This window comes from Pan troglodytes, chromosome 3 (genome assembly GCF_028858775.2).
Source record: "Pan troglodytes isolate AG18354 chromosome 3, NHGRI_mPanTro3-v2.0_pri, whole genome shotgun sequence".
In the NCBI taxonomy this organism is placed as follows: domain Eukaryota; kingdom Metazoa; phylum Chordata; class Mammalia; order Primates; family Hominidae; genus Pan; species Pan troglodytes.
Window position 1 is genome coordinate 9,268,638 of NC_072401.2, and position 72,089 is coordinate 9,340,726.

A 72,089-nucleotide genomic window follows, 5' to 3' on the forward strand; every position below is an offset into this window, starting at 1 on the left:
ACACCACCAGGAAAGTCTCTGATAAGGGGATAGATGAGGCGACAGCCGTTCAAAGTTTTACTGAAAGAGTGGGAACCAAAAGAATTCCTTTGTTCCCCTGTAACTTTCAGGCTATAAAAAAGCAAACACTCGCATTGTTCGGGGCCCTCTTGTATGCTGTGGAATGGAGGGACCAGGTTCGAACTTGTAGTAAAGATCCTTGCCGCTTGGCTTTGACTCTGGACTCTGGTGGTCTTCTTTGGGGAACTAACGGTCTGGGCATAACACTCTCTTTGAAGAAGCCATGAAGCAGTGTCAGGCTGATATGAGGATCAGCAGCAATTTCTTTAAGGAGGAGAGCCGGTTTCTTCACTCACAGGCCATGTCTGAGTGGATCAAGAAGAACAGAGTGCCCTTTTATGAGATTTTGTCTGCGTAGACCATTAGCTTGGTAAAAATGTCAAAACCATCCTCGTTCTTTAATAGCAGATTATTTTGGATTTTTCTCTGCAAGAAGCAGCATGGGCAGTCAGATGCTTTTAAGGGTAAAATGTTCTTTCTCATCACCAGGCCTGGTGCTCTGGATGGCTGAGGTTTTAATGTGACTGGATGTCCCTTGGAGTGGCTCCCAGGCTGTGCTTCTGTGGTTGGGTGGCAAGGGGTTGCTTTATTTGGTGGTGGCTAGAGGATGTTTTAGCAGATAAATCGGGCCCCCAGGAGCCCCTGAGTGCCAAGTCCTGCTGCAGGGCATGTGTTTATGGTGGGGAGGTGGGGGGTGGAGGGTGGAGGATGGAGGGTGGGGGGCATTGATTTCCTGCCAACATCAGAAGTTTCACAGGCTTCTTGTGTATCCACAAACACCCACCCCATTGAGAAGGCCTAGAAAACCTGGCCCTCCCCAAGCTTTTATTGACCGCTTGTGAATGATCCCAGGGTGTGTCTGACCCACAGCTCCTCCTGGAGGGAGAGAAGTCTCTCCTAGGTATTTGGTTATCAACCTCAACTACTTGCTGAGCCTTCCTCAAGACCAGGCACCTCGGCAGAGATTTCTGGGTTGTCAGGCGGAACCGAGCATTCAAGGGTAATAACTCGTTGGGGTCCCTGAAATCCCTGATGGACGCACCAGGTGAAAGCATCCAGGGTTGAAACCAGATGAGGAAGGTTATTGTCAGCCTGGGGCTCCTGTAGAGGCGCATCCACATTGCAGGGATTTTCCTTCTTGCTGAGGAGAAACCTGGGTTTCTCAGCTTTGGCACAGTCACAACATTTGGGGTGAGACCATTCGTGGTGCTGGTGGTGGGGCCGTCCCGTGTATTGTAGGATGGTTAGCAGTGTCTCTGGTCTCCATCCTCTAGGTGCCATTCTACCCTCCCAGCCATGGCTACCCCAGATGTCTCCAGACGGTTTCAAATGCCATGGAGCAAGGGAGTGGTACGTGAGCAAAACCACCCCAGTTGAGAGCCATTGGTCTACACTTGTGGAAATGTTTGAGGGTGAGAGTGTCGAGCTTGGGTCCCTGCTGTACCCTTTATGAGCAATGCGGTCTTGGAAAATTAATACTACTCCAGGGGCGTCAGTTTTCTCATCTATAAAATGGAGATAAATGAGATACACTTTCATAGGAAGGTTATATGGGATTTACTGAGATAATAAGACAGTACATCGAAAGTACTTGGCATAGCATTTATTTATTTTTATTTTTTTTAAGACAGAGTCTTACTCTGTTGCCCAGGCTGGAGTGCAGTGTCATGATCTCTGCTCACTGCAACCTCCACCTCCTGGGCTCAAGTGATTCTCCTGCCTCAGGCTCCCAAGTAACTGGGACTACAGCCGTGCGCCATCATTCCCATCTAATATTTGAATTTTTAGTCGAGACGGGGCTTCACCATGTTGGCCAGGATGATCCGATCTCTTGACCTCGTGATCTGCCCGCCTCGCCCTTCCCAAGTGCTGGGATTACAGGCGTGAGCCACGGTGCCTGGCCAAACATAAACTTACTTTCTTACCTCTTCTGCTGAACTCTATTTGCTTCTTTTCCCAAATGTCTTTATCCAGAAGAGCTTTTAGCAACAGTTACCGAATGCCCTTCCCTAGTCTCTCCTTGCAACTGGCTCTCAGCAGGGGGTGGGAGGAAATCCTTGACAGAACCAATTTACATGACTGTTTGGAGGACTCTGGCTAGCCCCAGGAGGTGTTTGCAGTTTTAAATTGGTTACTAGTGTCCGAATGTTTCATGAGTAAGAGCCCAGCCTCTATGTTGGATGCTCTGAATTTGAATCTCAGCATTGCCGCTTTGTATATAACCAGCGGATGGATTGGGGGACCCAATGGATCTACCATGACATGAACTTGCACCAACATTCACCTGACCTCCAAAATGCCTATTCTGACTGGTAGGCCCTAGTCTCGCCCTAGTGCCAGTTCAGAGCCTGTGTCCAGTGATCCTGCACAGGTCTCATTAGTTCCTTTTCTCCTGTTCAGTCATCCTGGTAAAAAGGCTGTGTATTCCCTTGGGGGCAGGCTGGGAGAAAGATTGACAGTATAAATTTTTGGCAGTGGAGCTGAGTCCTTTCTGGATGGGACCTGGCTTCCCATTCAGACAAGGGCCTCTGGGTCTGTGAACTGGCTTATGTCTGGGAATTGACTGGGGACTGTGACTCTGTTTTTATGATTCAGATTAGACTTCTGCTCACCTGACCTAGAACTCTTCTGCAAACACAGATGCAGTAAAAATGTGTCAGGCTTCTTATCTATTTCACTTCTAGGAATGCCACGATCAGCCGGCACCATAGGTCTCTGCGAGTCGGGCTATTCTGGTTGCAGCTTTGACTCTGCTGTCTTTTATGGTAACAGCATCCACCTTGACTTTGGGGATTGAGTGCTCTGATCACTTGGCCCCAGCCCCTGTAATGTGCCTATGTCACTTACCCTCTTTATAACTTAGTCTCTTCCTCTGCAAAATGGGCATCCTCATTGCACCCACCCCCAGGGCTGCTGTGAGGTATAGATGGATTAGCATATGGCAAGTAATAGAAGAGGGTCTCAAAGCCCATGTGTCATTATCAGAATTATTTCATGACAGGGGAGAGCTGGAGGAGAGAAGGTGCTGAGCAGACCCATGTGCTCTCCCACCAGTGTTTCCTGAGCACCTACTCTGTGCTGCCCACTGTCAGAGCTGTTAGGGTTGAAATAGGGAGCACAGCAGGGTAGGGGCTGCCATCAGGAGCTTAGTGGGGAGACCATTGTGCAACATGGTTCCAGCACTTGGGGTGGGGAAGCTCAGGGAGTACAGGGGCCTAGGATCCTGGGCAGAATCATGGAAAGGACATAGCCTCCCCAGCCTCTCCTGCCTCCACTGCCTCCCTGGTCTCCTCTGCTTCTGTGGCTTCTCCTGCCTTCCTGGCTTCCCCTTCCACCCCGGCCTCCCCAGTCTCCCCTGTGTCTCCTGCTTTTGAGGTGGGCCAGGAGCTGCTGGTGCTCACTTAGCCTGTCCTGGACTCTTGGTGTAGCCCCTCAATGTCCAGAAAATACCCCCGAGTTCAGCTCATCACACAACCAAGGAAGGAGCTCCACACTGACACTAAGGGTGCATCCTGGGCTCATTCATCAGGGCATGCCTCCGAAATATTTCTCCACGTCTCCTCCCTTTGCCCACCTGCATTGTCTCTGTGCCTCAGCCCCAGCTGGGGGCCTGCAAGGATCCCCTATCCCCTCTGCCACTGCACGGCTGGGTCCCAGGCAATCTGTCTGCCCACCACACCTTTCTCCTCTTGCCCACCACGCTCCAGCCCCACAGTCCTCTTTCTGTTTCTTTCCCAGCCTCTGGGCTTTTGCACACGCTGTTCCCTCTGCCTGAACACCCTCCACTGGGCTGAGAACAACTCTTTGAGACCTCTCTCAGCTGTTGCTTCCTTTGGAACAGCCGCTGCTGCTGTCACTCTCCCAGCTCCAAGACCTGCTGAGCCTTCTGTCTTTCTCAGTTCCCATGCACCCAGCACTTCTTCTTGGCGTCCTTTTGCCCAATTGACAATGTCCATTCTCAATGCCTTCTGACCCAGCGCTGAGGCCCACTGGGTGAAGGCAATGCCTGTCATGTTCACCACAATATCCCCTCCCCCATCACCACGCCTGGTCCACAGTGATGCTCAAAAAAGATCTGTTGGTAGGCAATGCGAAGGTGCATTCATGTCATCCGGCAGGAGGAATTCTCCACGAGTTTTGAGCAGCCTCGGTTTTCCCACCACCTCCAAATCATGCAAGACACAGGGTAAGAGCAAAGACAAGGTGGCTGTAGCCGATGTCCACCCTCTCGGGGCGTCCCTTCTCTTTTCTCCTCCTTGGGCAGGGAGACCATCCGGGTGCAACCTGGCTGGGGCGGGGAGGAGGTGCAGGGCCTGGCCAGAGCGGGCGCGGCCACGGGCAAGGGAAGGCGAGCACCTGGGCGGGGACAGTTGAGCGCGGCGCAGGCCTGGGCCCGGCGTGTCCGTGGTGCGGGCGAGAGGCCAGCAGAGGGCGCCAGAGAGCCAGGAGCGGCCCGCGGAGGAGCCCGCGCGGGCCCCGATGCCCAGCTCCGCGCCGCGCGGACCCACCGAGCCCGCGCTCAGACGCCCCAGCTCCGCCGAGAGGCCGCTCGCGACGGGTCCTTCCTCTTCCCGAAGTGCAGGCAGAGCCCCCGGAGCCACAGCCAGCCCTTCCGGCAGCTCCGAAGCCACTGGCAAGCCCCGAGGCAGGGATGGCCGGCCCAGGAGGGAGGAGGACGACGTCCCTCCCGAGGAGAAGAGGCTGCGGCTGTTGCTGGAGGGGGAAGCGCACAGCCCGAGGACTGCGAGGACGGGGAGGACGCGACGCGGCCGGGCAGGGAGGAGACCGGCACCCAGACAGGTGGCGACGGCAGAGGAGTAAGTGACGCGGGCGCGGGGGTGCCGGGGACACCGGGTAGGGGCGGCGGGAGGCTCCGTGGCCGGCCCCGGGTTGAAGTTGGTAACTGAGCGGCAACTCCGGCGGGCGCGGAGTGACAGCTCGTGACGGCCTCTGAGACGCCAGCTGCCCCTTCTCGGCTGTGTGGCTTCGACTTCCTGATTCTCCCACGACGTCCCAGAGACCCGCTGGACTCTGCTGCTAGCCAAAAGGGGAGGGGTAACCACGCGTCCTGGGGACCCCAGCAGGGGAAGGGGCGGGGGTTGCGCTGGACATCGTGTCTGGGGCATCTGTCTGGGACTCGGTGGGTGCCTCTCACCTGGCGAGGGGCCTGTGGTGGGGGGCAGGGGGGAAGTCCCTGGCGCCAGGCTTGGCCAAGCCCTGCTCTGCTGGGCTGCGGGCTGGCGGCGCTCACCCAGCTCATCACCTGTCCCGCATCTTCCTGTTTTTCTTCCCTTTCTCGTTGGGCAGCGAGAGTTGAGAGGAGGCAGATGGCTTCCATCCCAGAAATCGCTCTCCTCTTTCCATCCCTACAAAGAGGGACAGAGAGGCAAAGTTCCTTGCTTCCCCCGGGGCGCTGTCCCTGTGAGCTCCCGCTGTCCTGCACACGTGGAACCCTGAGTCACCGGGCCTGTGTGTGTGGGATGGGGCTCCGTGGCCAGCCTGGCCTCCTGGGGTTCACTTTCTGCTTTTCTACCCCACCTCTTCCTGCGTGGCTTTGCTGGCCTTCCACTGGGGAGGCACGTGGGTTTGGAGGGCAGATGAGGGCCCGCTGGAGAGCTGTACCCCTCAGTGAGGGCCGCCACCTTGATGGTTTTTGATGGATAATGGGGTTCACCTCTTTGTTCCTTCCACATGTTTTTATGTTTGACCATTTACTTAGCTGAGCTTGTCCTAATAATTGGATTCGTGGTTAATGAGCCCCACATGGGCGAGAGGGCGGCTTTCATTCTGAACCTATTTAGGCAGCATGGGCAGCCCTCCTCGCCGTGGGCTGCATCAGAGCCCCCCTGCCCAGTCTTGGGGTTGCTCCCGGATGCTGTCTGGGAGGCTTGCTCATGGTGACATCCTCACCTCCCCGTGCACTTTACTGCATTCAGAGCTTGGGTCACCTGGACACTGAACTCAGATGAATTTTCTCTGAGATCCCGGGAGGAGGAGGACAGTTCTCTGGAAGGTTTTCTAGGGCCAATCACGGAAAGGATGAGAAGGGAGAGGTCCTTGTCGGGGACACAATTACGGTGGCAGTGTAACACGAGGAAACTTTATTGCATGAAATCCCTCTCACTCCCTCTACCTCCTTCTTTTACGTGGACTCTGCCAAAGACCAGGATACTAGAATGCAGTGGATTGACCAAGTGTAGTGGGACCTTGGGAACGCGAGTCTGGAGCCAGGCGGCTGGGGTTCGCATCCTGGTTCTGCCCCTCCTTAGCTGGCTGACATGGCACAAGCCACTTACCCTCTCTGAGCCTTACTGTCTTCAGTGGCAAATGGATCGGTCAACAGGCCCCATTGCCTGGGGTTTTTACTGCTGAGATTAAGGGAAGCTCGTCCATAGAAGCACTTAGCATTGTGCCTGTCACATAGTGTATGGTGGATAAATGGGACTTAGAACTGAAACTCATGCCTTGGTGTGTTTTTGCAGTGATGTTTTATTCTGGGGTGCATCACAAGAGACAAGGTCCTTGGCCAGGCGTGGTGGCTCAAGCAAATAATCCCAGCACTTTGAGAGGGGGAACGCCGGGATCGCTTGAACCCAGGAATTTAAGACCAGCCTGGGCAACGTGGTGAAGCCTCATATCTACCAAAAAAAAAAAAAAAAAAAAAAAAAAAGCCTGATATGGTGGTGTGTGCCTGTAGTCCCAAGTACTTTGGAGGCTGAGGTGGGAGGATTGCTAGAGCCTGGAAGGTCTGGCTGCAGTGAGCTGTGATCATGCCACTGCCCTCCAGCCTGGGTGACAAAGTGAGACCCTGTTTCAAGGAAAAGAGAGAGAGAGAGAGAGACAGACCCACAAGTGTCTTAAGCCAGAATCTCCATGTTAAAATGCTTCTGGAGGCTAAAAGGATGATATGTTGTTAATCAAATATTTAAATGGCAGAAACCCCACTGAATTGTTTGGTCCACAGAGGGAAATGGGAATCGCATGACCTGAAGGATGATGCAGGAACTGAACAGAAACCATCCTTGTTTCCTGAATCTGAACATGGCACCCTCTTTTCACGGTGTCTGTATCTGCTCAGTGCGGCGGCCCCTCGAAAAGAGGGAATCTTGATTTTCAAAATTAGAATTTGGCCCAAAGCCCACTGCTGCCCACAATGCCCTCCAGACACATTCCTCTTCCTTTTTAGTTTCTACGGGAATACTCTTTTTGAAGAACCCATGAAGCAGTGTCAGGCTGGTACGAGGATCAGCAGTGATTTCTTTGAGGAGGAGAGCCCGTTTCTTCACTCACAGGCCATATCTGCGTAGATCAAGAAGAACAGAGTGCACTTTTATGAGATTTTGTCTGCGTAGACCATTAGCTTGGTAAAAATGTCAAAACCATCCTCGTTCTTTAATAGCAGATTATTTTGGACTTTTCTCTGCAAGAAGCAGCATGGGCATTCAGATGCTTTTAAGGGTAAAATGTTCTTTCTCATCACCAGGCCTGGTGCTCTGGATGGCTGAGGTTTTAATGTGACTGGATGTCCCTTGGAGTGGCTCCCAGGCTGTGCTCTTGTGGTTGGGTGGCAAGGGGTTGCTTTATTCGGAGGTGGCTAGAGGATGTTTTAGCAGATAAATCGGGCCCCCAGGAGCCCCTGAGTGCCAAGTCCTGCTGCAGGGCATGTGTTTATGGTGGGGATGTGGAGGGGGTGGAGGGTGGGGGGCATTGATTTCCTGCCAACATCAGAAGTTTCACAGGCTTCTTGTGTGTCCGTAAACACCCGTCCCACTGAGAAGGCCTAGAAAACCTGGCCCTCCCCAAGCCTTTATTGACCGCTTGTGAGTGATCCCAGGGTGTGTCTGACCCACAGCTCCTCCTGGAGGGAGAGAAAAGTCTCTCCTAGGTATTTGGTTATCAACCTCAACCACTTGCTGAGCCTTCCCCAAGACCAGGCACCTCAGCAGAGATTTCTGGGTTGTCAGGCGGAACCGAGCATTCAAGGGTAATAACTCGTTGGGGTCCCTGAAATCCCTGATGGACGCACCAGGTGAAAGCATCCAGGGTTGAAACCAGATGAGGAAGGTTATTGTCAGCCTGAGGCTCCTGTAGAGGCGCATCCACGTTGCAGGGATTTTCCTTCTTGCTGAGGAGAAACCTGGGTTTCTCAGCTTTGGCACAGTCACAACATTTGGGGTGAGACCATTCATGGTGCTGGTGGTGTGGCTGTCCCGTGTATTGTAGGATGGTTAGTAGCATCTGTGGTCTCCATCCTCTAGGTGCCATTCTACCCTCCCAGCTATGGCTACCCCAGATGTCTCCAGACGGTTTCAAATGCCATGGAGCAAGGGAGTGGTACGTGAGCAAAACCACCCCAGTTGAGAGCCATTGGTCTACACTTGTGGAAATGTTTGAGGGTGAGAGTGTCCAGCTTAGGTCCCTGCTGTACCCTTTATCAACAATGCGGTCTTGGAAAATTAATACTACTCCAGGGGCCTCAGGTTTCACATCTATGAAATGGAGATAAATGAGATACACTTTCATAGGAAGGTTACATGGAATTTACTGAGATAATAAGACAGTACATGGAAAATGCTGGGCATAGCATTTATTTATTTTTAATTTTTTTTAAGACAGAGTCTTACTCTGTTGCCCAGGCTGGAGTGCAGTGGCATGATCTCCACTCACTGCAACCTCCACCTCCTGGGCTCAAGTGATTCTCCTGCCTCAGCCTCCCAAGTAGCTGGGAGTACAGGTGCCCACCACAACACCTGGCTAATTTTTGTATTTTTAGTAGAGATGGGGTTTCACCATGTTGGCCAGGCTGGTCTCAAACTCCTGACCTGAGGTGATCCACCTAGGCCTCCCAAGGTGCTAAGATCACAGGTGTGAGCCACCATGCTGGGCTGGGCATAGCATTGTAACACAGACAAAGCACAAAATACTTGGGCAATATCTTTCTACATTTGGGTTGTCTAGACTCCATCCTCCATCCCCTCATGTACTGGTGTGGTGCAGAGCAGAATATCATCCACCTAGACTGCAGAGTGGATTTGGGTGGCATCTTGGCTTTCTGCACAAGGCTTGCCTGTTCCCCACCACATCCCCCTGGTTCTCAGGGTCCAGGATTCCAGGAAGGAGGGATGTGGGCAGGCAGGGCAGGTGGCCCACCCAGTTCACTCCCACGCTGGGGACCTGCAGAGCCGGCTCCCTGAGACAGGGTGTTTGGACCAACATCTAGGTTTCTGGATTTCCATTTGAGCACAGCTGGACTACACAGGCTGAAGCTCTCTCTGCTGAGATATAGATATTTCCCTGGTGATGATCTTTCAAGCTGACATGAAGACATGGCCACCTGCTGGAACGTGGTGTGTCTGCTGTGGCACTCTTGTAATTTGTGAGGCAGGCTCCTGAGGAATGCAGTGCGTAAGTGGGAAATGGTGGGAAGTTCTTTCATCCTCCCCTGGCCAAAAGTGCTGCCTGCACAGGTTGGTGGATGGTCCTTCGAGCAGGAAGAAGACATGAAGCACATTCCTGTTAGCTAAGAAAGAGAGGGGCAGGGTACACACTGGACATTTCGAGCCCCTCCAGAGAAGCAAGTCTTACCATGCTGGGAGTACTTTGGAGTGGGGGCTGTGTTGCCCTGGGCTTTAATTATTTCAGGAACATTTAACCTCAGGGCTGGGAGGCTGGATCTTGATATGTGTTTCTCAGTTGGAAAGACTTTGTACCATAGGGAGGTGTCTTCTCAATACTTTTAATTTCATTAAGGTGGTGATTTTTCTTCCCGTGGCCTCTGGATTGTGACACAGAACTCAAGGGACAGGAAGGAGATGAGTTGGAGGCTGGGACAGGGGTCCCTGCCAGGGATGCTGGTGACTCGCATGACGATGTTGCTGTGTGGAGTCCGGTGCCTGGTTTGGGGAATGCTCGTGGGATATGTTCCAAAGGACTGACGGACCTATCAGGTACTGGAGGTGAATGGTCAGGTCTGATCTCAGGGCTGACAGTGCCAGGCAAGGACAGGAAGTTGATGTTGGACTCACTGGCTGAGGTTGCTTGGGACCCAGGGGGCAATGTGTGCCAGGACAAATGGGTCTGGGGCTAGGAAGGCAGGTTTGGGCTGGAGACTCGGGTTTGGGAGGCATCCCAGGTAGATAGTGGTTGAAGCTATGGAAATGACTGCGATTGCCTGGGATGAGAGTGGAGACAGACAAGATGGGGGTTTTGCTCTAAGCCTGGGGAACCCACCTCCCAGGTTCAAGGGATTCTCCTGCCTCAGCTTCCCAAGTAGCTGGGAATGCAGGTGTGCGCCACCATGCCTGACTAACTTTTGTATTTTTAGTGGAGATTAGGTTTGGCCAGGCTGGTCTCAAACTTCTGACTTCAAGTGATCGGCCCACCTTGGCCTCCCAGCGTGCAGGGATTACAGGCATGAGCCACCATGCCTGACCATTTTTAATATTTTTTATCAAATATTTTCAAGCACATTTTACTATACATTGGAAAAGTCAATCATGATTTGAAAACTTTATCAAAATCCAATCAAATGTCAATTAACCATTTAATTGTGGATAGGTAAGGAGACTATTTTGACCAAAACATATTAGAACAATTACCACTTATAGAAATAATCTATGTTTTAATGTTTTAGTTGAATTAAACCATCTTTTATATTCTGGCCGGGCACAGTGGCTTACACTTGTAATCCCAGCACTTTGGGAGGCCGAGGCTGGCAGATCACCCAAGGTGAGTAATTCGAGAGCAGCCTGGTCAACATGGCGAAACTGTCTCTACTAAAAATACAGAAATTAGCCAGGTGTGATGGCACACACCTGTAATCCCAGCTACTTGGGAAGCTGAGGCAGGAGAATCATTTGAATCTGGGAGACAGAGGTTGCAGTCAGCCGAGATCGCACCACTGCACTTCAGCCGGCCTGGGTGACAGAGCGAGACTCTATTTCAAAAATAAATAAATACAATAGAATTCTGAATTTTATTTTTAATAATTATTTTTGTAAAGAGAATGTCTTGTTTTTTGGAGTTGTTGAATTTATTGAATTGGCAAAAATTATGTACAAGAGGGTATACAACATGATGAGGTTGAAGTGTGTACACATTATGAAATGGCTAAATCAAGGTAAATTACATATCACCTCCCAGACTTATTTTTTTGTGGTGAGAACACTTAAAAAATCTACTCTTTTAGTGATTTCCAAGTGTATGATATGTTGTTATTAACTATAGGTACCATGTTGTCCCATGGATCTCCTGAACTTATTCTTCTTCTCTAAAAATGACATTCTGTGTCCTTTGGCATCTGCCCACTTCCCCACCCTGGCAACCATCATTCTACTCCACTTCTATGAATTCAACTTTTTTCTTTTCTTTTTTTTTCTTTTTTTTTGAGGCAATCTCCTATTGCGCAGGCTGTAGTGCAGGGGTGTGATCTTGGCTTACTGCAGCCTTGACGTCCCAAGTTCAATCAATCCTCCCACCTCCGCCTCCTTAGTATCTGGGAGTACAGGCATGCACTACCACGCTCCATTAATTTTTGTATTTTTTTTAGAGATGGGGTCTTGCTATTTTTTGCAGGCTGGTCTCGAACTCCTGGGCTCAAGCAATCTGCCGGCCTCAGCCTCCCAAAGTGCTGGGATTACAGGCATGAGCCACCATGCCTGGCCGAGTTCAATTTTTTTAGATTTCACATATAAGTGAGATCATGTGGTATTTGTCGTCCTGTGCCTGGCTTATTTCACTTAACATAATATCCTCCAGGCTCATCCATGTTGTCTCAAATGGCAGGATTTCCTTCTTTTTGAAGGCTGAATAGTATTCCATTGTGTACGTACACCACATTGTCGCTGGAAGTGTAATGGAGGCCAGTTGGGGTAGGAGGGGGAAAATATTCACTCTAAGTCTAGATGCTCCGGCACCCACCCAGGATGTGTGCAAGGAAGTGCAGGATGCTCCTGGTCTTGCAAACTGTGGTTTGTGGGACTCCAAAGCCCCTATCCTTCCACAGTGCTTTCTGTCTTGTTATCACATTTCCTTGGAGGAGAGCCCAGGTTTGGTGGAGAGCCCTGCTCTGGCTTTGTCCCTTGGCATGAGATGGCAAAGGATGGTGCTGCTGAGAGACCCTCAAGTCTGCACACTGGGGGCTGCTTGCCTTCCCCATTCCTCCTTCAAGTATCTGAGCAGCTCCTGTGTGACAGCTGCTGGTCTACAAGATGGATGGGTCCTTGGAGATCACGCTGTAGCAGAGGAGGCATGCTGTAGCCCACAGGCCAGAACCAGCTCTCTGCCTGTTCACACAAATAAAGTTTTATTGGAACACAGCCACACCCATTTCAGTGCATATTGTCTGTGGCTGCTTTCCTGCTACAATGGAGAGTTGAATAGTTGGGACAGAGACCTATGGCCTGCAAAGCTGAACTATTTACCATCTGGCTCTCAAGAAAAAGGAAAAAAAATGCTTATCTTTGTACCCCGACAGTCTTAGATTAAGAAGACTTTGTACCACCCTGACGTCCCAGGCGGCGATGAGTCCAGCCACCCTTGAAATGTACACAAGTCTGGGCTTGGGTTGCAGCAGGCGAGTCCCAATTTTGCAGGTCTTTTGTATCAGGGGCACAACCCAGGATTTTGAGTGGGGTTTCCTCACCACTGTGGCTGGGCACTGGGCTAGGGTGCTTTCTGATTTTTGTATGGGGAAGAGAAAGGAGGGAGGAAATGGCAACTTGTTGCCCTGTTCTAACATTTTCCTAGATGGGTCTCCAGGCAAGGACTTGGGATCTCACCTTGCACAACTTACAAAACCCAGTGAGGCCAGCTGTCTTGGCGCTGCCACTCTGAGGGATGGAGCCCCCAAATGACTAGGAAGGGAGATAAAAGAATGGTTTCTGCAAGTACAAGAACTGGCGTTATTGAAATTAACATTTCCCCCAAGTTTTATAATGTCTAGGCATGCGTATTTAAGTGTCTGCCTCAAAAGCTCATCGTAATAACCAGATGGTGCATTTAATTTCCTTTTTTTGTTCTCTGAGCAACATGCAGCTTCCTGCACAGCCCTCCTTGCAGGCAACTGAGCTGAGGTGACAGTCCTCCTGACTGCCAGCACAGATCCCCAGGGCCTCTGAGAGCCCTGTATTCTGGGGGCAGCCTTTCCCCCTTCTATTCAGCCCCAGCTGGAAGGGGGCAGGTTACCCACAGGGCTCCTGCCTTAGCTTAGCTAAGCTCCTGCCTAAGCACAGGGCTCCTGCCTTAGCTTCTCTAGGGAGTCTGGCTCCCTCTGACCCTCTAGACCTCACCAGCTGAGGATCAGAGCCCCGGGGCAGGAGCCAGGGCCAGGGGGCATTGGGGGGTGGTTTGAGAGTGCAGCTCTGGAGGGGGGCAGGGCGGGCCCAGGAAAAGCTCCTCGGGGGAGACTGCAAAGAGATGGCAGAGTTAGGACAAGAGGGCCAGGCATGGTGGCTCACACCTGTAATCCCAGCACTTTGGGAAGCCGAGGTGGGTGGATCACCTGAGGCCAGGAGTTTGAGACCAGACTGGCCAACATGGTGAAAATCTGTCTCTACTAAAAATACAATAATTAGCCAGACGTGGTGACACCTATAATCCCAGCTACTCGGGAAGCTGAGCCATGAGAATTGCTTGAACCCGGAAGGTGGAGGTTGCAGTGAGCTGAGATTGTGCCACTGTATTCCAGCCTGGGCAACAGAGCAAGATTCCATCTCAAAAAAAAAAAAAAAAAAAAAAAAAAAAAAGTCAGGACAGGAGGAGGAGGGAAGAGAGGGAGCTGTGGGGCAGCAGCCAGGGCCTTAAAGGCACATGAGTGGAAGCTTGGATTTCCAGTTCCAAAGGACATGAAGACAAAGTCACACACCTTTATTTAACCTGCTCCAGGTGAGGCGGGGCTTTGTGTATTTTCCTTGTTTTCCTTTTCCTTGTGTTCAGGCTGTTGTAGAAACGGGTACGCAGGGGCTCTGTGTAGTGCCCTGTTCTGGGGGCCTTCAGGAAGCATGGGGTGCCCTGGTTTCCTTGGCTTCGTGTCCCTGTTTCCTCCTGCCACCCCTGACTGTGCTCACCACCTTATCCGTCAGACCATCCTCATGGAGGGGCCTGACCAGGGCTTGTGTCCTTTTTAGTCTCTGGGGAGGAAGACTCTGTGGCTTGAAAGCCTGTCGGCTTAAGTTGCAAGGTGTAGGTGCCTGGGAGGGCACGTGCACAGCCCTCTTGACTGATCCATTCATGTTTTTCTTTTTTGACTCTGTTCTATGTTGTCCTGATGGAGGGGTAAGCCCCTGCCTTCTGCATTTCCTGCCTTGGACTCTTGCAATTGGGCCAGATGAGAGGGTCCATGTGGTCTGAGAATTCAGGAAATGCAGGCCAGGCATGGTGGCTCACACCTGTAATCCCAGCACTTTTGGAGGCCAAGGTGGGCAGTCCAGGAGTTCGAGACCAGGTGGCCAAAATAGCGAAAGCCTGTCTCTACAAAAAATAAAAAAGTTAGCCAGGCTTGGTGGTGCGTGCCTGTAATCCTAGTTATTTGGGAGGCTGAGGCAAGAGAATCACTTGAACCCAGAAGGAGCAGGTTGCAGTGAGGAGGAGGTTGCAGTGAGGAGGAGGTTGCAGTGAGGAGGAGGTTGCAGTGAGCCGAGATTGTGTCCCTGGACTCCAGCCTGCGCAATAGAGCGAGACTCTGTTTCCAAAAAAAAAAATAAAATAAATAAAAAAATAAAAAATTTATATAGAAAACAAAACACAAAACTTCCTCTTGATTTGATTTTCTTGATCTTGCTTCTCAGAGGTAACACTGGGAAGGGTTGGGGTATACCTCTCCACACGTTTTTCTTTGATTTCTTTTTATTTTTTATTGTACGTTCTGAGATACATGTGCTGAACAAGCAGGTGTGTTACATAGATATACATGTGCCATGGTGGTTTGCTGCACCTATCAACCCGTCATCTAGGTTTTAAGCCCCGCATGCATTAGGTATTTGTCCTAACGCTCTCCCTCCCCTTCTCCCCCACCGCTGATGGGCCCTGGTGTGTGATGTTCCCCTCCCTGTGTCCATGTGTTCTCATTGTTCAACTCCCACTTATGAGTGAGAACACGCAGAGTTTGGTTTTCTGTTCCTATCCACACATTTTTCCTCTGTGCACACAAGCACATGTATTTGCACGTAAGTGTTTATTGTAACTTTTTAAAAAAATAAAAATGGAATAATGCTATATTTATTCTTTGGAAAGCCTGCTTTTCAGGCAGCATGTCTTTGACATTGTCTCATGTTGGAACCTGGGTACCACCTTCTTCTCCCAGCAGTTATTCTGACGTGTGGATGCACCACGCTTCCTTTAACCAGCCCTGCAGCGATATGTCTGCGGTTGGTTTCCGCCTTTTCCCAATCACAGACGGTGTTCTGATGAATTTCCTCACACACATCACTTGGTGCTCTGTGCCTGCATTTCTGTGAGATGTTCCTGGAGGTGGGCTGTCTAGGTCAGAGGGGGATCTGTGCTCAATTTGCATCCTGTGCAAAATTCCATCCAGTCATCCCGCTCCCCAAGGGCTCACATGGTACTGTCCTCTGTAGACATCATCTTCTGCAGATGATGGCACGACCGCCTCTCTTTCTTTTACTCACACCAATCTGCACCCTGGTGTCCTGGGGGGGTCCAGCCCCTACCCGCTTGTCTGCCCCCAGTCCCCCCAGCCCCTGCTAACAGGGACTCTGGCTTCTGAGCTTTGGTAGACTGCTTCACTCTGGAGAAGTTTCCTTTCTCAAACATTCCTGGCAATGTTACTACAAATCCCGAGGCCTGTGTTTGCCTTCTTCAGGCCTCAGTTTTCTCATAAGTAAAATGGGGATAATGTGATGCTACTGTTTGCATCCTAGAGCTGCCATGAGGGTTCAGTGAGATCACTGTTGAGAGCACGTTCACAGCGCCGGCCTTGTGCGCAGTCAGCACGTGTGGGGCAGGGCTGTTGCTGATACGTGGTTGACTGTCATTGCTAGACTGTGGCTTTACCAGGGGCTATGTCTTTAGTGCCGAGCCCAGAGCCACCCCTAGTACCTGCTGTGTTTATAGAGTGATTGAGTGTCAGGGTCAGAGACTGGGGCAATGGCAGCAGAAACAGAGGAAAGAAGTGGGGCTTCTAGTAGGTCCTGAACCAGTGGCCCTTGAGATGAAGTCTTCTTGCCAAGGTCTGGGGCTGTGCTGTGTGTTCTAGGCCCGAGACTGGAAGCTAGGCCTGGCTGCAGCCCCCACTGAGCTGGGGAAGTGCAGGTCAGCATCCTGCTTCATTAGGACACCTCCAAGCCCAGCTTAGACGTGGATGCCACGTGACCCCCTGTTCACTCTGAGCCCAGACAGAGGACAGGGAAGTGTGCAAGGGTGGGGACCCTCATCACAGCCCTTGACTCTGTAAGGCATATGGGTTTGTGCACGTGTGTGAGCACGGCCGTGGCTTCTCTGAGTTTCAAGCTCGAGGTTGTGTTTATGCAGGGTTAGGCTTGCCAGGTAAAATACAGGAGGTCCAATTAAACCTGAGTTTCTCATTAACCCTTTTTTTTTTTTTTTTTTTGGTGCAAATATATCCCATGCAATATTTGGGACCTGCTTACCCTAAAAATTGATTTGTTGTTTATCTGAAATTCAAGTTTAACTGGCATCCTGTCTTTTCACTTGCTACGTATGAGAGTTCCGTGTGGGGGTTATCAGTGTGCATTTGTGAGTTCCCATGTGAAGGACTGTCTCCAAGTGTCTGTAGATGCCAGGATGGAGATGGACAGAGAAGATCCTCTTGGGCTGCTTTAGTGGTACCTAGAGGCTGTGGGGTTGGACACTTCAGCCCCAGGGGCCTGGGCAGCACTGTCCAGCACCTGCCTGCTCCTGTCTTCTTCACGGGGGCTGACTTCCCTGCCATCTCCCTCGAAATACGGTAGCAAGGGCTATCCCATCTGCCCCCATCTGGAGCTCAGCTGCCCAGCCAGACAGGATGGCAAACAGTGTGCAGAGGACTGCAAAGGCTTCCCCAGCTCCTTCTGCAAGGGGCCTGCAGATGAAATGGAAGCCCTCATCCTCACCGCCTCCCCCTTCCAGAAAACCCAGGCAACAGCCACCTCTGAATGCTGCTTTAGAAGCTTCTCCCTCCTGGTGATTAAACCACCCCAAACAAATAAAGCACTGCATTTCCACCATAGGCTTGTTCACATGCAAGCAGCCAATTGTCTTGGATCCGCCTGTGTGTCTGATTCATCAGGGTGAGGGGTTCTCCTCTGAGGTGCTTGCAAAGATCTGCTTAATTTTCATCTGGAAGACTCTCTGTAGAAATCAGGCCCAGCTTTGGAAGAAAGCCCTTTCTCCCCCTTTAGCAAATTCTGTGTCATTCTTTTTTTTTCTTTCTTTTTTGAGACAGAGTTTCACTTTTGTTGCCCAGGCTGGAGTGCAATGGTGCAATCTCGGTTCACTGCAGTCTCTGCCTCCCGGGTTCAAGCGATTCTCCTGCCTCAGCCTCCTGAGTAGCTGGGACTACAGGCACCCACAACGATACCCGGCTAATTTTTTTTTTTTTTTTGTATTTTTAGTAGAGAGGGAGTTTCCCCATGTTGGCCAGGCTGGTCTGGAACTCCTGACCTCAGGTGATCCACCTCGGCCTCCCAAAGTGCTGGGATTACAGGTGTGAGCCACCATGCCCGGCTGGAATTCTGTCATTCTGGATACTTATCATGACTTCAAGCATGCAGGACTCTGTCCTGGGTATCCTGAGCCTGAGTGTGTATGTGTGTCCAGCTGGCTTGGAGGTTGTCTACGGGCAGGTTGAACTTGGCCTCTGTGTCCATGGCAGCCTCACATGGGAAATACCACCAAGGAGCCTCATCCTGTGCTTTTAGGAGATAGTATCTATTTAGTCATTGCTGAATCTGTTACAGACAGGGTCTCAATTTCTTGCAAGTCCTGTATGAGGTGGGTGCTGTGATTATCCACATGTTCACTTGTTCTCTCTGGCCTCTTTCAGGCTCTTGCACTTCCTTTGCTCTTTTCCTGCCACAGGGCCTTTGCACATCCTGCTCTTTCTGCCTGGAAAGATTTTCCCTCTCCCTGCCTCTTCACCTGGTCACAGTCTCATCTGACAGTGGAGTCACTACATCCTCAGGGACGCCTGGCCACACTGACTCAGTCAAAGCAACCCCCTGTTATCTGCTTTCATGACACCAGGTGCCTCTCTGTGGTAGACACTAGCTCAGCTATGGATTCCTATTTCTGTGCATGTCATCCTTCCCCTTCAAGACTGTGGTCACCATGAGGACCAGGGCCATACCTGTTCCTGATTCTCATTTGTGTCTCTGGTGTTTAGTATATGCTTACCTAGAATTTGATTAATGAATGACATCATACCCATTTTACAGATGAGAAAGTTGAGGCTCAGGAACATTATGTAACTTTCTCAGTAGTAGGTAGTGATGGTTTGAAGCCATCTGGCTGGTCGCTGGGTGTACACTCTTAACGAATTCACTATGGTTCTTCTCTCATGGTAGCTCTCCAACAGCAGGAGTGAGAGACAATTTTAGGACAGGCGTAACCAGAATCCCAGGGGTTATCCTAGAAGATGGTGTCAGGAACATGCTTGCCTATGGGCCTTCTTACTGTATGGCATAAAATACTCAGTTTTTCTGACTCACCTTTAGTAAAGACCTTAGCAATATTTGAAGCACAGTTGTCAACAGGAAAGGGTGGGTGTTTATACTTTTTTAAAAAGCAGTCTATATCATATTTATCTTGTGGTCTGCCATGCCCTCCTGATCTTCTTCAGCTTCAGTTATGCAAAATTAACACTTCTTCTCTTGACTGCCTCTCTCTTACCTGTTCAGTTTCTTTTCTGTGTTCGAGATTGCTTAGATTTTTTCCCCATTACTACAGCCTGCTTCCCACCTGTTTCCCCCAGCCAGCTTGTTCTGGATTTTGTCAACAACAGTTCTAGCATTTAGTGAGGGCTGGACTGAAGGAAAGCCTTGGAAAAGGCTGTGTGATGAAAGGTGAAGATACCTAATGTGCATGCAGTCATCAGGGTTAATTCAAAGGCTGGAAGAAGGGCTGACCTGGAGGACTGGAAATGTCTTTGAGCTGAAGGTCATGTGCAGGTCGAACGAAGAGGGTGAGCCTTTTGGGGTGAACTGCAAGTATTTGATAAGATCCCTGTCCCCATGGTTGGGGAAGTCTTGATAAGCATCCTCAATGTGATGGGGGGATTAAGGAACCCCTGGCTCTACCAGCCCAACATGGCAGTAACATGACCCAGCCAAGTTATTGATTATTGGTTGCCCAGCTGTCATCAGCTCAACATCTTCTGTTAGTTATAGCTGCAATTTGCATTAGTTGTCAATGCCAGTTTTGAATTTCCTAGTCAATAAAGTGTTCTGAGAGTGGCGACTAAGGCTGAGCACTACCCATAATCATGAGTATTACAGAGGCAAGCCCCTTGCCCACCCACCTGCAGGTGATGACACACCCTAGGAAATCACTCAATTCTTTGGAGGACCCCGAATAAATGCTCAAGTCCGTCTGTTCATCTTTCCGTCCATCCATCCACCCCTCCTTGTATCCATCCATCCATCCATCCATCCATCCATCCATCCATCCATCCAGACATGTATACATCCATCCACCCACCTACCCATCTATCCACCCACCCACCCATCTATCTATCCAACCCACTCTCTTATGCACCCAACTATCATCCACCTACCCACCCACCAACCCATCTATCCATCCACTCACCCATGCATCTATCCACCCATTCACTCATCTACCCATCTATCCACACACCCGTCCATCCATTTATCTATCCCTCCACCCCCTCACCCACTCATCCATTTCTCCACCCACCCAGCCATCCCTTCACCGACTCAACCATCCATTCATTCATCCACCTGCCCGCCCACCCATCTTTCCATCCACCCATCTATCCACCCACCCACCTATGTATCCATCCATCTGCTTGTCCTTCTGTTCATTTATTCCACAAAGACTCATTAACCACCTGCTAGATTCTGGGGAGGTACCTGCTCTAGTAATTGAGAACACGGTCTCTAGAATATGATGCCCTGGGCTCAAACTGAGCTGCCTCCTAGCTAGCTGCTTGGGTAAGTTATAGAAATTGTGTTTTGATTTTCTTATCTGAAAATTGGCTATTAATAGCTTCTACTCTTGCAGATGTAGTGAGGATTAAATAAGATGTCAGGTTAAAAGTGCATCATCGACACTCCATAGATATTAGGTTTTACCATTCATTATTATTCTTGGCAGATGCTGCAGTTAACGTGGAGAGCATACGAAAGATACATGTTTGAACCAATAGTGACATATGGGTGCTAAGTTCTGCAGTAGGGGAAGGGCAGAGAGCCATGGAATGGGCCTGGCCCAATCCTGGAGCCTCAGAAAAAAAGTTCCTCATTGAATTGCTGTTTTAGCTGAGACTTGTGGGATGGGTAGTAGTTGGAGATCCCAGACAGGATGTGACCCAATTAGCCATGGAAAAATTTGGTCCTGGCACCCATGGCAGAGTTGAGTGATCCAGTCCTTCTCTCTCCTCTGGTTGGAAGTCCACCAGATCTGGGAATGTCACGTTGGGGGAGGGGCTGACAATGATCATGACCTTCGCCTGTCCTCACATGTCCTTTGTGTATCTGCAAAGCCTCTGCCTCAGTCTCCTCTTCTGGAAAGTGGGATCGGAAACCACATCTGCTTCTTTCCCAGGACTGCTAGGAAGACAAGATTAGATGGCAGGTGAGAGCTCTTTGAAAATGAAAACATTCTGCTATTTGAATGCAAAGTGTTCTTCTTTGCCTGTGATGTTTCCTAATCTGTGAACTCATACTGGGCCTCGAAGCTGTCTATTAAAAAAAATGGCAAAATGGCTGGGCATGGTGGCTCATACCTGTAGTCCTAGCACTTTGAGAGGCTGAGGGGGGCGGATCACTTGAGACCAGGAGTTCGATACCAGCCCGTCCAATATGTGAAACCCCATCTCTACTAAAAATACAAAAATTAGCAAGGTGTGGTGGCGTCTGCCTGTAGTCCCAGCTACTCAGGAGGCCGTGGCACAAGAATCATTTGAACTCAGGAGGCAGAGGTTGCAGTGAGCTGAGATGGCTCCACTGCACTCCAGCCTGGGCAACAGAGCAAGGCTCTGTATGAAAACAGAAAAAAAAAAAAAAAAAAAAAAGCAAAGTTAACACTTCCTCCATCTCTCCCGTAGGGGAGGCAATTTGTCAAAGATTGTTGTTGGATTTTACACACAGGGAAATCTAAGGAAGGTGTGGAAACCAGACCAGGACTCCAGACTGAGGTCTCCCTGTTTACAGGGTCTTAAATGGGGGAGCCACTTTGGGTTCTTTCCACAAGATTGCTTTGTAAAAAAACCAAGAAACAAACAAACAAAAAACTCAAAAAAACAGCCCTCACCTAAATATTCACAAGGGACCTCAGGCAATATCTGCAAACAAAAGTGAGTGATCAGTGGAATCTGTCATCTTTACAACTAAGACAGCTCCAGAGTTGAAGCAAGTGGAAATATCTCTAGAGACAGAGATTTGGGCAGGTTTTGCCAGTTACAAACTATGAGAACCTGGGCAGGTTTACCTCTCTGAGCTTCTGTGACCTTGTAAAATAGGCTGCATTGTGCTAAACGTGCAGGAGGGATCCCAGCATCCTCCTGTGCACAAGGCTGGTTTCTTCCCATCCTTTTCCTTGTTCTGCCTCTCTCCTCCTCTCCAAGAGATGAATACATGTGGACCCAATAGGGGCCTATGTTTGCAAAAGCTCGCAGGTGATTCTCATGCAGCCAGCCTGGCTGTGGCACTGACCTCTTGGACACTTCTGGAGGCGCATTTACTAGTGAGGAAGGTCACTGTGTGTGAAAGGCACGATTCATCTTCCATTCCTTTCTTCCATGAAGCAAGGCGCATGGGTCGACTGAGCTGGGAGAGTCCACAGAGTCAGACTCCCCGACACTTCCCTCCCTCCTTATTCCTTGTGTGCTGTACTTTGTCTTGATTTCCTGTACTCTGCACCAAGCCAGGAGATGGTAAGATCTCAAAAAAATCATTTTTTGGGGAAATGGGACCAAGAGGGTTTTGGTTTGCTTGTTTGTTTGAGACAGGGTCTGTCGCCCAGGCTGGAGTGCAGTGGCATGACCTTGGCTCACTGCAGCCTTGACCTTCTGGGCTCAGGTGATCCTCCCACCTCAGCCTCCTGAGTAGCTGGGACTGCAGGTGCACACCACCATGCCTGACTAATTTGTCTATTTTTTGTAGAGATGAGGATTCACCATGTTGCCTAGGCTGGTCTCAAACTCCTGGGCTCAAGCAGTCCTCCATCCACCTCGGCCTTCCAAAGTGCTGGGATTATAGGCATGAGCTGCTGTGCCTGGCCAAGGTTTTTTTTTTATTATTATTATGAAAAATTTTCAATATACATAAAAGTAGAGAGACTACTTTAATGAGCTATCATATACCGATCACATAGGTTTAAAAACTATTAAAGTTTGTAATATTTACTCCATTTGTTTTTCTGAAGTATTTAAAAAATAGTTTACAGTAGTTTTGTAATTGCATCATGATATTCACCCCTACGTAATTTACTTTCCCTCTAAAAACATGAGGGCATTTTTTATATGATCATTGTCATACCTAATCAAATTACCAGCAATTCCTTAATATCCTCTAAGATCAAGTTTACATTCAGATGTCTTCTCCTCATAATGTCAATTGTGATTATTTTTTTCTTTGAGCAAACATAATAAGATCTCAAGATTTAATGACAGGGATTCCATGTTAGCTCTGATGTCTAAGCTCTGTGGTCCGTTGTGGCTTTACTTGAAAGTCTCAGGCTAGGCGTGGTGGCTCACACCTGTAATCCCAGCACTTTGGGAAGCCAAAGTAGGTGGATCATGAGGTCAAGAGATCAAGACCATCCTGACCAACATGGTGAAACCCTGTCTCTATTAAAAATACAAAAATTAGCCAGGCGTGGTGGCGGGTGCCTATAGTCGCAGCTACTCAGGAGGCTGAGGCAGGAGAATCGCTTGAACCTGGGAGGTGGAGGTTGCAGTGAGCTGAGTTTGCACCACTGCACTGCACTCCAGCCTGGGTGACAGAGCGTGACTCTGTCTCAAAAAAAAAAAAAAAGTGTATGTGAGGAAACTGGGATAGAGCTTGGGGATATTGGGGGATGGAGGTACTTTATCTACTGAACAAATCCATGGGATACCAATGCTAGAGGAAGAAGCATCATCCTCAGTTTCTACTAACTCAACCACGCATGAGATGGGGACTTGGTGTCCAAGAGAAGAGCCTCTTTTTAGGTCTTCAGCCTTGATCAAACCATTTCTGAATTCCTCATACACATATAATCAGGTGCTATGAGTGGTACCGATTGGATAATCTTTCTGTCGTTTCCTGTGCTAGGAAGGAAAATACATGTACAGCCAAATTCCTTGAGGGTTCGTTCTTTTGCATCAGGGTGTCTCAAACTCCTGCCCTTAAAACACCCGCAAGAGAATCATCCAGGCGGCTTGCTCACTCTGCATGCAGACCCTTTAGAATCAGAGTCAGAATCCCTGGGGCTGGAGCCACAAAATGAAATGACATTTCAACAAGTTTGTCATCACGTAAGAGAGAATAGGTGAGTATTTGGATACCTGTAATACAAAGTAGATTCAAAAAGAATGATGATTATTTTAAATATTGCTTTTTTAAAAATTTAATACAGAAAAGGCTGGGCACGGTGGCTCATGCCTGTAATCCTAGCACTTTGGGAGGCCAAGGCGGGTGGATCATTTGAGGTCAGGAGTTCAAGAACAGCCTGGCCAACAAGGTGAAACCCCACCTCTACTAAAAATATAAAAATTAGCCAGGCGGTAGTGGTGCGTGCCTGTAATCCCAGCTACAGGGGAAGCTGAGGCAGGAGAATCGCTTAAGCCTGGGAGGCGGAGGTTTGGTCAGCTGAGATCGTACCACTGCACTGCAATGTGGGTGACAATTGTTTAACCACCACCAAAATGGGTTCTGAGTCCAAATATTAATATGAAGGACATTGGTGACATTGTCTCAAAAAAATTAATGAATACCGAAAAGTACAAAAAGGGAGAGAAATCACCAAAAATCTCACGACCCCAAGAAATAAACCTCCTAATATTAAGTGAACAGCATTCCTTGCTATGCACAAAGATGGCTAGAGACATGAACAGACACTTCTGATCACACAAAATGAGATTTTAAAAACAAGAAGTAGCAAATTGAATGCTGTGTAAATTTATCAGAAGAAAAAGAAATGGAAGTGAAACTGAAGGAACTGGTCAACTCAGATAAATGTAGTTTTTCCTCACTAAAAATCAGTTTCTAGAACATCTAAGAAATCAAAGATGATGAAAAATATTAAGATGTTTTATATATATGTAAAAGTCTTTACAGTTGATTGATCATCTCATGAAAAATCTGTACAGTCACTGCAAATAAATCATTGCAAAATCTTTACTCCTTTTGCTTTTTGCCAGCACTGACATTGGCCTTTGCAGTCTCTGGACGTCATTCTGCCCTTGCATTCCTTTTGCTGTTTTCATGAGGTCATCTTCTTCTCATGCCAGCTGTGTCTTGCAAGTCTATGTTTGAGTTCATTTTTGTTTGCATAATTCAAAGAACCAGATAGCATGCCAAAGCCCATTGTTTAACCACCACCAACATGGGTTCTGAGTCCAACTATTAATATGAAGATGACATCAATTGTGGTCTTGTACATTTTGTTGCCTTTCCGGGGTGAAGGACATTGGTGACCATTTGTTTCCTCTGGAGTGGTCGATTGGTCATGAACTTCCTGGTCCAGATAATTACTGTGTCATTAATCATGGTGGTTGATCCTCAGGTAGTTAGGGAGGAAAATAAACAAGAAGTTATGTATTTAAAACCACGTTTCAATTTTAGACCTGATTAATTGACTTAATAAAGGGCATTAGCACTTCTCCTTCCTACAGTCCCTCCCTCTACCGCTGGAAACTAGTTATTTCTAGGTTGTTTTATGTTGTTAAGGTTGACCGCCTTCTCTTTCTGTTCTGCAATCATAGTCCTATTTTTGAATGGATTCACCTCTCATAATTAGCCTTTTGTCATGGTCATTCAATTCACCAGTTGCTTATTTTTTAATTTCTTGGCTGACTAAATTTTATTATGAAGACTTTTTTTTTAAAAGACCTCAGAAATACTGTATTCTTTAAGTTCTTCAACATGTGATCATGTCTTTTGCCTATTTTGATTGGGCAATAATTTAGCTGGCTATAAAATTCTTGGATTATACTCTGTTTCCATTAGAAATTATAGGCACCCATCCACTGACATTTCATTGTGCTTTCTTTCTTTCTTTCTTTCTTTCTTTTTTTTTTTTGAGATGGAGTCTTGCTCTGTCACCCAGGCTTGAGTGCAGTGGTGCGATCTCGGCTCACTGCAAGCTCTGCCTCACGGGTTCACACCATTCTCCTTCCTCAGCCTCCCGAGTAGCTGGGACTACAGGTGCCCGCCACTATGCCTGGCTAACTTTTTTGTATTTTTTGTAGGGACGGGGTTTCACCGTGTTAGCCAGGATGGTCTCAATCTCCTGACCTCGTGATCCGCCGGCCTTGGCCTCCCAAAGTGCTGGGATTACAGGTGTGAGCCACTGTATGAGCCCAGTCTCATTGTGCTTTGTACTAACCCCCTTTCCCTGGTCTCTTCCAGCTTGTCTTCTTCTCTCCCAGTAGTTTCTTCATGAAGAGGCCATGTGCTATATTCCATGAGATATTTCACACTCAAAGAAGACTTCTTTTATACTCTTTTGATAATTTGTCTGGGAATCACTGTCTTGATTTATAAGGGACTTTGTAATAAATACAGTAAAAGAGAAACACACGACGTATTTTGAGACATCAGAGAAGGGAGAAACCAGTTCTACTAATATTTGGGGTTAGCAGGGAAGGCTTAGTTAAGAGGTAACATTTGAACTAAGCCTTGAAATAAGGGAAGGATTTGGCCATGCAGTAATGGGGAGAGAGTAGAAGCAAGACATGATGGTTAGTGTTACGTATCAATTTGACTGGGTTGTGGGGTGCCCAGATATTTGGCTACACATTATTCTGGGTGTGTCTCTGAGGTATTCTGGATGAGGATAACATTTAATTGGTAGACTGAATAAAGCAGATTGTCCTCCCCAATGTGGGTGAGCCTCATCCAATCCACTGAAGACCTGAACAAAACAAAATGGTAGAGTCACAGAGAATTTGCTCTTTTTACCTGATTATATTTGAGCTGGGACATGAACCTTCTCCTGAGTTTAGATTTGGACTCAAGTTGGAACTATATCATTGGCTGTCCTGGGTCCCCAGCTTGCTGGCTGCAGACTCTAGGACTCCTTAGCCTCCATAACCATGTGAGCCATCCCTTACAACAAATCAATCTGTCTCTCTCTATGTGTATAGCTCTACCTCTATCTCTCTGCTCTTTCTCTGGAGAACCTAGAATAATACACAAGGTTATATTAGAGAAGAGGATGACCCAAGGAAAAGCATGCAGGCAGAAAAATGCAAAGAGGGTTTGGGAAGACTGGGGTCCTGATGGGGAGTTTGGATTTCACTTTGTGTAGCATGGAGAATCCTTGAAAATATTCAAGAGGTGAAAATTGTATGTGTGGAAGAACACCAGGAGTATGTGAAAGAAAAACACTCACTCCATTTTAACTCCACTGAAGGGAGAATCAACGGGATGCACTGGGGACATGGGTTGGAGGGTAGTTGAGGCCATATCTGGAGGATCTTTACTTCTAGGCTGAGTCTGAAATTATCTTTCTGGGGAGTGGGAGATTACAAATCTTTGAGCTCCACTCAAGAGATGGTTTTGCTAACAATGGCAGGGCGACGGTGGTGGTGGTGGTGGTGGTGGTGGTAAATTGGTAGCATGAATTCTAATTGGGCTTCTGTTATTCTAGCCGAGAAAGTTGGGGAATGGACTTTCCATAGAATAATACAGACCTGGGAATTAACTGAATGGAGGAGGTAGTTATAGGTGATGAGATGGCTCAGGGACAAAGTTTGGTAGAAGGAAAAAAGATACTAGGCTGTTACAAAAATAATTGCTGTTTTTGCCATTACTTTCAATGACAAAATCCGAAATTACTTTTGCACCAACCTAATAGGATGCAAACTTCGGAGCCATCTGCATCAGAGGGATTGATGAAGATCAGCAAAGTTTGGGAACACAGGAAAGGAGCGGGGAGGGTAATGACTTGAGGGCATAGCAGGGATAATCAAGGTTTTTCTTGTTAGCATGTGGAGACTTAAGCATGATTATATGTTAAACGCCTGGCACATACATGGTGCAAAATATTTATGAGTGAAATGACAAGTGAAGGTGGTGAGTCATGGGAGTTCCAAGGGAATGGGTGATAAAGGCAGATCTCAAATGAGGCACAAGTGGAGGAGGTAGCTTGGGAAAGGAGAAGGATGCTACGCCTTATAAGATGGGAAAGGCAGAGGAAGAGGGTCAAGGTACAGTGATCTAGGGGTGAGATAGAAGTGAGTTGAGAAAACTCACCTCTGGGCTCTGAAATCCCTAGGGATGGGTTTGGGGGGCTTTGAGATATGGAAGAGGTTTAAAGTTAATTGTTCTAGCAAATATGGTTTGGAATTTATTTGTGATGCTTAAAAATATTGCTGAGCACAAGTGAAGTCTACCCTAGAGTTGGATGGTGAGATTATTTAGTGGAACTACCAGATCCATGTTGTGATTCTTTCCAGTATCATTCAGCAGCCCTTGGGCAGTTGCGAGGCAAGTCATCAATGGGGTATGGAGATTTTCCAGGTGGATGTGGTTGAAGGCAGGGAAGAACGAGTTCAGGAGCACATTTCAAGAAGAAGGTGACTGTAAGGTCCAGGCTGAGCAGGAAGGTAAAGCAAGAAGGAAACATGAGGTTGTGAAGAGAAGTGTAGAGGGATGAGGAGGTAGGAGAGGTGAAAAGTTGCAGGATGTAGCTAGAGTGGCGATGTTAGATCTTGGGGCCAGAGAGTTTTACAGTGATTATGAAGATCAAAGGGCATTAGAATCAAGCTATAAAGAGCCACTGTTTGATGTTGGGATGTGAGGATGCTGCAGGTGGATGTCTGCACATTGATGGTGAGAACATGGTCACCCTGGCCCTGCTGGGTCTTTGCTGAAGAGACTGTGCTCTGTTCTTGGGGCCGTTTTCATCACCTGATTAGAGCAATGGTCCCCAAATGGTGTTCTTTGGACCATCTGTATAAAATGTTCATAGATCAAGGGTAAAATGGAAAAACAGAGAAAATGTCACAGAAATGTGCCCATTGGTGAAACACCACGAGCTGTCCTTTTTGGAGGATTGTTCTTTATTCTAAAAATGTATATATTCTATTCTATTAAAACATTTTTGTATTTGCATTTTTTTCTCTTTTATGAAATGCCATGGGGTAGAAATTTGTAATGTATCCAATTCTCCTGTCTTCATGCATTGCCCTGTGGTGGGGGAGGGGATGTGGCTAGTACTGGCCAAGAGGCTGGGGGCAGAGGTGCAGTGTGAGACTTCTAGCCTGGGGCATTTAATTCTTCGTTCAGGGCTCTCTAGAATTCTTCTCCCTCTGTTCCCTGCTTGGTGATACTCGAGGTAATGCAACCCTCATTAGCCTTAGTCTTAGGGCAAGTTTGATGGGAAACAGAGCACCCCACACCTCCCTGCAGATGTAGCATGAGTGAGAAAAACAACTTCTGATGTTTGAAGTTACCAAGATTTAGGAGTTGTTTGTTATTGCAGCAAAACCTCACCTATTCTGACCAATCATGGTGGAATTTCTATGTGTATGTGTGTGTGCATGTGTGTGTGTGTGTGTGTGAAACTGGGAGTTTAAATACGTTCCTTCTTTCCAAAAAGAAAAAAAAATTGCAACCTTATGTTGGTTCTCAAATTAAAAAAAATATTTTTACTGGTTTATAAAATAGAAAAATCTGAGAATCTGTAGCTTAGAGATCTAACAGTGTGGGATGTCTATAAAGACCAGGTTATTTTATCAGCTCCTAACATGCCTTATAAAAGCTTAGCCAAGACTTGTAATATTTCAGTCTTTCCCATTCCACATTCCATGGACCCTTGGAGAGACATTGATGAAACTGTGCAGGCATGAACCACCCTAACTCAATCCTAGTGGCAGAATCCCCCTTTTACTGCAGAATGAGCTTCTTCCTACAGTGATACTTGAACCCCTTAGACATATCCTTTACTAATTATATTGAAACACGACCAATGCTTTTGCTTTGTTGTCCCCCAAATTAAACATATTAATCATGAGAACCCAGAGAATTGGATTTAGTGTAACTGATTCCAAACTGTCAGTAAGAACATAATTAGGTTATATTTTTCTCCAGTTCAGATAAAAGAAAATTGACAATAAAATGCTGATCAATATGTGTAGCTCAGGCGGTAGAGCCTGCTTTGAGATGCAGAAGTGTTTGTTTTTTTAGATCTATATTCTTGAGTAAAGAAAAAATCTATCTCTCTTTCCTAGAGGGGAAGATTTTCAGAGCTGGGCTTGGCAACGGCCTGACTATCAGAGGCTGAATTAAACCAATAGGTACCTCCCTGGAGTGAATGGTGCATTTCTCCTGTTCGGGGAACCGTGCTTTTATGGTGGAGTTTGCTTTCTGTCTTGGTCTCCGGATGTGTGTATCTGTGGGTGGATGTCTGCATGTAAATGGCAGTGTATACCTGTGTTGGTGTGTACAAAATTCCCATGTGAATCTCAGCTTTGTGGGGATCTCCGGGTCTTGAGTCCAGCAGATGCCATTTGAAGAAAAATCACTTGAAAACGAGACAGAAAGAATGGAAACTAAATCCTAGCTCTAAAGGCACCAGGCTGATTAAAAAAAAATTCTGGATCTTCTTTGTTTTCTACTCTACCTGCCTCCAAATGGCATTTCTGTTTCCTATGAAATGATTAGAATGAAAGAGATTCTGAGCACAAAAGAGCAGATACTGTGTGATTCTGTGTATGTCAGGGTGTCAGCTGTGACGCTGCTGACATTTCGGCTCAGCAATTTCTCTGTTGTATGTGTGGGAGTTCCCTGTGCAGTTTAGGATGTTGAGCGGCATCTCTGGATCCCTGGACTCGCTGGATGCAGTAACACAACTCCCCCCAAGTAGAGACAACCCCCAGTGTCTCCAGATATTCCTAATGTCCCCAGGGGGCAGAATAGCCCCCATCTGAGAACTGCTGCTTTCATGAAGTACAATGTCAGGTGAAATAGGTGGAGGCTGTTTGTAGCCAGGGGTTAGTAGAGATGGAAGAGACCCCAAGAATATCCTGGAAGGGGCTGTAATATTTTGTTTCTTGAATTGGGTGTCGGTAATATGGAGATGTTCAGTTGTTGTTGTTGTTTTTGTTGTTTTGAGGCAGGATCTTGCTCTGTCACCCAGGCTGGAGCACAGTGGTACCGTCATGGCTCACTGCAGCCTCTGCCTCCTGGGCTCCAGCAGTCCTCCCACCTCAGCCCTCCTGAGTAGCTGGAACTACAGACATGTGTCATCACTGTTGCCTAATTTTTGTATTTGTTTATTTTTTGTAGAGAGGGGGGTCTCACTATGTTGCCCAGGCTGGTCTTGAGCTCCTGGGCTCAAGCAATCTGCTCACCTCAGCCTCCCAAAGTGCTGGGATGACAGGCATGAGCCACTGCGCCTGGCCAGTATGTTCAGTTTGTAAGAAAAGTACTGTGTTGACCTCTTCTATGTGCACATTTCTTTAAGTAATAATTCAATAAAACATTTAGAAAAATTGGTCATAATAGGGGTGATGTGCAGAGTGATTGGCATGAAAGCTGATCACCTTAATTTGAACTACTCTGAAATGAGCACCAGGGGCCACCAAGAGGACCCTTTCAAGGTGTCATAGCCAAGGAGAGGGGTGTGTTGTGTACATATCTGCATAAAGGATTTGCTGGTTACATGGAAGGATGAAGCCTCCTTCTGAGGACAGAGGCAGCAAAGCAAGTGGAAGCCCAAAGCATTGAGCTTTCTAAGTAGAACTTGCTAAAATCTTGTGGATTACTCATGCTCTTAACCTACGCGCATGTACATATTGTCCATATACACATTAATTCTGTAACAAGGCCCACACATAAGGGTTTTTTTTTTCTTTTGAGACAGTCTTGCTTTATTGCCCAGGCTAGAGTACAGTGGCATAATTGTGACTCACTGCAACCTCCGCCTCCTGGGTTCAAGCAATGCTTGTGCCTCAGCCCCCCGAGTAGCTGGGACTACAGGTGCATACCAACATGTCTGGCTAATTTTTGTATTTTTAGTAGAGACAGGGTTTCACCATGTTGGCCAGGCTGGTCTCAAACTCCTGGCCTCAAGTGATCTGCCCACCTCAGTTTCCTAAAGTGTTGGGATTTCAGGTGTGAGCCACTGCGCCTGGGCCCACAGGTAAGGTTTGAGTTGAGATAGAGAAACCCTGGCAGGACTGAGGAATTGGGCCACAGTCTCTGGGAAATATGCACAATTTCTGGAATCTTCTCTACTTCCAGAGTTCCCACTTTCTATCCGTCTCCTGTTTATTCAACAAACTTGTATGGAACCACAGTGTGTCTAGAACTTGCCAGGTGTGGAGGATAAAAAGATGACTGAGGTCGGGCATGGTGGCTCATGCCTGTAATCCCAGCACTTTGGGGGGCCAAGGCAGGCGGATCACTTGAGGGCAGGAGTTTGAGCACAGCCTGGCCAACATGATGAAACGTCTCTACTAAAAATACAAAACTTAGCCAGGCATGGTGGCATGCACATGTAGTCCCAGCTACTTGGGAAGCTGAGGCAGGAGAATTGCTTGAACCCAAAAGGCAGGTGTTGCAGTGAGCTGAGATCACACCGCTGCATTCCAGCGTGGGAGACAGAGCGAGATTCCACGTCAAAAAAAAGATGACTGGGATACAGACTCCATCAGAGTTGACTCTAACACGAATTTGGTAAGAGCCCAAGGTCTGGCTGGGCAAGCACCTTGATGGGCTTCATCCTGCAGCCTCTACTAGAAGGAAGAACACTCTTTTCTTTACGCATGAAAATGTTTTGTGCTTCTTACCTACAAGCACAATTTGTGTTAATTCTGCAAAATTTGCCATATAACTGTGCCTGTATTCTTAGCATTTTTCCTTTGAGAGATTTTTCAGCATATCATCTTTGGACTATGTGGAATTGGAAATTTACTTAGAGTCAATAACAAGTACAGGAAAGTCAGTTCTTAGTCAAGAGTTAGGTTTTCAAAGACAGTGGATAAAATAAAAAATCTAGTACAGTCAAGATTATACGTGCAAATCCCCTCATCATTCATAGAGTTTAGCAGTCAGTCTTACCGTGGCTCACGAGGTCCAATCCATATTTCTTCCTCCACGATTGGAGCAGAGGGTGATTTTTTTTATGAGCAACTGATGAAGTCATTTAGAGATCATTTGCAGTAGGAGCCCTGTGTACTAGAGACCAATCAATGTGCCCTCACAGCATCATTTCTCTCTCTCTCCCTCTTTGTTCTTGCCAAGTACCCACAGTTCATTTTTCATAGATTAAAAGAGCCCAAGTTGGGCCTATACCTAGGAGTACAATTGCTGGGTCATTTGGTAAATCTATGTAGAATTGTTTGGGAAGTTGTTGAAGTGTTTCTCACAGTGGCTACAATATTTTAATTCCTACCAGCAGTGTATGAAGGTTCTAGTTTCTGTACCCTCACCAACACTTGTTATTTTCTGTATTTTTTTTTTTTTGAGACAAAGTCTTGCTCTGTCGCTCAGGCTGGAGTGCAGTGGCACAATCTCAGCTCACTGCAACCTCTGTCTCCCAGATTCAAGTTACTCTTCTGCCTCAGCCTCCCGAGTACCTGGGATTATAGGCACCTGCCACCATGCCTGGCTAATTTTCGTATTTTTTTAGGAGAGACAGGCTTTCACCATGTTGGCCCGGCTGGTCTCAAACTCCTGGCCTCAGGTATCCACCTGCCTCGGTCTCCCAAAGTGCTGAGATTACAGGCATTCGCCATCGCACCAGGCCAATTTTCTCTATCTTTTATTCTAGCCATGCTTATGGGTATGACGTCGTATCGCATTGTGGTTTTGATTTCTGTTTCCCTGATGATGAATTTCATTGAGCATCTTTTCATGTGCTTATTGGCCACTTATGTGTCTTCCTTGGAGATGTGCCATATTTTCATATTCAAAAATGAAAGCACAGGTCCACACAAAAATTTGTACATAAATAATTACAGTAACATCACTGCTAATAACCCAAAGAGGGAATTTATCCAAATGCCCATCACCAGATGAAGAGATACACCGATTGTTGTCTACCCACATGGTGGAATATTATTTGATCACAAAAAGGAGGAAATTACATACGCTACAGCGTGGATGAACCTTCAAAACAGATGAAAGATCACATTCTACATGATTTCATTCAGATGGAAATCTATAGAAATAGGAAGTCGATTACTGGTTGCTTAGGGCTGATAGGGGCATGGGAGGATAGGGCGTGTTAGCTAAAGGGTATGAGGTTTCTTTTTGAGGTCATGAAATGTTCTAAAATTGACTGGTAGTGTTTGTGTATATCTGTGAATATATTAAAAACCATTGAAATGTAAAAAATGCAAAGAAAAAACAGCCCAAGTTGCAATTTTATTTAACACTTGATTGGCTTTAAAAATGGATTCCAGGCTGGGCATGGTGGCTCACATCTGAAATCCCAGTCCTTTGGGAGGCTGTGGTGGGAGGATTGCTTGAGGCCAGGAGTTCCAGGCCAGCCTTGGCAATATGGCAAGACCCTGTCTCTACAAAAAAAGAAAAAATAGATATCAGCTGGGTGCAGTGGCTCACACCTGTAATCCCAGCACTTTGGGAGGCTGAGGCGGGCAGATCACCTGACATCAGGAGTTCAAGACCAGCTTGGCCAACATGGTGAAACACCATCTCTACCAAAAATATAAAATTTAGCCTTTTGGTACTCTGAGCAGCACCATGGCGGTTGTTAAGAACAAGTGCCTTATGAAAGGTGGCAAAAAGGGAGTTAAGGAGAAAACAGTTGATCCATTTTCTAAGAAAGATCAGTATGATGTGAAAGTACCTGCTATGTTCAATATAAGAAATATTGGAAAGACTTGGTCACCAGGACCCAAGGAACCCAAATTGCATCTGATGGTCTCAAGGGTCTTGTGTTTGAAGTGAGTCTGGCTGATTTGCAGAATGATAAAGTTGCATTTAGAAAATTCAAGCTGATTACTGAAGATGTTCAGGGCAAAAACTGCCTGACTGTCTTCTATGGCGTGGGTCTTACCTGTGACAAAATATGTTCCATGGTTGAAAAATGTTCAACAATGATTGAAACTCATGTTGATGTCAAGACTACCGATGGTTACTTCTTTCATCTGTTTTGTGTTGGTTTTACCAAAAAACACAACAATCAGATACTGAAGACCTCTTATTCTCAGCACCAACAGTCTGCCAAATCCAGAAGAAGATGATGGAAATCATGACCTGAGAGGTGCAGACAAATGACTTGAAAGAAGTGGTCAATAAATTGATTCCAGACAACATTGGAAAAGATGTAGAAGAGGCTTGCCAATCTATCCTCTCCATGATGTCTTCATTAGAAAAGTAAAAATGCTGGAGAACCCTGGGTTTGAAAGGCATGGAGCTTCGTGGTGAAGGTAGTAGTTCTGGAAAACACACTAGGGACGAGACACATGCTAAAGTTGAATGAGCTGATGGATATGAACCACCAGTCCAAGAATCTGTTTAAAGTTCAGACTTAAAACAGTAGCAAATAAGAAGTCCTATTTGTGAAAAACAAACAAGAAACAACAATGAAAGAGCAAAATTAGCTTGGTGTGGTGGTACATGCCTGTAATCCTAGCTACTCAGGAGGCTGAGGCACGAGAATCACTTGAACCCGGGAGACAGAGGTTGCAGTGAGCCAAGATTGCACCATTGCACTCCAGCCTGGGCAACAGAGTGAGACTCTCTCCAAAAGGAAGAAGAAAAAAAAAAGTATCCGGGCTTGGTGGCATGCGCCTGTAGTCTCAGCTACTCTGAAGGCTGAGATGGGAGGGTGGATTGAGGCCAGGAGTAATTTGAGGCTGCAATGAACTATGATTGTGACATTGCACTCCAGCCTGGACTGCAGAGCAAGACCCTGTCTCTTATACCTACACACACACACACACACACACATACATACATACATACATACATACATACCCGGGCTCTACCTCTGGTGATTCTGACTCAGTAGGGTGGGGTGTCCCCTAGGGATCTTGCTGTTCAGCCTGGTCTGGGATCCACTTTTCATTGGGAACTGAGACACTGGCTGTGAGCCTTTCTGTCCTGTGATGTAGAGGTCATGGCGATGCAGTTTCAAGCTTAAGGAGACCTGACTGTGCGTTAGGTGTTGTGCTGAACATCATCTCTTACTCTCACAGCAACATCCTTAGAAGGTTAATGATGTATCCCTGCTCTACAGATGAGGAACTGAGCTTTCAGAGGAGTTTAGCTTGTTCAAAACTTATTCTTCCTTTGGAAACTTTGTACCCTTTGACCAGTGTCTCCTATCCCCTCCCTTTCCTTCACCCCAGCCCCTGATAACCACTGTCCTACTCTCTATTTCTGTGAGTTCAACTTCTTTAGATTCCACATATAATAAAATCACGCAGTATTTGTCTTTCTGTGCCTGGCTTATTTCACTTAACACAATGTCTTTCAAGTTCATCTATGTTGTTGAAAATGACAGGATTTCTTTATTTTTTAAGGGTTAATAGTATTCCGTTGTGTGTATATAGTACATTTTCTGTATCCTTTCATCCACTGATGGACACTCAAGTTGATTCTATATCTTGGGTACTGTGAATAGAGCTGCAGTGAACATAGAAATCTAGGGATCCCTTCGACATATTGATTTTGATTTTTTTTTGGTCTATATCCAGAAGTTGGGTTGCTGGATTATATGTTTTGAAATCTATAGCACAGCAGCGTGACTATAGTCAATAATAATGTATCTTTCAAAATAACTAAGTGGGTACATTTCAAATGTTGCATCATGAAAATTGTCAGTAAATTAGGGGATGGACGTGTTCATTAGTTTGATCTAATCATCCCACATTGCATACACATATCAAAACATCACATAGATGGGTACAATTATGATTTGTCAATTAAAATAACATTAGTTAAAAAAATAAGTAACTTGTTCAAAGCCCCAGTTGGGATTGATGGAGCTGGGACATGCACCAAGGCTATTGCTCTCAGGCCCACAGAGTCCTTTGTCCACGAATGTTGAAGCCCTACCTGAGATTTCTACTGAGATCAGTGTAGGGATTCAATGTCTCAGAATCATCCCATCCTCCAGGGCCCACAAGTCCATGACTGCTGCCTCTACCTCTGACCCTACTGACCTGAAATGTGGCCCCTGCTTTCATTTCCAGGAGCATACAACACTTACACCAAGCATTGTTGGGTTTTGTTGACTTCATTTGAGATGTGGGCCGTGGAGAGGGTCCCATGATCCTTGCTTGGTGTTGGCCAACTCATTGACTTCTCTCCTTTGACTTCACCCTTCCCTTTTCTACTCACCTCCTCTGTCATGGATTGCTCTGGGAATTCTGAGCCCTGGTTCCTTTATTTTGCAAATAACCTTCACTCTTCTCTGCAACGAATCCCGAAAGTGCGTAGTTGAGCTGACTGCAAGGTGCTTGACACGCAAGAGAATTTATAAACGGGATTCGGCCTCTGGAAAGTGGTGGTAGTTCCAGATTTATGTGGATGTTACTTTGTTTTTCCCTATAAAATCTATTCTTTAAACTGTCAAGCTCTTGGCTCCTGGCTGCAGTCCTTTGCTGGTGGCAGTGGGCTGGGTACTGCCACCGGGGAGAAATGCTGCCCACTTAGGGAAAGGGAAACTGGTTCTCTTTAAGAGGCAGAGGGAGGTTTCCAGTGCCAGTTTGTTTGGAGGCAAAATGGCTGTTGCATTAAAATTGCCCAAACTTGGGCTGGTGCCTAGTGTGTTTAGAGCTCAAAGCCACGATTGTTTTCATTTTTTTTTTTTTTTTGGTTGTTGGTTTTCCATCCTTTTGCATGGCAGGTTTCTGCTAATAGCTTCAACCTCAACAGTCCCATTATACAGACACTAATAGCACCTACTATGTGTCAGTCTGTAGTGCCTACTTTGTGCCAGGCATTGGAGATAATATAATGATGAACAAGATAAACATGGCATTTGGAAAAGAGAGTCTAGTTCCCACTCTCAGCCCACCCCAAAGAGAGGCCAGAATTGGGCTTCCAAAGATCTCAGATGCCCTTGCATCACCTCCCTGAAGAGAGCGGGTGAAGCTTTGGTGTCTGAAGAGAATTTGGCTGGACAATCCCCCAGGTTTGGATCGATGGGAAGGAGCTGCCATCTGTGTTTAAGATGAGAAGTAGGGGAGTGGCTGGATATCAGAGGAAGCCAAGATGAAGAGAAGGTTTTTATGAGTTCCTGTGCATAGTGGAGACCTGTTCTAGTGAGGGTCCCTGGGGCTGAGCCTGTGGGTCAGTGGAATGATGCTATGAGGAGGGTCTTGCTATAGCAGATGGCCCAAAGACCGTTGATGGATCATGAGCAGCTGGAAGAATGGAGAGTTCGGAGGATGTAGTTCCTACCTGGCTTTCCAACAGTGTGTAAGCCCAGAATTCTTACATAAGCCCATGGAGAAGGGAAAGAAATGCTGGTAACGACAAGATTGAATTCTCCACCTGCCAGGCATCCAGGGACTCAGAGCAGATTTAACTGAAGTTACAGAAATAGGAATGTGACATTTCCTACATCTGGGTGTGCTGGAGCAAATGTATACCCTCCCTGGTTTGTGGGGAAGGAGAATGCTAACAGACAAGACTCCAGGTTTTCGCTCTTAAACCTGGTGCCTAGAAATGCATTTTCTACTGAATGCAGACAGAAGCTCCATATAGACATATCCATCGCTGCATCTCTCATGCCTTGTGTTCTCCCTAATTTTCCCTTTTTAACCCACAGAGGAAGAAAGTTCCAGCATTACTTCTGGCCTCTCAAGAGTGAGTTAGGTGGCCAGGTGGGGTTATTCATGCCTGTAATCTCATACTGAAGGGGTGGCCTGCCCCTCCACACCTGTGGGTATTTCTAGTCAGGTGGGATGAGAGACAGAAAAGAAATCAGACACAGAAACAAAGTATAGAGAAACAACAGTGGGCCCAGGGTACCGGCGCTTAGCATACCAAGGACCTGCATTGGCACCGGTCTCTGAGTTCCCTCAGTTTTTATTGAATACTATCTTTATTATTTCAGCAAAAAGGAATGTAGTAGGAGGGCAGGGTGATAATAAGAAGAAGGTCAGCAACAAACATGTGAGCAATAGAATCTATGTCATGATGAAGTTCAAGGGAAGGTACTATGACTGAACGTGCATGTAAGCCAGATTTATTTTTCTTTCCACCCAAACATCTCAGTGGAGTAAAGAATAACAAGGCAGTATTGCTGTAAACATGTCTCTCCTCCCACCATAGGGCGGTTTTTCTCCCATCTCAGAATTGAACAAATGTACAATCGTGTTTTATACCGAGACATTCAGTTCCCAGGGGCAGGCAGGAGACAGTGGCCTTCCTCTATCTCAACTGCAAGAGTCTTTCCTCTTTGACTAATCCACCTCAGCACAGACCTTTTATGGGTGTCGGGCTGGGGGACCGTCAGGTCTTTCTCATCCCACAAGGCCATATTTCAGACTATCACATGGGGAGAAACTTTGAACAATACCCAGCTTTCAAGGGCAGAGGTCCCTGCGGCTTTCCACAGTGCATTGTGCCCCTGGTTTATTGAGACAAGAGAATGGTGATGGCTTTTACCAAGTATACTGCTTGCAAACATTTGGTTAACAAGGCACGTCCTGCACAGCCCTACATGCCTTAAACCTTGATTTCATACAACACATGTTTTTGTGAGCTCCAGATTGGGTCAAAGTGGTTGGGGCAAAGTGGCTTGGGCAAAGCTACAGATTAACAACATCTCAGCAAAGCTATTGTTTAAAGTACAGGTCTTTTTCCAAATGGAGTCTCTTATGTCTTCCCTTTCTATGTAGACACAGTAACAGTCTGATCTCTCTTTCTTTTCCCTGCATATCCCCCTTTTCGTTTTGACAAAACCACCACCATCATCATGGCCCCTTCTCGCTGGTCGCTGTCTCTCTGGAGCTGCTGGATACACCTGTAGACTAAAAATAGAAAGAACAGATATACAAGGATTAATACAAAATTTGCAATAGTGGAATTTCCGGTGGTTTTAACCCAAGTGACGGGGGCAAGAGGATGGTGTGGGTGCTGTGGCACCCAGGCAGTCTCCCACCTCCTTTGTGTCTTAGTTGCTGTTTCTCATAGTTTTCAGTCTTTCTCCTCACCTGCTCACTCGCAGCTTTTATCTCTTTGTCTCCCTTCTCTTACGGTCTCTCTCTCTCTCTCTTTTACACTCTCTCTCTCCCCAGTCTCACTTTCTGTGTCTCTCTCTGATCTCTGTCTCTTTTTCTTTCTCTTCCTCTCCCTGGCTCTCCACATGTGCCGTTTCCTTGGTGGATTGTAACTTCATCTGTTCTTCTGATATCACCATTTTGTTCACCCTGCGAGTCGATGATGCTCGATTGCGGGTTTTCTGTCTCGGCACAGGCACTTTCATTTGCATCCCTGATGAGTTCATTGTAGAATTTCAAATGTCTAGTGGGTATCCAAACAGGAAGCTGATTTTCTCCTGGTGAAACACAAGCAAAACCTCTCCCCCATGTTATCACCTTACCTATTTCCCATGTTTTGTTTTTGTTGTCTTTCCACCAAATCAGTTTTCCCTCATGTGGGCTGTTCTTTTTACCAGTAAAATGTTCTGCAGAAGCAGTGGTCTGATTTCTATGTATGTCTAGAAAATTAAAAGTATAGAGTGTTAGATTAAGTTGCCTCTGGGGAGTGCTATACTCCTTATTGTCTTTTTCCTTTTTTGTTTAAGCAATTGAGCTTTGAGTGTTCTAAGCAGGACAGGTAAGATCTGCGTCTGACACAGTCAGCCAAGTCTCCTTACCCTCTGCTTCCCTTTCTGCCTGTGACTGAATGGGCATGTCAAGGTCTAGTAGGGGATCCAGGAGGAGGAAGCCTCATTAACTTCTATTCTGCAGCAATTGATGGCCATCCAACTTGAACAGTGGGGGCTTATCACCTCATATACTAAGACCAGAGATAGCTCATGCCAATGTTGGCTAAATTAGTGGCTTGAAATGTTAGGTTTTTCATTTGAGGTTTCTATGCTGCTATTGTCTTCTGCTCTTGGTCACAGAGACTGCCACAATCAGCGTGTCAAGTCCTCATGTGACAATATCCAGACACAGCAAGGAAGAGGTACAGTGTATTCCTGCATGTTTCTTAAAAAAAGTTTTTGATAGAGAATAATTGCACAAATTTATGGAGTCCATGTGAGATTCTGGTACATGCATGCAATGTGTAATGATCAAATCAGGGTCTTTAGGATATTAATCACCTCATACATTGACCATTTCTTTGTGTTGGGAATATTTCAAATCTTATTGCTATTTAGAAATACACAATAAATCTATTTATCAGGATACAAAATCTATGTACACATATCAGTAGCAGTGCTATACACCAACATCTACCAGGCTGAGAATCAAATCAAACCCTTTTATGATAGCTGTAAAAATAAAATACTTACGAATATAACTAACCAAGGAGGTGAAAGACCCCTACAAGGAAAACTACAAAACACTGTTGAAAGAAATCATAGATGACAAAAACAAATGGAAACACATTCCATGCTCATGGATGGGTAGACTCAATATTGTGAAAATGACCATACTGCCAAAAGCAGTCTACAAATTCAATGCAATTCCTATCAATGTACCATCATCATTCTTTATAGAATTAGAAAAAAAATGCCAAAATTCATTTGGAACTAAAAAAGAGTCTGCAAAGCCAAAGCAAAACTAAACAAAAAGAACCAATCTAGAGGCATCACATTATCCAACTTCAAACTATATTACAAGGCTATAGTCACCAAAACAGCATGGTGCTGGTATAAAAATAGTCACATGACCAATGGGACAGAGTAGAGAAGCTAGAAATAAAGCCAAATACTTAACAGCCAACTGATCTTTGACAAAGTAAACAAAAACAAAGTAAGAAAAGTACACCCTATACAACAAATAGTGCTGGGATAATTGGCAAGGCACATGTAGAAGAATAAAACTGTATCCTTATCTCTCACCTTATACAAAAATCAACACAAGATGGATCAAAGACTTAAATCTAAGGTCTGAAACCATAAAAATTCTAGAAGATAACATTGGAAAATGCTTCTACACATTGGCTTAGGCAAAGAGTTTATGACCAAGAACCCAAAAGCAAATGCAACAGAAACAAAGATAAATAGATGGGACTTAATTAAAGTAAAGGCCTCCTGCACAGCATAGGGAATAATCAGCAGAGTAAACAGATCACCGACAGACTGGGAGAAAATTTTCACAAACTGCATCTGACAAAGGACTAATGTCCAGAATCTACAGGGAACTCTAATCAGCAAGGAAAAAATAATCTCATCAAAAAGTGTGCCAAGGACATGAATAGACAATTCTCAAAAGAAGATATACAAATGGCCAACAAACATATGAAAAAATGGTCAACATCACTAATTACCAGGGAAATGCAAATCAAAACCACAATGCAATACCACTTGTAAAATAAACAAAAAGAGGGCCAGGCGCGGTGGCTCACGCCTGTAATCCTAGCACTTTGGGAGGCCAAGGTGGGCGGATCATGAGGTCAGGAGTTTGAGACCAGGTGACCAACATGGTGAAACCCAGCCTCTACTGAAAATACAAAAATTAGCTGGGCATGGTGGCAGTTGCCTGTAATCCCAGCTACTCAGGAGGCTGAGGCAGGAGAATTGCTTGAACCCGGGAGGCAGAGGTTGCAGTGAGCTGATATGGCACCACTGTACTCCAGCCTGGGTGACAGAGCGAGACTCCATCTCAAAAAAACAAAACAAAACAAAACAAAACAAAAAAACAAAAATTAATGTTGGCATGGATGTGGTGAAAGACAACGCTTTTACACTGATGGTGGGAATGTAAGCTAGTACCACCACTATGGAAAGCAGTATGGAGATTCCTTAAAGAACTAGAAGTACATCTACCGTTTGATCTAGCAATCCTACTGTTAGGTATCTACCCAGAGGAAAAGAAATCATTATATGAAAAAGATACTTTTGCACACATGATTACAGCAGCAGAATTCACAGTTGCAAAACTGTAGGTCCAGCCCAAATGCCCATCAATCAATTAATGGATAAAGAAAATGTGTTATATATATAGGTATACCATAAAATACTACTTAGCCTTAAAAATGAATAAAATAATAGCATTCATAGCAACCTGGATGGAGTTGGAGACCATTATTCTAAATGAAGTAACTCAGGAATGGAAAACCAAACATTGCGTGTTCTCACTCGTAAGTGGGAGCTAAGCTATGATGATGCGAAGGCACAAGAATGAAACAGTGGACTTTGGGGGCTCAGGGGGAAGGTGGAAGGGGGTGAGAGATAAAAGACTATACATTGGGTAAACTGCTTTGCTGATGGGTATGCCAAAATTTCAGAGATCACCACTAAGGAACTTATTCATGTAACAAAATACCACCTGTTCCCTAAAAACTATTGAAATTGAAAAAAAGAAATATACAATAAATTGTTGTAGTCACTTTCTGTGATAATAAACACCAGATCTCATTCCTTCTGTTATATATTTTTATACCCATTAATCAACCTCTTTTCAAACCCCTCCTATTCCCAGCCTCTGGTAACTATCATTCTACTCTTTATTTCCATGATATCAATTTTATATACCTCCAGGGCACACAAGTCCATAACTGTGGTCTCTATCCCTGACCCTACTGACCTGAAATATGGCCCCGCTTTGATTTCCAGGAGCATAAGCTGCTCATATAAGTGAGAACACGCAATAGTTTTCTTTCTGTGCATGGCCTAGTTCACCTGACATTATGACTTTTAGTTCCATCCATTTAGCTGAAAATGACAGGATTTCATTCTTTTTTATGGCTGAATACTATTCTATTGTGCGTATATTCCCATTTTCTTTATCCATTCATCCATTGATTGACACTTAGATTGATTCCATATCTTGGCTATTGTAAATAGTGCTGCAGTAAATATGGGGGTACAGATATCCCGTTGATACGCTGATATCTTTTTTTGGATATATACACAGGAGTGGCATTGCTGGATCATATGGCAGATCTGTTCTTAGTTTTTTGAGAAATCTCTGTACTTTTTTTCATAATGGCTGTACTAATTTACATTCCCACCAACAATATACAATAATTTTCTTCACATGCTTGAGAGCGTTTGTTGTGCTTTGTCTTTTTAATACCCATTCTAACAAGTGTGAGACGATATCTCATTGTGGTTTTGATTTGCATTTCCGTGATGATTAGTGATGTTGAATATTTTTTCATAAACTTGGTGATTTGTATATTTTCTTTTGAGAAATGTCTGTTTATTTTTTGATAGTTCCTTTAGCTGTGCAGAAGCTCTTTCATGTAATTAGATCCCATTTGTCAATTTTTGCTTTTGTGGCAATTGCGTTTGGCATCTTCACCATGAACTCTTTGCCCATCACTATGTACCGGATGGTATTGCCTAGGTTGTCTTCAGCGTTTTTATAGTTATGGGTTTTACATTTAAGTCTGTAGGCCATCTTGAGTTAATTTTTGTGTATGGTGTAAGGGAGGGGTGTTGTCTTTTCACTCTGTTGATTGTTTTCGTTGATATGCGGAAGGTATTTAGTTTAATATAATCCCATTTGTCTGTTTTTGTTGCTTGTACTTTTTAAGTGTTAGCCATACAATCTTTGTTCTCAAGCGTTTCTCCTGTGTTTACTTCTAGTAGTTTTATAGTTGTGGCTGTTACATTTAAGTCTTTAATTGATTTTGAGTTTATTTTTGTAAGTGATGAGAGATATGGGTCTAGTTTTATTCTTCTGTGTTTGGATATCTAGTTTTCCTGGCACCATTTAATGAAGAAGGTGTCCTTTATTCAATGCATGTTCTTGACAACTTTCTTGAAAATCAATTAGCTGTAAATATGTGGATTCATTTCTGCATTCTTTAGTCTTTTTCCTTTGTTTTTGTGTCTGTTTTAATACCAATACACGCTGTTTTGGTTACTGTAGCTTTGCAGTATATATATATATATATATATATATATATATATATGTATGTGTGTATATATATATATGTATGTATATATATGTGTATATATATGTATATATATGTATATACATATATGTGTGTATATATATGTATATATATGTATATACATATATGTGTGTATATATATGTATATATGTATACATATGTATACATATGTATATATATACATATGTACGTGTATATATACATATATACACGTATATATACATATGTACGTGTATATATACATATATATGTATATATACATATGTGTGTATATATACATATATACATGTATATATACACGTATATACATATATACGTGTATATATACATATATACGTGTATATATACATATATACGTGTATATATACATATATACGTGTATATATACATATATACGTGTTTATATACTTATATATACGTATATGTATACATATATACACATATATATACACACACACACATATATATATGTTTTTTTTTTTCTTTTTGAGATGGAGTCTTGCTCTGTTGCCGAGGCTGGAGTGCAGTGGCATGATCTCTGCTCACTGCAAGCTCTTCCTCCCGGGTTCATGCCATTCTCCTGCCTCAGCCTCCCGAGTAGCTGCTGGGACTACAGATGGCCACCACCACGCCTGGCTAATTTTTTGTTTTTTTTTTTTTAGTAGAGACGGGGTTTCACCGTGTTAGCCAGGATGGTCTCGATCTCCTGACCTTGTGATCCACCCGCCTTGGCCTCCCAAAGTGCTGGGATATAGGCTTGAGCCACCTCGCTCAGCCTCTTTGCAGTATATTTTTAAATCAGGTAGTGTGAGGCTTCTAGCTTTGTTCTTTTTGCTCAGTATTGCTCTGGCTATTTGGGGTCTTCCGTGGTTCCATATGAATTTCAGGTTTTTTTCCCCTGTTTCTGTGAAGAATATAATTGATAGGGATTACAGTGTATCTCTAGATTGCTTCGGGTAGTATGGTCATTTTAACAGTATTAGTTATTCCAACCCATGAGCATAAGATGCCTTTCCATTTGTTTGTGTCCTTCTCAATTTATTTTATCAGTGTTTTGTGGTTTTCATTGTAGAGGTTTTTTGCGTTTTTTTTTTTTCTCATCCTTGGTTAAGTTTATTCCTAGGTATTTTATTTTTGTAGCTATTGTAAATAGAATTTCTTCCTTGATTTCTATTTTAGCTAGTTTGTTACTGGTATATAGAAACATTACTGATTTTTGTATGTTGATTTTGTGTCCTGAAGCTTTACTGAATTATAAATCCGTTCTTAAAAATGTTTTTTATTTTTTATTTTTTGAGAGAGTCTGACTCTGTTTTCCAGGCTGGAGTGCAGTGGTGCAATCTTGGCTTACTGCAACCTCCACCTCTCGGGTTCAAGCGATTCTCCTGCTTCAGCCTCCCAAGTAGCTGGGATTACAGGCACCTACCACCATGCCTGGCTAATTGTATTTTTGGTAGAGACAGGGTTTCACCATGTTGGCCAGGCTGGACTCAAACTCCCAACCTCAGCTGATCCGTCCACCTTGTCCTCCCAAAGTGCTGGGATTACAGGCATGAGCTACCATGCCCAGCCTAATTTATTTGAAGAGTTTTTTGGTAGAGTCTTTAGGTTTTTCTGTTTACAGGTATAAGATTATGTCATTTGCAAAGTGAGACAATTTGACTTCCTTTTGTCCATTTGGATGCCTTTTATTTCTTTATCTTGTCTGATCACTCTGGCTTGGATGTCCCATACTGTGTTGAATAAGAGTGGTGAAAGTGGGCATCCTTCTCTTGTTCCAGTTCTTAGAGGAAAGGCTTTTCAATTTTTCCCAGTGAGTAGGATGTTAACTGTAGATTTGTCATATATGCCTTTTCTTAGGTTGAAGTGTTCCTTGTATGCATAATTTGTTGAGAGTTTTCATCATGAAGGAATGTTAAGTTTTACTGAGTGATTTTTCTGCATCTTCTGAGATGATCAGATAGTTTTTGCCTTTCATCTTGTTGATGTGATGTATCACATGTATTGATTTGTGTATGTTGAGCCATCTTTGCATTCCTGGGATAAATCCCAATTGATCATGGTATATTATCTTTTTCATTCATCATTAGATTTGGCTTGGTATTATTATGCTGAGAATTTTACCATCTATGTTCATTCGGAATACTGGCCTGTAGTTTTCTGCTTTTGTTGTGTCCTTGTCTTGATTGGATATCGGGGTAATGCTGGCCTTATACAATGAGTTAGGAAGAATTCCTTCCTCTTCAATTTTTGGGAATAGTTTGAGAAGAATTGGTGTTTGTTTTTCTTTATAAATTGGGTAGAAATCAGCATAAAAGCCTAGTCTAGGGCTTTTCTCCTTTGGGAGACTTTTTGTTACTGATTCAAATCTGCTATTCATTTTGGGTCAGTTCAGGTTTTCTGTTTCTTCCTAGTTGAATCTTGGTAGGCTGTGTATGTCTGGGAATTTATCCCTTTCCTCTAGGTTTTCCAATTTGTTAGCATATGGTTGTTCATAGTAGCCTCTAATGATCCTTTTTATTTCTTTGGTAACAGTTGTAAAGTCTCCTTTTTCATTTCTGATTGTATTTATTTGGGTCTCTTTTTTTTTGGTTAGCCTCACTAGTGGTTTATCAATTTTGTTTAACTTTTCAAAAAACCAACTTTTATCTTGTTGATTCTTTGCATTTCTTTTTTGTCTCTGTTGCATTTGGTTCTGCTACTTTATTTATATTTTTTCTTTCTACTAATTGTGTGTTTGATTTGTTCTTGCTTTTTGAGTTCCTTGAGGTGCATCGTTAGGTTGTTTATTTAAAATCTTTCTACTTTTTTGGTGTAGGCATTTATTGCTATAAACTTTCCTCCTAGTACTGCTTTTGCTGTATCCCATAGGTTTTGCATGATGTGTTTCCATTTTCTGTTTAAAAAATTTTTTTGATGTCCATCTTAATTTCTTCATTGACCCAATGATTATTCAATAGCATGTTTAATGTCCATGTATTTGTACAGTTTCCAAATTTCTTCTTCTTATTGATTTCAAGTTTTATTCCATTGTGGTCTGAGAAGATACTTGATATGATTTTAATTTTTAAAATTTTATTGAGCCTTGTTCTGTGTCCTAACATATGATCTATCCTGGAGAATGTTCCATGTGTTGATGAGATGATTGTGTATTCTGCTGCTGCTGGATGAAATATTCTGAAAATATCTGTTAGGTCCATTTGGTCTAAAGTGCAGCTTAAATCTAATGTTTCTTTGTTGATTTTATGTCTAGATGAACTGTCCAATGCTGACAGTAGGATATTGAATTTCTCAACTATCATTGTATTGGACTCTCTCTCTCCATGTAGATTTAATAATATTTGCTATATGTCTCTGGATGTGCTTGTGTTGGTTGCATGCATATTTGGAATTGTTATACTTTGTTGCTGAATTGATCCCTTTATTACCATAAAATGACCTTCTTTATCCTTTTTACAGTTTTTGGCTTAAAGTCTGTTTTATCTGATGTAAGTTTAGCTACTCCTGATTATTTTTGATTTCTGTTTGTGTGGTATATCTTTTTCCATCCCTTCACTTTCAGTCTGTGTGTGTCTTTACAAGTGAAGTGAGTTTCTTGTAGACGTTGTTGGGTCATTTTTTATCCATTAAGCCTGTCTCTATCTTTAGGTAGGTAATTTAACCCATATTCGAAGTTATTATTGATAGGTGAGGACTTATTCCAGTTATTTTGTTCATTGTTTTCTGGTTATTTTGTATATCCTTTTGGTATAGTTTGACTGTGTCCCCACTCAGATCTCATCTTGAATTCCCATGTGTTGTGGGAGGGACCCAGTGGGAAGTAGTTGAATCATGGAGGCAGGTATTTCCCATGCTATTCTTTTAATAGTGAATAAGTCTCATGAGATCTGATGGTTTTAAAAGGTGGAGTTTCCCTCCTCAAGCTCTCTCTTTGCCTGCTGCCATCCCTGTAAGATGTGACTTGCCTCTCCTTGACTTCTGCAATGATTTTGAAGCCTCCCCAGCAATGTAGAACTGTAAGTCCATTAAACCTCTTTCTTTTGTAAATTTCCCAGTCTTGAATGTGTCTTTATCAGCTGTGTGAAAATGGACTAATACAGTAAATTAGTACCAGAAGTGGGGTGTTGCTAAAAGATACCTGAATATGTGGAAGTGACTTTGGAACTGGGAAACAGGCAGAGGTTGGAACAGTTTGGAGGGCTCAGAAGGAGACAGGAAAATGTGGGAAAATTTGGAAGACGTTTCCTAGAGACTTGCCCAAAATGCTGATGGTTATATGGACAATAAAGTCTAGGATGAGGTTGTCTCAGATGGAAATGAGGAACTTGTTAGGGACTGGCACAATGGTGACTCCTGTTATGTTTTAGCAAAGAGACTGGTGGCATTTTGCCCCTGCTGTAGAGATTTGTGGAATTTTGAACTTGAGAGATTTAGCGTATCTGATAGGGTATTTGAACTTGAGATTTAGGGTATCTGATAGAAGAAGTTTCTAAGCAGCAAAGCATTCAAGAGATGACTTGGGTGCTGTTAAAGGCCTTCAGTTTTATAAGGGAAGCAGAGCATGAAAGTTTGGAAAATCTGCAGCCTGACAATGCAATAGAAAAGAAAATCCCATTTTCTCAAGGAAAATTTGATCTGGATGCAGAAGTTTGTTTAAGTAACGAGGAGTCAAATGTGAATCCCCAAGACAATGGGGAGAATGTCTCCAGGGCATGTCACAGGTCTTCTTGGCAGCTCCTCTTATCAAAGGTCCAGAGGCCTAGGAAGGAAAGACGGTTTTTTGGGCTGGACCCAGGGACCCCTGTTGTGAGCAGCCTAGGGTGCCTGAGTCCTAGTTACTCCAGCTGCAGCTAAAAGGAGCCAAGGTACAACGTGGGCTGTTGCTTCAGAGGGTGCAAGCCCCAAGCCTTAGCAGCTTCCACATAGTGTTGAGCCTGTGGGTGCACAGAAGTCAAAAATTGAGGTTTGGGAACTGCTGCCTAGATTTCAGAAGGTGTAATGGAAATGCCTAGATATCCAGGCAGGAGTTGGCTACAGGGGCAGGGCACTCATGGAGAACCTCTACTAGGGCAGTGCAGAAGGGAAATGTGGGGTCGGAGCCCCCACATAGAGTCGTTACTGCAGCGCCACCTAGTGGAGCTGTGAGAAGAGGGCCACCATCCTCCAGACCCCAGAATGGTGGATTGACTGACAGCTTGCACTGTGTTACTGGAAAAGCTGCAGACACTCAATGCCAACCCGTGAGAGGAGCCAGGAGGGGGTTTAAACCATACAAAGCCACAGGAGTGAAGCTGTGGCCTTTTTTCTCCCAAGGCCATGGGAGCCCACCTCTTACATCAGCATGACCTGCATGTGAGACATGGAGTCAAAGGAGATCATTTTGGAGCTTTGAGATTTGACTGCCCCACTGGATTTTGGGCTTGCATGGGTACTGTAGCCCCTTTGCTTTGGCAATTTTCTGCCATTTGGAATGACTGTGTTTACCCAATGCCTATACCTCCATTGTATCTAGGAAGTAACTAACTTATTTTTGATTTTACATGCTCATAGGCAGAAGGGATTTGCCTTGTCTCACATTAGACTTTGGACTGTGGACTTTTGAGTTAATGCTGAACTTACTTAAGACTTTGGGGGACTGTTGGGAAGGCATGATTCGTTTTGAAATCTGAGGATATGAGATTTGGGAAGGGCCAGGGGCAGAATGATATGGTTTGGTTGTGTCCCCACCCAAGTCTCATCTTGAATTCCCACATGTTGTGGGAGGGACCTGGTGGGAAGTAACTGAGTCATGGGGGCAGGTCTTTCCCATGCTGTTCTCATGATAGTGAATACATCTCACAAGGTCTGATGGTTTTGAAAAGGGTAGTTTCTCTGCAGAAGCTCTATCTTTGATTGCTGCCATCCATGTGAGACATGACTTGCTTCTTCTTGCCTTCCAACATGATTCTTAGGCTTCCTCAGCTATGTGGAAGTGTAAGTCCATTAAACCTCTTTCTTTTGTAAATTGCCCAGTCTCAGTCACGTATGTCTTTATCAGCAGTGTGAAAACAGGCTAATACACCTTTGTTCCTTTTTTCTCTCATTATTTATGGTTGCAGTTTGGTGGTTTTCTTTAGTGGTGGTGTTTGAATCCTTTCTTCTTTGTGTGTCTGAACTACCAGTGAGTTTTATACTTTCATGTATTTTCATGATGGTAGATATTGTTCTTTTGCTTCCCAATGTAGGACTCCCTTAAACATTTCTTGTAAGACCACAACAAACAAGACACAGACAAACAGTCTTTTGCTTATCTGGGAAATCCTTTTTTCTCTTTTATTATTACTATTTTTTTTTTTAGCAATGGAGTCTCACTCTGTCACCTAGGCTGGAGTACAGTGGCATGATCATAGCTCACTGCAGCCTTGAACTCCTGGGATCAAATGGTCCTCCTGCCTCAGCCTTCTGAGTCTCTGGAATTTCAGATGTGAGCCACTGTGCCAGCCTCCTTCATTTGTGAAGGATAGCTTTGCTGGGTATAGTATTTTTGGCTTACATTTTTTTTATTTTTATTTTTTACTTGTAGTATACATCCCCTTTTCTCCTAGCCTGTAAGGTTTCTGCTGAGAAATCCCGTTAGCCTGATGGAGATTCTCTTATAAGTGACTTGATGCCTTTCTCTTGCTGTTTTTAGCATTTTCTCTTTTTCTTTTGACAATTTTACCATAATGTGCCTTGGAGAAGACCTTTTTGAGTTGTATTTATTTGGTAATCTTTGAGCTTCCTGCATTTGGAAGCATTCAGGAAGTTTTCAGTTATTATTTCATTAAATAGGTTTTCTATGCCTTTACCCATCTCATCTCCATCCAGAACTCCCAGAATTTCAGTTTTTGGTCACATATGTGTCCCATATGTCATGTAGCCTTGCTTCATTCTTTTTTCTTTCTTTTTGTCTGACTGGATTATTTTAAAAGACTAGCCTTCAGGTTCAGAAATTCTTTGTTTTGCTTGATCTAGTCTATTGTTAAAGCTGTCAATTATCTTTTGTATTTATTTCAATGATTTATTGTCTTCCAGGATTTGTGTTTGGTTCTTTGTTATGCTGTCTATCTCTGTTGAATTTGTCATTCAGATCATGAATTGTTTTCCTGTTTTTTTTTTTTTTGTATTCATTATCTGTGTTCTCTTGTATCTCCCTGAGTTTCTTTAATAACATTATTCTGAATTTTTTTCAGGCATTTCATAGATTTTCTTTTCATTGGATCTGTTCCTGGAGAATTACTGTGCTTCTTTGGAGATGTTATGTTTCCTTTTTCATATTTCTTGCATCCTTATGTGACTATCTGTGCCTCTGAGATAACAGTCATTTCTTCCAATTTTATGGATTGGCTTTTATATGGGAAAGACCTTTTCTTATAGCTGTATCTACAGTGTTCATTGGATATCACACTTTGGCTTTGATTCTGGGTGGGTACAGTGGTATAGTCTGCATATGATTCCTTCAGCTGTAATTGGCATGAGTGGTGACTGTGAGTCATTCCGTGGCTTAGACTGCAGTATGTTTTTTGTGGTTGTTGAGATGGAGTCTAGCCCTGTCACCAGGCTGGAGTGCAGTGGCACAATCTCAGCTCACTGCAACCTCTGCCTCCCAGGTTCAAGCAATTCTCCTGCCTCAGCCTCCTGAGTAGCTGGGACTATAGGCACGTGCAACCATGCGCAGCTAATTTTTGTATTTTTAGTAGGGACGGGGTTTCACCATGTTGGCCAGGCTGCTCTCGAACTCCTGACCTCGTGATCTACCCGCCTCAGCCTCTCAAAGTGCTGGGATTACAGGCGTGAGCCACCACACTTGGCCAGACTGTAGTTGTTATTGGAGGCTGTGGTGAGGCTTTGCTGAGGATGGGGATGCCAGGAAGTCTTGTCCTTCAGCATCAGTGGTAGTGCTGGTTGACCAGGTGTGTCAATACTAGGGACCATGGGCAGTGTTTGTGGGCACTGATGATAGCCTGTCTGCGTGGGCCAATCCCTGGGCCCCCAGGTGGCTTCTTTGGTTGCTGGCAGTGGCAGCACTGGGCCAGGTGGGCAGGTGCACCACTGGGCTCCTGGGTGGTGTGTGTGGCAGTCTGATCTCTAGTTCTCCAGGTGACGTATGCAGGTTCTGGTGGTGGGTAGGCAGGCGTTTCCTCAGGCCTCTCAGTAGTAAGTGTGAGCACTAGCTCTGGAGGCAGGTGAATCAATCTCCAGGCCCCCAGATGGTACATTCAGGCACCAGCATATTCCTATGCATTTCTAGATAAAAGTATTTTTCAGAAAACCTAAGCGTATGTCCTATTAATACAACTTACCCTCATCAGCTCTGCATGAGAAGAAGGGGGAATTCCCTCAGTAGAACAGTCAGAATGGAATCACAGACTTGTTTTGAGCCAGTCACTGGTAAGTGGGGGTAGGCTAAAATGATAAGCTCAGAATCTAAACCTTAGACTAGGGAATGGCAAACTTTTTCCATAAAGAGACAAACGGTAATATTTTAGACTTTTGGTCTAGATAACCTCTGTTGTAGTGACGCAGTGGTGCCATCGTAGCCTAAAAGCGTATGTAGACAATGGATAAATCGATGGACCTGGGTTTATTCCAGTAAAACTTATACAGTCAGAGGGCCAGATTTGGCCCTTGGTCTATAGTTGGCCAACCCTGTTTAGAGCAGTCAAAATTTATTCCCTACGGCTGGGCCAACTTTTTCTTAAAAAAAGAAAAAAAGAAAGCAACCCACTGTCAGAATAAAATAAGGTTTCTATTTAAAAAGAAGAAGAGGCTGGGTGTGGTGGCTCATGCCTATAATCCTAGCACTTTGGAAGGGTGAGGCAGGAGGACTGCTTGAGGCCAGGAGTTTGAAACCAACTTGGGCAATATAGTGAGACCCTCTCTCTGCAAAGAAAAAAAAAATTAGCCAGGCATGGTGGCACATGTCTGTAGTCTTAGCTACATAGGAGGCTGAAGGGGAAGATCACTTGAGCCCAGGATTTTGAGGTTACAGTGAGCTCTGACTGTACCACTTGTACTCTAGCCTAGGCAAAGAGGGAGAACCCAAAAACAAACAAAAAATAGGTTGGTTGGGGCGGGTTGGAGAAGAAAGTGTTTCTGAATTTCTGGGTAGGTTACTGGTAGTGTCAGGCCAAACTAGCTCTACAGTCATATTCATTATAAATAAAGGCAACTAGAAGATCTCCATCTAGCTATTAAAAATTGGTTAAAATCTACAGAGATAAAGGACAGTGACCCTTGTATCAGTTAGTTGTTGTCACAAAATGCTGCATAACAAGTCACTCCAAATCTCAGTGGCTTAATACAACAATCGTTTATTTTCATGGATCTATGGGTCAGCTGAGGATTGGTCAGTCTAGCATGAGCATGTCTGGGAAGCTCGACTTTGCTCTTGGTGTCTCTTATCTTCTGCTGGAAGCAGCAGCCTGGCCTAGACTTGTTCTCATGGTGATAGCAGGAGTAAGCGAGCACAAATGAATTCACACTTTCCAAGTTTTTTGTCATACAGATTAATATTCCAGTGGCCAAAGCTAGACACAATTCAAAACCCAACATTAGGGACTGGAGAAATATACTCCGATTCTTCAGTGGGAGGAACTACAGAGACAAATGACAGAGTCTTGGATACAGGGAGGACATGGATCCATTAATGTACCTTAATCAACAACAGCCCTCTAACCACCAATACAATTAAATAAGTATTTGTTGAATGCACTTGTGCCTGAATGCTTCTGGCTGCAGCCCAGGCAATGGGGGCCTGACTGGGGAGGGACCATAGCAGGGACTCAATGTCCTGCAAGTCTGCATGTAATTGTGCACGGCCGACTCCACATTGGTCATGGCTGACTTACTTTATCCTGCGTCCCAAAGGGGCAACGATTGGCTGATTATATTTCTGAACAATTTTGACAAAGTTGTTTTCAGGAGCCCAGGAAGCAAATCAGTTGTAGATTTGAATTTTGCAGGGGGTCAGAATTGTTGAATATATATATAGTCTTTTGCATGCTGATAATTATTTCCATACCACAAAGAAGGCAGGCTATTAGGAGGCTGCTGTTCAATTCCTTTGCCCCTTGAATTTATGAGCTGTGACTATGTAGGGGGCACTCAGTTGTTAGAGCTGTTTCCCTTCATAATAACATCAGCCAGCATTCTAAATAAATGCAGGAAATTAAATAGTCTTCCCCAGACAGGTACTTTGCCCTTCTAAAGTGAATTACACATTCTAAAATAAAACACAGTCACATTAAAAAACCAAAAGGTCTTTGTGTCAGGTTGGTCTGGCTTCAGCAAAGATAATATTTGCCTCCAGAGTAGAAGATCCGTGGAATCCACGGTATTGCATGTGGCAGCCCCACATCTTGTTTCCTTTTCTTTTTTTTGTTTTTAACTAAAGGAGTTGGCAATTTTATTTTCACATTTCCCAGTAGAAATGAAAACTGCGTCTTTTTTGGCCCCACTTCTCCCCTCCAAAACTATTCTCTTTGATAGGGCAAGGGGGCAAGTCTTCCTTATGCTGTTAAGAAAACCCGATATCACAGCAGCATGATCTCCTGGTGAAGGGAGCAGGTAAATATAAAATTCATATAGGCCAGGCGCAGTGGCCCACACCTGTAATCCCAGCACTTTCGGAGGCTGAGGCGAGCGGGTCATGAGGTCAGGAGATTGAGACCATCCTGGTCAACATGGTGAAACACCGTTTCTACTAAAATAAAAAAAAAATTAGCCGGGCATGGTGCACACGCCTGTAGTCCCACACTACTCAGGAGGCTGAGGCAGGGGAATCGCTTGAACCGGGGAGGTGGAGGTTTCAGTGAGCTGAGATCAAGCCACTGCCCTCCAGCCTGGGCGACAGAGGAAGACTCTGTCTCAAAAATAAAACAAAACATTACAAACAAAAAAAACACAACAATAACAACAATAAAACCACACTGATGCAATGAGGCCTCCCCTCTATCCTCATCTGTCTGGTCGAGTCATTCTGGGCTGACTGGGCACCATCATGAGATGGGCAGGAGGTCTCATCATTGGGTACCCAGGCATCATGGGCATGTGGCCTCCTATGGGCGGCCTCATTCCAGGAGCAGGTCCCACTGGCATCATCCCAGGAGGAGGAGGGCTCATCATTGGCATCATGGGCGGGCCCCCCATATGGGCTGCTGCCATCATTCTGAAATGTGCGAGAAGTGTCAAATACACATTAGATTGTGAAGACTTAATATAAAAAGAAAGCAAACTATTTTGTTATTGTTAAAATATTTTATACATGTTGACCTGCTATTTTGGATAGATTTGTTTAAATCTGTGATGTTATTCCAATTACCTTCACTTCTTTTGTTTTACTTTTTAAAATGTGGTTACTACAAAATGCAAAAGTAAATATGTGGTTTGCATCATATTTCATCACATTTAGTGTGGACCCTGAGGATCTAGGGGAGTTATGAGCCTTAAGTTGATGGTGACCCAGGTCAACGTGAATTGCTCTAAAGAGAAGCAAAGGGTTTAAAGAGAATGTACAAATGGAGAGAGGGAGCTCAGTCTCACAGGGTGAGGAAAGGCTTTCTTTCTTACACAGTCTGGCACTTCTTCAAAAGCTTAAACACAGAGTTCTGTGACCTAGCACTTCCACTCCAGTTTATGAAAGAAATGAAAATATATGTCTGTCCAAAAACTTGCGCACAAATGCTCATAGCAGCATTATTCATAATAGCGCCAAAGTGAAAACAACACAAATGCTTGTCTACTGATGAGTGGAGAAATAGAACATGGTTTGACTATGCAATGGAATATTAGTCAGTCATCAAAAGGAATGAAGTACTAACACGTGCTACAACACGGATGAACTATGAGAATATTAAGCTAAGTGGAAGAAACCAGTCACAAAAGGTCACATATTCTAAGATGTCATTTATATGAAATGTCCAGAACACGCAAATCTATGAAGACAGAAACCCTGTCTCTACTAAAAATACAAAATTAGATGGGCGTAGTGGCACATCCCTGTAATCCTAGCTACTCGAGAGGCAGGAGAATTGGTTGAACCCGGGAGGCGGAGGTTGCAGTGAGCCGAGATTGTGCCACTGCACTCCAGCCTGTGACAGATACTCTATCTCAAAAAAAGTAGATTGTCAGGGCTTAGTGGGCAGAGGAAATGGCAGGAACCTGCTCATGGATACAGGGTTTCTTTTTGGGGTGATGTAAATGTTTTAAAATTGATCATGATGGTGGTTGCCGAGCTCTGTGAATGCACTGAAACCATTGATTTGTTCACTTTAAATGGGCAAATCTTACGGTACCTGAATTATATTTTAATAGTTATATTAAAAAAGAAAATCTTCCTTGAAGAGATGACACTTAAGGAGAGGCCTAGGGAGTGGGATGAGTTCACTATGTAGAGAAATGAGGAACAGCATTTCAGGGTGAGAAACAGCATAGTGAAGTCCCTGAGGTTGATAGGCATAGAGCAGATTTAAGGGACTTGTTTTTTGAGACGGACTTTCACTCTTGACGCCCAGGCTTGGGTGGAGTGGTGCGATCTTGGCTCATGGCAACCTCTGCCTCCCGAGTTCAAGCGATTTTCCTGCCTCAGTCTCCTGAGTAGCTGGGATTACAGGTGCCATCCACCACACCTGGCTAATTTTGGGATATTTAGTAGAGATGGGGTTCCACCATGTTGACCAGGCTGGTCTCGAACTCCTGATCTCATGTTATCCAGCCGCCTCAGCTTCCCAAAGTGTTGAGATTACAGGCGTGAGCCACTGCGCTCAGCCAGATTTAAGGGACTTTCAAGAAGTTTGTGTGGCTGAAGCCTGCAGGGCAAGCGAGAGAATCAGGAAATGAGGCTGGAGAAAGAGAGGGGCTAAGTCACAGAGGGTCTCACATTAGTGTGTGGAAACTTCACACGAGTGGTCCCACCTTGGGCATCCCACCTAACTACTCTGTGTCCCAGCTTCCCCATTGGTGAAATAAAGGGCTGATGTAGGGATGGAATGAGATAGTGTGTGCTCAGTAAAGATGACCTTTTATAATTTTTTTTTTTTTTTTTTTTTGAGACGGAGTCTCACTCTGTCGCCCAGGCCGGAGTGCAGTGGTGCGATCTCGGCTCACTGCAAGCTCCACCTCCCACGTTCACGCCATTCTCCTGCCTCAGTCTCCCAAGTAGCTGCGACTACAGGTGCCCGCCACCACGCCCGGCTAATTTTTTTTGTATTTTTAGTAGAGACGGGGTTTCACCGTGTTAGGGAGAATGGTCTGGATCTCCTAACGTCATGATCCGACGGCCTCAGCCTCCCAAAGTGCTGGGATTACAGGCGTGAGCCATCGCGCCCTGCCGAGCTTTTATCATTGTTAACCCACACAGCAGAGGGAGCCATTGAAAGCGAGTGATCGGTTTGGATGCACCTTCTGAAGTGATCGCTTTGGTCCCTGTGAGGAGTGCAGATTGTCACAGGGCCAGGGGAAGACAGAGGCCAGTGAGGAGGCATTTGCAGTCAAACAACTGGAGGTGATGGTGGCTTGGTTTATGGTGGTGTCCGGAGAGTGGCTGAGCAGTGAACGGATCTGAAAAGATTTAGGAGGAAAAACCCACGTGATTTGGTCACTGAATTTGGTTTGGGTGGGCTGGAGGGAAGATGAGAAAGAATGAGAAGAAAAACATACTGAAGTGGGTCCTCCAGCCTAAGGTTACTTGAGGTCCCTTTGTGAAGAGGAATGTTTGTGTTTATGATGAAGATGTCTAGACTTTCAAAGGCCATTTGCAGTATTTTTTTTAACACCCAACAACTCCTCCTTCCCTATGCCCTAAACATATGAATTTTTTTTTTTTTGCCCTAATTTATCACAGAGGGATGGATGTTCATTTGCTTTAATGAGAAATGCAGAATGCCACTAAGAAAGCATATGAAATTAATCTGGATTGCTGTGAGGGAGTTAAATCTGTTTAGATGTGCCCCAGTGTTACTATAATAGTTTGGTCTCAACCCATTTCTGGCCTGCGGCTGCAGGAGGTTGACTCCCAGCTTGCTTTCATTTGAAAGATCCCAGCAACAAGCACATTTGGCATTTCCAGCCAAACCCACTTTGTGCAGCGAAGGAAAAGTTGAGGAGTGCCTCTGTTGTTTCCCCCCAAATCATTTGGCAGAAATGTGGCTGGGAGCTTCATTGCTGATTTTTTCAGTTTTAATATTGCTGTGGAAAGCCTGTACCAACACTCAGCCATGTTATTGATCCACAGCTCCAGTCTGGGCTGTGATTTGTTTTTCCTTTGAGTGGCACAACCTTATTTTCCATTAAGACTCAATGCAAATAGACACTCATGCACCATCACCATCACTCCCCCTGCTTGGCGGAGGGAGGTCAGTGTAATGATTCTAGTTTGGTGTTCATATCGGTGGGATTTATTTATTTATTTCTGTAATCTCTCTCTGTCACCAGGCTGGAGTGCAGTGGCGCGATCTCGGCTCACTGCAACCTCTGACTCCCTGGTTCAAGTGATTCTCCTGCCTCAGCCTCCCGAGTAGCTGGGCTTACAGGCATGTGCCACCATGTCCGGCTAATTTTTTGTATTTTTAGTAGACACGGGGTTTCACCATGTTGGCCAGGGTGGTCTTGATCTGTCCTCGTGATCCTTCCGCCTCTGCTTCCCAAAGTGCTAGGATTACAGGCGTGAGCCACTGCGCCTGGCCTGGAGTTGTTTTTAAAAGCACTTTTCTCTCAAATTAACTCCGGGGTGTCCCACTGTGACTTGGGAAAAGGTTGGATTTTCTGGAGGTGGAAAGTCAAACTTCAAATAGAATTTGGAGGCTGCCACTGTGGCTCATGCCTATAATCCCAGTACTTTGGGAGGCTGAGGTGGGTGGATCATTTAAGGCCGGAAGTTCGAGACCAACCTGGGCAACATGACGAGACCTCGTTTCTACTCAAAATACAAAAATTAGCCAGGCGTGGTGGTACATGCCTGTAATCCCAGCTACTTAGGAGGCTGAGGCAGGTGTTATCGCTTGAACCTGGGAGGCAGAGGTGTCCTGTGTCCAAACCCCATGAGGCGTATCAGATGGCTGAAGATAAAATCGGTCATGCTGTGTTGAGATTGGGTTTGCTGTTATCATACCTCATCCCCACCCCTGCTAGGCATCCACAAACAGTCATCTTCAATGAGACGTCCCTCCTGCCCCTGGCTGTCTTATTTCATCTGCACCCAATCGTATCCATTGCTTGTCAGTGGGTCTCAAACTTGGCTGCACCTTGGAATGTCCTGGGGAGATGAGACAATACCAAGGCTCTCTCTCACTTAGCGTGATGTTTCCAAGGTCCATCCACATGTAGTAGGCACCAGTATTTCCATTGTATGGATACAGCACATTTTGTTTGTTCATTCATCAACCAAATGGCCATCTTGGTTGTTGCTACCTTTTGCTTATTATACATATTACATGATTCCATTTATATGAAAGGCCCAGAATAGGCAAATCTGTTGAGACAGAAAGCAGGTAAGTGGTTGCCAGGAGCTGGGGGAAAGGGGAGGGGATGGAGAGTGCTTGATGGATACAGGGTTATTTTTTGGGGTGTCGGGGGGTGTTAATGAAAATGTTTTGGAACTAGACAGAGATGATGATTGCTTAACATTGTGAATGTATTTAATGATACTGAAGTGTATGGTTTCATACAGGGACTTGTATGTTATGTGAATTTTGCCTCATTAAAAAAATACTGCTAGGAGCAATGGCTCATGCCTGTAATCCCAGCACTGTGTGAGGCCAAGGCGGGCAGATCACCTGAGGCTGGGAGTTCGAGACCTGCCTGGGCAGCATGGTGAAACCATATCTCTATTAAAAATACAAAAATTAGCCCGGCGTGGCTGTGCACACCTGTAATCCCAGCTACTTGGGAGGCTGAGGTAGGAAAATGGGTTGAACCCGGGAGTCAGAGGTAGCAGTGAGCTGAGATCGCACCACTGCACTTCAGCCTGGGTGACAGAACAAGATTCCATCTCAAAAAAAAAAAAAAAAAAAAACCACACACACAAAAACCAAAACTACTGATGACCATGTTTCATCCCCAAGAGATTCTGTAATAATTGATCTGGGCTGCAGAGCCCGGGCACTGGGGTTTTGAAATCTCCCCAGGTGATTCTGATGTGCAGCTGTGTTTGAGAATCTCCTTCTGGAATGAACTTGTTCATGTTTTACTTGTGTTGTTTTCTAGCCTGCCAATGTCTTTCTGTTTCCCTTCACATCTTTGGGGGGTAATTTTTACAATGCAGTCTTAACAACCAGCTGCCTCAAAATGCACGGGGATCCCTCGTAACCAGGTAGCTCCCCATCTCCAACTCTGACCTGCCAAGTCAGAATCTTGTGCGTGGGGCCCAGGACTGTACATATTGAAACAGGCAGTGACCTGGGAACTATTTCTGAACACCCCTAGGTTTCCCCTGTGTTTGCCCTTTCCTTTCGCATTTGGACCCCTTTGTGTGCTGACCACTGGGCTGTTTCACATGGACAAAACATAAAAAAGACAGGCCAGGTGCACTGGCTCATGCCTGTAATCCCAGCACTTTGGGAAGCCGAGGTAGGCAAATCACTTGAGGTCAGGAGTTCAAGATCTGCCTGGCCAACATGAGTAAACCCCGTCTCTACCAAAAATATGAAATTAGCTGGGTGTGGTGATGCACACCTTTGATCCCAGCTACTCAGGAGGACGAGGCTGGAGAATCCCTTGAGCCAAGTCCCTTGAGCCAAGGAGGCAGAGACTGCAGTGAGCCGAGATCGCACCACTACACTCCAGCCTGGGTGAGAGTGAGACTCTTAAAAAAAAAAAAAAAAAAAAAAGACAGAGATGATTCTTCCTTTATGGAGCTCTCAGTAAAACAAGAAAGCTCACAATGTCCTGGCATTTGTCAGAAATATATTTGGTATATGTAGCTGGGGTCACATGCTTGACGTGCCTATTGAAAGCTTCTGGGTAGGAAGAGAACAATCATCACAGCATCACAGCCTGGCATAACTGTCTCCCAGGACAGGTCTCCCTGGGGAGACTGAGACCACAACTCTGAAATCAGAGCTCAAATCCAGGTTCTACATTTCCCTCAGTAATGTACATGATGTAGGACAGTTTTTATATTAGTTATCTATTGCTGTGCAACAATATTACTGCAAACTTTGTGGCTTGAGACAGCACACAGTTATCACTACGTGGTTTCTGTGGGTCAGGAATCCAGGCGTGACTCAGCTGGGTTCAGTGCAAGGCTGCAACCATAATGTCAGCCAGGGCTCAGTTCTCATCTGGAGGCTTTACTGGTGATTGATCTGCTTCCCGTCTCATCTGGTTGTGGGCAGCATTCAGTTCCTTGCAGGCTGCTGGACTCAGGGCCCCAGGTTCCTGCTGTCTTCAGCTTCTTGCCACATGGGCCTCTCCATCTGGCCACTCATGACATGGCAGCTCACATCTTCAAAGCCAGCAAGATAGCCTCCTAGCAAGACAACTTAACATCCGATCTAACATAATCATTACATCCCATCACCTGTGCCATATTCTCTTGGTTATAAGAAAGTCATAGTTCCCTTTGTCAGACGAGTAGAGTGCAAAAATGTTCTCCAATTCTGTACGTTACCTGTTCACTCTGATGGTAGTTTCTTTTGCTGTTCAGAACCTCTTGAGTTTAATTAGATCCCATTTGTCAATTATGGCTTTTGTTGCCATTGCTTTTGGTGTTTTAGACATGAAGTCCTTGCCCATGCCTATGTCCTGAATGGTATTGCCTAGGTTTCCTTCTAGGGTTTTTATGGTTTTAGGTCTAACATTTAAGTCTTTAATCCATCTTGAATTGATTTTTGTATAAGGTGTAAGGAAGGGATCCAGTTTCAGCTTTCTACATATGGCTAGCCAGTTTTCCCTGCATCATTTATTAAATAGGCAACCCTTTCCGCATTTCTTGTTTTGGTCAAAGATCAGATAGTTGTAGATAATGCGGCATTATTTCTGAGGGCTCTGTTCTGTTCCATTGGTCTATATCTGTGTTTTGGTACTAGTACCGTGCTTTTTTGGTTACTGTAACCTTGTAGTATAGTTTGAAGTCAGGTAGCGTGATGCCTCCAGCTTTGTTCTTTTGGCTTAGCATTGACTTGGTAATGCCAGCTCTTTTTTGGTTCCATATGAACTTTAAAGTAGTTTTTTTCCAATTCTGTGAAGAAAGTCATTGGTAGCTTGATGGGGATGGCATTGAATCTATAAATTACCTAGGGCACTATGGTCATTTTCATGATATTGATTCTTCCTACCCATGAGCATACAATGTTCTTCCATTTGTTTGTATCCTCTTTTATTTCGTTGAGCAGTGGTTTGTAGTTCTCCTTGAAGAGGTCCTTCACATCCCTTGTAAGTTGGATTCCTAGGTATTTTATTCTCTTTGAAGCAATTGTGAATGGGAGTTCACTCATGATTTGGCTCTCTGTTTGTTATTGTTGTATACGAATGCTTGTGATGTTTGCACATTGATTTTTATCCTGAGACTTTGCTGAATTTTGCTATTTTTAGTAGAGACGGGGTTTGCTGAATGCAGCCCCTAGTCACGTACTCCCTTCTTGGTCAATCGATCACCACTCTCTCATGATCACGACCCTCTCACACGGACCCCCTTAGAGTTGTGAGCCCTTAAAAGGGACAGGAATTACTCACTTGGGGAGCTGGGTTGTTAGAGACGTGTGCCACCACTCCCAGCGAATTTTTGTATTTTTAGTAGAGACGGGGTTTCCCCATGTTGGTTGGCCAGCATAGTCTCGATCTCTTGACCTCGTGATCCGCCCACCTCGGCCTCCCAAAGTGTTGGGATTACAGGTGTAAGCCACTCCACCCAGCCCACAGAAGGCTTTTCATACTTGCTTGGCAGCCTCCTGCATCCTTCGCCAGCACCTGGCCCTCACAACCTGTGGGCTGCTCTCATCCATGATCATCTCTCCCCAGGCCTGCTGTTCCTCGAGAAAGGAAGTTGTAATGGGCAGAATTCTAGGACAGCCCCCAAGAGAACCACTCCCTTATATCTGCTCCCTGTATCATCTCTTCTTGAGTGTGTGCAGAGCTTGTGATTTGGCCAAGGGGAAGGAATTTTGCAAATGTGATTATGGTCACACTTGCTTTGTTAAGCACATTTGCTCAGCTGACTTTGAGTTCATCCAAAGGAGGATGATCTTAGGTGGGCCAGACCTAATCAGGTGAGTCTTTTAAAGGTGAAGTTTCAGAGATTCAACCCTTAGCCTCCAAGGAGACACAAATGGCCATGCTGTGAACTGTCTTTGGAGGTGGCAGCTCTAGGAGCTGAGGGCCTTCGTTCAACAATTGCAAGAAATTGAATTCAGTCCACAAACTGAATAAGCTTGGAAGAGGACACTGAGCATCTGATGAGACCCCAGCTGACACTCTGGTTGCAGTATTGTGACCCTGAATAGAAGACCCAGTTAAACCCTGCCCAGACCCTTGGCTCATGGAAACAGATAATAACTGGATGGTGTATTAAGCTACTCAGTTTGCACTGGTAAATCCACCAACAGGAAAGTAATATAGAAGTTAAATGGGCCAGGCATGTTGGCTCATGCTTGTAATCCCAACACTTTGGGAGGCTAAGGTGGGTGGATCACAAGGTCAAGAGATCGAGACCATCCTGGCCAACATGGTAAAACCCCGTCTCTACTAAAAATACAAAAATTAGCCAGGCGTGGTGGCACGCACCTGTAGTCCCAGCTACTCAGGAGGCTGAGGCAGGGGAATCACTTGAACCCAGGAGGTGGAGGTTGCAGTGACCCGGGACCATGCCACTGCACTCCAACCTGGGCAACAGAGAGAGACACCATCTCAAAAAAAAAAAAAAAAAAAAAAGAAGTTAAATGAATATTTTGACCATTGATGAAAGTTGCTTTCATTCCCTCTTACTTAATCATCTTTATCTTAGCCCTGAAAGAGGGATGCTTTAACCCCATTTGTAACAAGTGAATCTGAGACCCAGGAAAGTGATAGAATTTAGCAAAGTCCACCTTGCTACCTGGCGGCCCCAGCTAGAACACAGCCCCAGGTCCATATACCTAAAGTCATTACAGCGTCCACTAAAATTTTGCCCCTCTCTCGATGCCTTCCTCTTTAGAAGCCTGTTCCTTCAGGGATAGATCCCAACCCAGTGTTACAAGGCACTGAACTCTGATTTTCACAAAATATAGTAACTGCCCCCCAAAATTAATAATAGTATTTTTGAGCTGGGCACGGTGGTTCATGCCTGTAATCCCAGCACTTTGGGAGGCTGAGGTGGGTGGATCATGAGATCAAGAGATCGAGAGCATCCTGGACAACATGGTGAAACCCCGTCTCTACTAAAAATACAAAAATTAACTGGGAGTGGTAGCAGGCACCTGTAATCCCAGCTACTCAGGAGGCTGAGGCAGGAGAATCGCTTGAACTCAGGAGGCAGAGGTTGCAGTGAGCCGAGATTGCACCACTGCACTCCAGCCTGGCAACAGAGCAAGACTCCATCTTAAAAAAAAAACAAAAAACAAAAAACTATTTTTGAGTCCTTATGTGTCAACCACTGGGCTATCCCAACACCAATAGTTATTATGATTATGATTATTTTTTCCATTTTATTGATGAGGAAACCAACACATAGAAATGTAAAGGAACTTGCCAAAGGTGACGGTCACACAGCCAAAGAACTGTAGAAGCAGCACAGGAATCCCAGCAAACTCACAGCCAAGCTCTGCTTTTCACCTTCACATCATACAGTCCTCAGACTAAAACCCTAACTCTGACCTTCCAAATCAAAAATCATACTCAAGGCCGCGCGGCGGCTCATGCCTGTCATCTCAGCACTTTGGGAGGCCGAGGCACGTGGATCACCTGAGGTCAGGAGTTCCAGACCAGCCAGGCCAACATGGTGAAACCCCATCTCTACTAAAAATACAAAACTTAGCCAGGCGTGGTGGTGGGTGTCTGTAATCCCAGCATTTTGGGAGGCTGATGCATGAAAATCACTTGAACCCAGGAGGCAGAAGTTGCAATGATCCATGATCATGCCACTGCACTCCAGCCTGGGCAAGAGAGTGAGACTCTGTCTCAAAAAAAAAAAAAATATATTGTGCTTAATAATAGCTTGGAAGTGCACATATCTTCTGTGAAGGTTGATGGACTACAATTAGCTTCAAAACACAAATAAGTAACTGTGTTTAAATGAGGCTTTCTGTGTAATATCTAGGGACAATCAATGTGGCTATTCATATTTTGTTTCCCCTTCCAGGCACAGAGAAGTTGCCCATTACTCTGTGATCCGTTTTGTCCAATGAACCATGAGCAGCAGCAACTTGAGTCACCTCCAGGTGGAAGTGTTAAGAGGCTCTATGATCCACCACATTCCCTTTCCCCTGAAGTGGTGATCAAGGACACATGCAGAGATGGGGCTTTTGTCAGCCTGGATCCCTGAGTGAACACAATGAACAGACCACCACACAATGCCCTAACACAGCCCAGACATGCAATGTGACCAAGAATAAGCCTCACTGTGGCCAGGCATGGTGGCTCATGCCTGTCATTCCAGAACTTTGGGAGGCCAAGGCGGGTGGATCATTTGAGGTCAGGAGTTCAAGACCAGCCTGGCTAACATGGTGAAATCCTGTCTCTACTAAGTACAAAAATTAGCCAGACAGTGGTGGCATGGGCCTGTAATCCCAGCTACTCAGGAGGCAGGAGAATCACTTGAGTCTGGGAGGCAGAGGTTGCAGTGAGCTGAGATTGCACCACTGCACTCTAGTCTGGGTGACAGAGTGAGACCCTGTCTCAAAAACAAACAAATACCTCACTGCATGGAGCCACTGAGATTTGGGGATTGTTGTTACTGCACCAGAACCCAAATCATCCTGACCACTAGGGTGTCCTAACTAGGGTTTCTTACCAAAAGCAAAGGCATTTTTAAAGTTCCTGACATTTAAACAAAAGAGCAAATACCAATATCTACCACTTTGTCAGGCTAACACACCCAAACAAAGCCAACAGCCAGAAGTTAAAATAAACAGATCATTAGGTTGAAAATAGAACTGTCAAAACAGGCACAATTGACTTCATTTAGTGATTGCAAAGAGCATCAGGCAAGACACAGGTATGGTCATCATAACATTTATCACATGCTTAATTGCACATTTGACTAAGAAAAACACTGACTAAGAAAAACACAAAGTATTTAAGCTCATCTGTTGTTCAAAGTGCCTATCCGTGTATTTATCTATTCATCCTGATTTATTTATTGAGAAACTCTTTTGTGCCAGGCACTGTGCTGTGTTGCGGGAAGTCAGTGACCCCAAACGGAGGGACCGGCTGAAGCCATAACAGAAGAACATGAATTATGAAGATTTTATGGACATTTATTAGTTCCCCAAATTAATACTTTTGTAATTTCTTATGCCTGCCTTTACTGCAATCTCTAAACATAAATTGTAAAGATTTCATGGACACTTATCACTTCCCCAATCAATACCCTTGTGATATCCTATGCCTTTCATTACTTTAATCTCTTAATCCTGTCAGCGGAGAAGGATGTATATCGTCTCAGGACCTGTAATAATTGCGTTAAGTACACAAATTGTACAGAATGTGTGTTTGAGCAATATGAAATGTGGGCACCCTGAAAAAAGAACAGGATAACAGCAATTGTTCAGGGAATAAGAGAGAGAACCTTAAACTCTGACTGCCGGTGAGCCGGGCAGAACAGAACCATATTTCTCTTCTTTCAAAAGCAAATGGGAGAAATATCGCTGAATTCCTTTTCTCAGCATGGAACGTCCGTGAGAAAGAGAATGCACACCTAGGGGTAGGTCTCTGAACTGGCCCCCCGGGGTGTACCTGTCTCTTATGGTCGAGATTGCAGAGGTGAAATAAACTCCAGTCTCCCATAGCACTCCCAGGCTTATTAGGAGGAGAAAATTCCCACCTAATAAATTTTGTTCAGACCAGTTGATCTCAAAACCCTGTCTCCTGATAAGATGTTATCAATGACAATGGTGCCAAAACTTCATTAGCAATTTTAATTTCACTTCAGTCCTGTGGTCCTGTGATCTTGCCCTGTCTCCACTTGCCTTGTGATATTCTATTACCCTGTTAACTACTTGATGTCTGTCACCCACACCTATTTGTATACTCCCTCCCCTTTTGAAACTCCCTAATAAAAACTTGCTGGTTTTTGTGGCTTGTGGGGCATCACGGATCCTACCAATGTGTGATGTCTCTCCTGGACGTCCAGCTTTAAAATTTCTCTCTTTTGTGCTCTGTCCTTTTATTTCTCAAGCCAGTCAATGCTTAGGAAAATAGAAAAGAACCTACCTGATTATCAGGGCAGGTCCCCTGATAGTGTTGGGTGATGGTAATGCAATGATGAAGAGGGCAGTCATGCCTCTGCCCTCCAGGAGTTTCTAGGATACAGAGGGGGACAAACAAAAAATAAGTAAATCCATGAAAGAAGTATAGGTGGAACCTGCACCCAATATTTCAATGTGGGTTCTTTCTATTTTCCATAAGTGTCAGCCAGCTGAGAAATAAAGAGAGACACTACAAAGAGAGGAATTTTACAGCTGGGCTGCTGGGGGTGACATTACACATCAGTAGGACCGTGATGCCCCCTGAGTCTCAGATGAGCAAGTTTTTATTAAGGGCTTCAAAAGGGGAGGGGGTGTAAGAACAGGGAGTAGGTACAAAGGTCACATGCTTCAAAGGGTAAAAAGCAGAACTACTACTAAGGGTCTAACAAAGATCACATGCTTCTGAGGGAACAGGACAAAGGGCAAAAGCAGAACTACTGATAAGTGTCCAGCAAAGATCACAAAGCAAAGGGCAAAAGCAGAACCACTGATAAGGGCCTATGTTCATTCACGCATGTATTGTCTTGATAAACATCTTAAACAACAGAAAACAGGGTTCAAGAGCAGAGAAGCAGTCTGACCACAGATATATCAGGGCAGAGTTTTTCTCCACCCTAGTAAGCCTTTGGGTACTGCAGGAGAGCAGGACTTATCTCAGTCCTTATCTCAACCGCATAAGACAGACATTCCCAGAGCGGCCATTTATAGACCTTCCCCCAGGAATGCATTCCTTTCCCAGGGTATTACTATTAATATTCCTTGCTAGGAAAAGAATTTAGTGGTATCTCTCCTACTTGCATATCCGTTTATAGACTCTCTGCAAGAAGAAACATATGGCTCTTTTTGCCCAACCCTGCAGGCAGTCAGACCTTATGGTTGTCTTCCTTTGTTCCCTAAAAATTGCTGTTATTCTCTTCCTTTTCAAGGTACACTGATTTCATATTGTTGAAACACACATGTTTTACAATCAATTTGTACAGTTAACACAATTATCACAGTGGTCCTGAGGTGATGTACATCCTTAGCTTATGAATATAACAGAATTAAGAGATTAAAGACAGGCATAACATCATAAAAGTATTATTTGGGAACTGATAAATGACCATGAAATCTTCACCATTTATGTTCCTCTGCCATGGCTCCAGCCAGTCCCTCTCCATTTGGGGTCCCTGACTTCCCACAACAAGAAACAATAAGAGGTTAAGGTGGAGAAGAGCAGGGAAGTCCACTTTATAAAGGGGTCAGGAAAGAGCTGTCTGTGGAAGCACCATTTTAGCTGAGACCTAAAGGATGGTCTAATCTGGGGAGGTGCAGAGGAAAATCATTCCGGGCTGAAACAGCAAGTGCAAAGGCCCTGTTGTGGAAAAAGGTTTGAAAGTCCAAGAAAACAAAAGGAGGCCATAGTGGCTGAAATAGAGTAGGCCAAGGGCAGGAGATAGGAGAGGGCTGGAGAGGTGGCAGGAACAGGCAGAAGACTCGGGGTCTCGATTTTATTCTATGTACCATGGGCAGGAAAGGCAGGGATGAGACTCAATGGACATCTTAAGATCACTGAAGCTGCCAGGTAGGAAATGGATTGCTGAGCATGGAGAGCAGGTGCAGAGTACGAGTTAAGACCAGTTAGGAGGCTGCTGCTGTAGCCCAGCTGAGATAGTGGTGTCCTACGCAAAGATAATGACAGTGAAGATGGAGAGAGTGGACAAGTTGGATAAAGTTTACAATCACAGGACTCGCTGACTGGAGAAGAGGGCAAAAGCAGAGTTAGCACAACACATGAGTTATGACCACCTTGAGCAGCTCAGCAGGGGGTGGTGCCATTTACAGAACAGAGATGGCACGGACAGAGCCCATGGAGAAGGAGGAGGAAAAATAGAGTTTGGCTTTGGGTTTTTTTTTAAGAGAGGGTCTCTGGCTGTGTCACCCAGGCTGGAGTGTATTGGTGCAATCATAGCTCTTTGCAGCCTCAAACTCCTGGGCTCAAGTGATCCTCCTGCCTCAGCCTGCCATGTAGCAGGACTACAGATCCTACAGATGCACATTACCATGCCTAGCCTTTTTTTTTTTTTTTTTTTTTTTTTTTTTTTTTTTTGTAGATAGGGAGTCTCACTGTGTTTTCCAGGCTGGCTTCAAACTCCTGGCCTCAAGTAATCCTCCCACCTCAGCCTCCCATAGCACTGGGATTACAGCCATCACCTACCACTCCAAGCCATGAGTTTGGCTTTGGATGTAACAAGGTTGAGGTGTTCATGAGTTGACAAGTGGAAAAAACAAGAAAGAAGTTGAGTGTTTAAGACTGCTGTTTGAAGAAGTCTAGCCTCAAGACAAAAGTTCAGGACTCATCAGCTGAGAAATGGCACTGAAAATTATGTAAATGGATGAGCTCAGCTAGCAAACAAGTCCAGAGAGAGCAGAAAGTCCAGAGAGAGCAGCACTGGGCTATGCACCTGGCCTAATGCCACCCCACTCCTCCCAATCCCTGTGTTATGCTGGAGAGGGTTCAGCCTCTGGTGAGTTTCACCAAACCCCCACATCTCTTTCTTCTGAGACCTTCTCTAAAATCCCCTCTTTTATACTTAGTGAAATGGGATTCTCTTTTTCCCATCCAGCTTCAGCAAAAACTTTTGACTATGAGAAGAATGAGGATGCATTTAGTATCTGTTCTGCATGGTTAATTCCAACAAAGATTTCTCATTATTCATGCCTGGCAGTCTCATTTTCTTCTTTTACCTCTAAGAGCACAGTTGTAGCCTTAATTACTGACCTTTTCACTCTTCTAATACCAGCGATTTCCACCATCTCAGTTCTCAGGAAGTTCTGTTTGCAGAATTATCTCCTGAATCCTCACCTGGAGATAGAAATTGTTCTCTGTGGCCATTTCTTCCCCCTCTAATTATTATCAAAAAACTCAGTGATCTCTGTGCATCAAATATTAAACTCGAGCTTAACAGATCATGCTTCTGGCTTGTCTCTCTCCGGCCTGTGGGTTAGCAGGTTTGCAACATTTGCAGAGAAGACACCAAATTCTCAGGAGGCCAGAGTTTCCAAAGGTACTGGTCACTCCTGCTTTCTTTCTCCTGCTCAAAATTCAGCACTAGAGAGTGTTACATCATTGCACCTGCAGAGGAGTTCATCTGACTCTAGGGACTACAGAGGAGAGAGATGGACAAACTAACAGGCATTCAGAAAATGGCTGCCACAATGGGGAAGAAAATGAAAGTCAAACCAAATAAGCAATGGTCAAAAAAAAAAAAAAAATCTAGAGGGCATCTGCAGTGGCTCACACGTGTAATCCCAGCACTTTGGGAGGCTGAGGCAGTTGGATCACTTGATATCAGGAGTTCGAGACCAGCCTGGACAACATAGTGAAATCACATCTCTACTAAAAATACAAAAATTAGCCAGGTGTGGTGGCGGGCACCTGTAATCCCAGCATTTTGGGAGGCTGAGGTGGGTGGATCACCTGATGTCAGGAGTTTGAGACCAGCCTGGCCAACATGGTGAAACCCTATTTCTATTAAAAAATACAAAAATTAGCCAGGTGTGGTGGCAGATGCCTGTAATCCCAGCTACTTGGGAGGCTGAGGCAGGAGAATTGCTTGAACCCAGGAGGCAGAGGTTGTGGTGAGCAAAGATTGCACCACTGCACTCCAGCCTGGGAAACAGTGAGACTTTGTCTCAAAAAAAAAAAAAAAAAAAACCTAGAGATGTCCATCTAGGCTGAAGAGAATATTCCAGAGCAGAGGTTGGGACACTATGGCCCATGGGCCAAATCTGACCTGCTTGCACATGTGTTTGTCAATAAAGTTTTATTGAAACACAGCCATGCACATTTGCTACATATTGTCTATGGCTGCCGGATTTGGCTGTTCTCTCATGCTATAAAGAAATACCTGAGGCTGGGTAATATATAAAGGAAAGAGGTTTAATTGGCTCACAGTTTTGTAGGCTATACAGGGAGCGTGACACTGACATTTGCTGAGCTTCTGTGGAGGCCTCAGGAAACTTACAATGATGGCAGAAGGTGAAGCGGGAGCAAGAGAGTAAGGTGGGAGGTGCTACACACTCGTAAACAACCCAATCTTGCAAGAACTCACTCACTCTTGCAAGGACAGGACCAAAAGGATGATGCTAAATCATTCATGAGAAATCCACCCCCATGATCCAATCTCTTCCCACCAGGCCCCACCTCTAACACTGGGGACAGCTTTTATCTTGGCTTTTTCACTGGCAGCCCCTTCCTCAAGGACTTAACTTGTGCAAGCTGACTCTTAGCACATCT

At 45.0% G+C, this 72,089-nt stretch overlaps 2 pseudogenes; one reads left to right on the forward strand and one right to left on the reverse strand.

Moving 5' to 3' along the window:
- Positions 1 to 24,224: 24,224 nt before the first annotated feature.
- On the reverse strand, positions 24,225 to 25,272 carry LOC112204169 (small ribosomal subunit protein eS24-like; annotated as a pseudogene).
- Positions 25,273 to 33,863: 8,591 nt separating this feature from the next.
- Positions 33,864 to 34,953, forward strand: LOC107976228 (small ribosomal subunit protein eS1-like; annotated as a pseudogene).
- The last annotated feature ends 37,136 nt before the right edge of the window (positions 34,954 to 72,089 follow it).